This window comes from Symphalangus syndactylus, chromosome 11, assembly GCF_028878055.3.
Source record: "Symphalangus syndactylus isolate Jambi chromosome 11, NHGRI_mSymSyn1-v2.1_pri, whole genome shotgun sequence".
Classification (NCBI taxonomy): domain Eukaryota; kingdom Metazoa; phylum Chordata; class Mammalia; order Primates; family Hylobatidae; genus Symphalangus; species Symphalangus syndactylus.
The window spans coordinates 45304563-45376651 of record NC_072433.2 but is presented as its reverse complement, the minus strand read 5'-3'; the positions used below and the strand labels follow the sequence as shown (position 1 = coordinate 45376651).

At 40.6% G+C, this 72089-nt stretch overlaps 1 protein-coding gene and 1 non-coding gene across 2 annotated transcripts; one reads left to right on the top strand and one right to left on the bottom strand.

Moving 5' to 3' along the window:
- Positions 1–49122: 49122 nt before the first annotated feature.
- Positions 49123–49226, bottom strand: LOC129457935 (small nucleolar RNA U13). The gene has a single exon (XR_008649468.1). It is a non-coding gene; the product is annotated as a small nucleolar RNA U13 (small nucleolar RNA).
- Positions 49227–59543: 10317 nt separating this feature from the next.
- LOC129493509 (molybdenum cofactor biosynthesis protein 1-like) lies at positions 59544–61638 on the top strand. Its single transcript, XM_055299762.1, is given in 6 exon segments — positions 59544–59585; positions 59587–60331; positions 60334–60573; positions 60576–60650; positions 60716–61328; positions 61491–61638. Coding segments are annotated over 6 exon segments (1851 nt in total). The 5' UTR covers positions 59544–59555.
- Positions 61639–72089: the final 10451 nt, after the last annotated feature.

Below are 72089 nucleotides of genomic sequence, written 5' to 3'. Positions count from 1 at the left end.
GGTCTCGAACTCCCGACCTCAGGTGATCACCTGCATCGCCCTCCCAAAGTGCTGGGATTACAGGTGTGAGCCATTGTGCCTGGCCCCAGATAACTTATGCTAATGAAAGGATAAATCATCAAATGAGAATGATGTATGTGCTCGAATAGTCACTGGAACATTTTTATAAAAGCAAAAAGCTAGAAACAACTTAAATGTCCTTTAAAAGGGGATTGATAAGTAAAATACTGTAAAGTTATAAAATAAACTATTACATAGCTGTTAAAGGGGATACAGTGGATTTAAACATGCTGATGATAAGGGGAAAAGTCCGCAAAAAAATTCAAAAAACAAGTTGGGGTATGTGACCTTATTTTTCAGTAACAGAGTCTTCTGGCTGAGCCCTAACTTGGATTTTGATTTTGACTCTATACAACTGGTTTTCTGGAATTTGTAGGAGTTGAAATGTTTGACAGACTATTTTTTAAATATGCATGAGGTTTCTCTTGAAAACTCTAGCACAGTGTTGAGAAGATGGTGGAGATTCGTAAGTAGGGCTAGGACCCCAGCCTGTGTAAGAAAGGGACAACGGTAAGATTTTTTTTGGTTATTTGTGCATCTGTAAGTGTATTTGTAGATTTACCAAAGACTGGTGTGTATAAGCTACATTCGCTAAAAAAAAACTTATTTAGACCGGGTGCAGTGGCTCACACCTGTAATCCCAGTACTTTGGAAGGCTAAGGTGAGAGGATTGCTTGAGTCCAAGGGTTCAAAAGCAGCCTGGGCAACTTAGTGAGACCCTGTCCGTACAAAAAAACAAAAACAAAAGCAAGCAACAAAAAACCCCACACTTATTTATTGAACATAAAAATAGAGAAGGCATAACTTGATGAGTTTTCTCAAAGCGAGCACCCTCATGTGACCGCCAGTCAGATGTACAAATTTGTGGGAGCCCAGAAGCTGGTCTCTTGCACCCCCAGCCACTTTTCTTCTCAGGGGACCACTCTTCTGACTTCCAACACCAGAAATGAGTTTGATTGTGTTTGAACTTTACATCAGTGGAACCATAAACCATGGCCTCTTTTATGTTTAGCTTCTTTCACTCAACATTATGAAATGCAGCTGGGTGTACTAGCTGTCACTCATATTCCTTTCTGCATAGTATTTTATTGTATGAATATACACACATTGTTGATCTATTTTTCTGTTTATGACTATTTGGATTGTTTTCATCTTTGTCTATAAAAAATGATGTCACTGTAGATATTCTCACACATGACTTTTCGTGTGTAAATGTGCCAGTTTTATTAGGTATATACCTAGGTGGTTAAAGGGTTTATTTACATTTAGCTTTCTTTTTTCTTTTTTGAGACAGAATCTCACTTTGTCGCCTAGCCTGGAGTGCAGTGGCACAATCCTGGCTCATTGCAACCTCTGCCTCCTGGGTTCAAGTGATTCTCCTGCCTCAGCCTGCAGAGTAGCTGGGACTACAGGCACCCGCCACCACGCCCAGCTAATTTTTGTATTTTTAGTAGGATGGGGTTTCACCATGTTGGCCAGGCTGGTCTCAAACTCCTGACCTCAAGTGATCCACCCATCTTGGCCTCCCAAAGTGCTAGGATTACAGGCATGAGCCACTGTGCCTGGCCACTTACATTTGGCTTTAATAGATAGTGCCAAACCATTTTCCAAAGTTGTACCAGATTGCATTTCTACCAATGGTATTTGGGAGTTTCAGTTCCACCACATATTTGCCAGCAAGTGACGTGTCATGTCAATTTTGAGTATACGGGTGGGTGGATATCTCACTGTGGTTTTAACTTGTGATTCACTGATGACTAATGAGGATTAACACTTTTTTAAACAAGTTTCTTAGCCACTTGTCTGGAACATCCTTTGTGTTCTAGACACTTGCTTTTTTTCTGTTTAGTTGTTAATCTTTTTCTTATGAATTTGCAGTTCTTTATGCATTTTGGATATTAGATCTTTGCCAGTTATATGTATTGCAAAAATATTTTTAAAAATATTTATTTATTTGTAGAGAAAGAGTCTTGCTATGTTGTCCAGGCTGGTCTTAAACTCCTGGACTCAAGCGATCCCTCTGCCTTGGCCTCTGAAAGTGTTGGGATTATAAGCATGAGCCACCATACCCAGATGCGAGAAATCTTTTCCCATTCCAATAGCTTTCCTTTTTACTCTTTTAATAGTTTGTTTGATAAACAGATACTCTTTAATATAGTCCAATTTATCTACTTTTCTTTTATGATTTGTGCTTCTTTGTGTCCTGCTTAATACATTTTGCCTAAAATAAGGACATAAATATATTTTTCTATGCTGGTTTCTAAAAGCTTTATTGTTTCACCTTTCACATTCAGAGCCTATCTGGATTTGGTTTTTGTGTATGGTATGAGATAAGAGTCAAGATTCACTCTTTTTCCTATATGGTTATTCAGCTGACCCAGCACCACTAACGGAAAAGACCCATCTCTTCCCCACTGTGCTAACGTGTCATTTTTTGTCTTAACTGTCTGTATATGTGTGTGCTGTTTCTGGACACTGTGTTATTTCACATTGGCTTGTTTGCCTGTCTTTGTATTAATACTGGGCTATTTTAGTTATTGCACAGTAGTACCCCCTTGTCTACAGTTTCACTTTCCATGGTTTATGTTACTCAAGGTACAGAACAATGATATATTTTGAGAAGGAGAGACCACATTCGCATAACTTTCATTCCAATATATTGTTATAATTGTTCTATTTTGTTATTAGTTTTTGTTGTTAATCTCTTAATGGGACTAATTTGTAAGTCACATTTTATTATAGGTATGTAACAGAAGAAAAACCATAGTATATATACGTTTTGCTATTATCTGTGATTTCAGGCGTCCACCGGGGGTCTTGAAACATATCCCTCACAGATAAGAAGAAGCTACTACGGTCCAAATCCTTCTACTGTGTTTTTATTTTTCAAGACTTTCTTAACTATTCTTGGCCCTTTGTATTTTCATATAAATTCTGGAATTGGTTTGTCCATTTCAACCTCCCTTATTCCCTTTCCCCCATAACCCTTCCACCACAAAAATCCGCAGGGATTTTAATTGTGATTACTTTGAATCTATAGATCAAGTTAGGGAGAAGTGATATCTTAACAATATTACTGCTTTTCTTTCTTTTTTTTCTCTTTTCTGAAACAGTCTCATTCTGTTGCCTAGGCTGGAGTGCAGTGGTACAACCCTGGCTCACTGCAACCTCCAACTGCTGGATTCAACCGATTCTCCTGCCTCAGCCTCCTGAATAGCCGCGATTGCAGGTGCCCACCACTACGCCTGACTAATTTTTGTATTTTTGATAGAGATGGGGTTTCACTGTGTTGGCCAGGCTAGTATCAAACTCCTGGCCTCAAGCAATCTACCCGCCTCAGCTTCCCAAACTGCTGGGATTACAGGTGTGAGCCACTGCCCCTAGCCAATACTGAGTATTTCGATCCTGAACATATCCTGAAATGATATCCTTTCATTTTTGAGGGTCTTCTTTTATAAGCCTCCATAAAGCTGTATAATTTTTTGTGTAGAGGCTCTGTACAGTTTTGTTTCGTTCATCCCTGTATATTTATGTCCTTGATGCTACTGTATATGATATTTAATTTTTTTCAATTTATAATTAGATAGAAACGCAAATAATTTTTAAAAATTTTAACCTTGCATCTAGTGACTTGTTAAATTCATTTATTAATGGTAGCAGTTTTTTTTGGAGATGGGGTCTCACTCTGTCACCGAGGCTGTAGTGCAGTGGTGCGATCGCTGCTCACTGCAACCTCTGCCTCCTGGGTTCAAGTGATTCTCGTGTCTCAGCCTCCCGAGTAGCTGGGATTATAGCCACACACAACCACGCCTGGCTAATTTTTGTATTTTTAGTAGAGACAGGGTTTCACCATGTTAGCCAGGCTGGTCTTGAACTCCTGACCTCAAATGATTTGCCAACCTCAGCCTCCTAAAGTGCTGGGATTATAGGCATCGGCCACTGTACCTGGCCATGGTAGCAGTTTATCTGTAGATTTGTTTAGATTTTCTAGGTCTATAATAATGTCATCTGTGTATTATAGCAATTTTAATGTCTTCCTTACTGATTCTTTTTAAAAAAATTTTTCATTTATTTATTTATTTATTATTTTATTTATTTAAAATATTTTTGAGGCAGAGTCTCACTTTGTCACCCAGGCTGGAGTATAGTGGCACCATCTTGGCTCACCGCAGCCTTGACCTCCTGGGTTCAAGAGATCCTCCTGCCTCAGCTCCCCAAGTAGCTGAGACTACAGAGGCATGCCATCACACCTGGCTAACTTACTGATTCTTAGACATTTTATTTATCCTCTCCCTCCCCCGTACATCTTCTCTTTTTCCTCCTCCTTTTTTCTTTTTCTTCCTCTTTTTCTTATTTGTAATTGTTTCACTGGCTAAGACCGCTACTACCATGTTAAAAAGAAGTGGTGATAATGGTCATCATTGTTCTAAATGCAGTGGAATGCTTTCAATATTTCACTATTAAGTATGATGTTTGCTGTAGAATTTTAAAATTTGAAGTGAAATTCACCTAACATAACATTTAGGGCACTTGGTTATTCACAACACTGTGCAGTCACTACCTCTGTCTGGTCCAAAACATTTCTGTCATTCCAAAATAAACTCTGTTCCTATTCAGCAATTACTCCCCATTTCCCCAAACCTCCCACCTCTGGCCACCGCCAATCTGCATTCTGTTTCTATGGATTTACATGTTTTGGATATTTCATACAAGTAAAATCATACATCTCTGGTCTTTTGTGTCTGACTTCTCTTACTTAGCATACTGTTTTCAAGATTCATTCATGCTGTAGCACAAATCAGTACTTCATTCCTTTTTATGGCAGAATAATATTCCACTGTGTATATGTGCCACATTTGTTTATCCATTCAGATGTTGCTGGACATTGGATTGGTTTTGTCTTTTGGCACTGCAAATAGTGTCACTATGAACACTCATGTACAGCAGTTTCTCCCTCCCACCATCTATGGTTTTGTTTTCCGTTTGTTCAATTGCCCACTGTCTTACGGTGAGAGAGTCTTACTTTGTCATCCAGGCTGGAGTGTAGTGGCGTGATTGCTGACTGCAACCTCCGCCTCCCAGCTTCAAGTGATTCTTGTGCCTCAGCCTCCAGAGTAGCTGGGATTACAGGCGTCTGCCACCATGCCCAGCTAATTTTTTTTTTTTATATATTTTTAGTAGAGACGAGGTTTTACCATGTTGGTCAGGCTGGTCTCCTCGAACTTTCGACCTCAGGGCATCCGCCCACCTCAGCCTCCCAACGTGCTGGGATTACAGGCATGAGCCACTAGGCTCAGCCAACAATTCATAATTTTTAAATTGTGTGCTGTTCTGAGTAGTATAATGAAATCTTGTGCTGTCTGGCTCTGTCCCATCCAGGATATGAATCATTCCTTTGTTCAGCTTATCCACGCTGTATTTACTACCTGCCCATTAGTTACCAACATCATCTTGCTTGCTCCTGACATCCAACCATCAACATCATCACGGCTTGATTATCCAGGATCGCCCAAAGCATATGATCCTCCTCACACATAGTCAGAAGGCCAATAGCAGCCTAGTGATACATCGCAATGCCTGTCATTCACCTCTCCTCATCTCATCACATAGGCATTTTAGGCTTTCACATCATAAGAAGTAGAAGGGTGAGCACAACACAATAAGATATTATGGGGGTGGAGGGAGAAGTAAAAAAAAAAACCTGTAGTGTACATGGGATTTGGTGCAATCCGAGGTTTGAGGCATCCACCGGAAACCTTGGAAAGTATCCCCTGCAGATAAGGGCAGACTACTGTACGAGGAATTTTTTTTTTGAGCCCGTTTTAAATTATTTTAGGTATGTATCTAGAGGTGGACTTGCTGGGTCATATGATAATTCTATGTTTAACTTTTTGAGGAAACACCAAACTGTTAAAAAACAACCCGAACCATTTTACATTCCTACCAGAAATGTATGAGGGTTTGAATTTCTCCACATTCTCACCAACACTTGCTGTCTTCAACTTTAAAAAATTTTAGCCATCGTCTTGAATATATTCTTTATCAAATTAAGAAATTTTTCTTCTGGGACAGCATCACTTTGTAATATTCTTGACAAAACTGCATAATCTCAATCTAGCTATGGGAAAACATCAGAGAAATTTGCACTGAGAGACATTTCACAAAACAAAGTACTCTTCAAAAAGTGTTAAGGTCATAAAGACAAAGAAAGACTGAGGAACTGTTCCAGTTTGGAGGAAAGTAAGTAGACATGACAATTAAATGCTAGATGGGATTTTGGACTGGATCCCGGGTCAGAAAGCAACATTAATGGAAAATCTAGCAAACTTTTAAGAAGGTGGCCAGGCACGGTGACTCACGCCTGTAATCCCAGAACTTTGGGAGGCCAAGCCAGGCAGATCACCTGAGGTCTGGAGTTTGAGACCAGCCTGGCCAATATAGTGAAACCTGTTTCTACCAAAATACAAAAATTAGCTGGGTGTGGTGGCACATGCCTGTAGTCCCAGCTACTTGGGAAGCTGAGGCAGGAATCGCTTGAACCCAAAAGACAGAGGTTGCAGTGAGCTGAGATTGTGTCACTGCACTCCAGCCTGGATGACAGAGTGAGACTCTGTCTCAAAAAAAATATATATATATAAAATATTTATATATTATATATATAAAATATTTATATATTATATATATAAAATATTTATATATTATATATATAAAATATTTATATATTATATATATAAAATATTTATATATTATATATATAAAATATTTATATATTATATATATAAAATATTTATATATTATATATATAAAATATTTATATATTATATATATAAAATATTTATATATTATATATATAAAATATTTATATATTATATATATAAAATATTTATATATTATATATATAAAATATTTATATATTATATATATAAATATTTATGTATATATATAAAATATTTATGTATATATATAAATATTTATATATTATATATATAAAATATTTATATATTATATATATAAAATATTTATATATTATATATATAAAATATTTATATATTATATATATAAAATATTTATATATTATATATATAAAATATTTATATATTATATATATAAAATATTTATATATTATATATATAAAATATTTATATATTATATATATAAAATATTTATATATTATATATAAAAAATATTTATATATTATATATAAAAAATATTTATATATTATATATAAAAAATATTTATATATTATATATAAAAAATATTTATATATTATATATAAAAAATATTTATATATTATATATAAAAAATATTTATATATTATATATAAAAAATATTTATATATTATATATAAAAAATATTTATATATTATATATAAAAAATATTTATATATTATATATAAAAAATATTTATATATTATATATAAAAAATATTTATATATTATATATAAAAAATATTTATATATTATATATAAAAAATATTTATATATTATATATAAAGTATTTATATATTATATATATAAAGTATTTATATATTATATATATAAAGTATTTATATATTATATATATAAAGTATTTATATATTATATATATAAAGTATTTATATATTATATATATAAAGTATTTATATATTATATATAAATATTTATATATTATATATAAAATATTTATATATTATATACATAAAATATTTATATATTATATATAAATATTTATATATTATATATATAAAATATGTATATATTATATATATAAAATATGTATATATTATATATATAAAATATGTATATATTATATATATAAAATATGTATATATTATATATATAAAATATGTATATATTATATATAAAAATTTATATATTATATATAATATATATTATATTTTATATATTATATATAATATATATTATATATTATATATTAAATATTTATATATAATATATATAAAATATATATTTTATATAAAAATTTATATATAATATATTCATATTTATATATTATATATAATATGTATATATTATATAACATATTTATATATTATATATAATGTTTATATATAATATATAAAATATTTACATATTATATATATAAAATATTTACATATTATATATATAAAATATTTACATATTATATATAATGTATTATATATAAAATATTTATACATTATATATACTTTTAAATATATAATAAAATTATAAATATATTTATAAATTTACAAATATATAAATATATTATATATAAATATATGAATACAGTATATAAATATATAATTATAATATAGATATATATTTATAGATATATAGATATAATATATAGATATATTTCTATATGTAAAATATAGAAATATATATTTTTTATATGTAAATTTTAAGAAGGTCTGTTAATCATATTGCATCAATGTTAATTTCCCAGTTTCAAGAACTGTACTACAGTTACATAAAAGGGTAAGATCAGGGGAAGTTGGGTGAAGAATATACAGAAACTTTGCACTATTTTTGCAACTTCTTTGTAAGTCTTAATTAATATTTTAAAGTAAAAAAAAGTTCCCTTCTATTACTAGTTGCTATGTATTTGTTGTGAATGAGATTAAATTTTGGTAAATGCTTTTTCTGTATCTATTGATATTATTATGCAATTTTCTCCTTTATTCTAGTAATACACTTATTGTGATTGCTATTTTTTCTTTAGGATTTTTTTTGCCCATCTATGTTTCTGAGAAAGATTGGTGATAGTTTTCCTTTGTTATAATGTCCTTGTCAGACATGGGGATTAAGGTTATGTGATCGCCTATAATATACATTGGGAAATGTTTCTTCATCTATTTTCCAAGGGAGCCTATGTACAAATGGTGTTATTTCTTCTTTAAATACTTGCCATATTCACCAAGAGAGCTATCTGGTCTTGGAATTTTGATTGAAGGAAGATTTTCAAAATATAGATTCCATTATTTTCAGTAAATATGGCACTTTTCATATCTTGTTTTGTCCTTGTGTCAATTTTGCTTAGTTGTGTTTTTCTAGAAATGTGTCTATTTCACTTAAAATTTCAAGTTCACTGTCATAGTGTTATTCATAATATTATTATCTTTCTAATATGTGGGATCTGTAATGATGCTCCTATTTCTTTCTGCTATTGGTAATTTGTGTCTTCTCTATTTTAATTCTTGATCTTTCCGGCTAGGGTCTTATACATTTAAATTTTTGATGCTCTTTATTGCATATTTGTTTTCAACTTTATTATTACCTGTTGTTATCATTAATATTTTTCTCCCACTTTCTTTGTATTTAATTTACTATTTTCTTTTCTTTTTTATTATTATACTTTAAGTTCTAGGGTACATGTGCACAATGTGCAGGTTTGTTACATATGTATACATGTGCCATGTTGGTGTGCTGCACCCATTAACTCGTCATTTACATTAGGTATATCTCCTAATGCTTTCCCTCCCCCTCCCCCCACCGCATAACAGGCCCCAGTGTGTGATGTTCCCCTTCCTGTGTCCAAGTGTTCTCATTGTTCAATTCCCACCTATGAGGGAGAACATGCAGTGTTTGGTTTTTTGTTCTTGCAATAGTTTGCTGAGAATGATGGTTTCCAGCTTCATCCATGTCCCTACAAAGGCCATGAACTCATCCCTTTTTTATGGCTGCATAGTACTCCATGGTGTATATGTGCCACATTTTCTTAATGCAGTCTATCACTGATGGACATTTGGGTTGGTTCCAAGTCTTTGCTATTGTGAATAGTGCTGCAATAAACATAAGTGTGCATGTGCCTTTATAGCAGCATGATTTATAATCCTTTGGGTATGTACCCAGTAATGGGATGGCTGCATCAAATGGTATTTCTAGTTCTAGATCCTTGAGGAATTACCACACTGTCTTCCACAATGGTTGAACTAGTTTACAGTCCCACCAACAGTATAAAAGTTTTCCTATTTCTCCACATCCTCTCCAGCACCTGTTGTTTCCTGACTTTCTAATGAACACCATTCTAACTGGTGTGAGATGGTATCTCATGGTGGTTTTGATTTGCATTTCTCTGATGGCCAGTGATGATGAGCATTTTTTCAGGTGTCTGTTGGCTGCAAAAATGTCTTCTTTTGAGAATCGTCTGTTCATATCCTTCATCCACTTTTTGATGGGGTTGTTTGTTTTTTTCTTGTAAATTTGTTTGAGTTCTTAGTAGATTCTGGATATTAGCCCTTTGTCAGATGAGTAGATTGCAAAAATTTTCTCCCATTCTGTAGGTTTCCTGTTCATTCTAATGGTAGTTTCTTTTGCTGTACAGAAGCTCTTTAGTTTAATTAGATCCCATTTGTCAATTTTGGCTTTTGTTGCCATTGCTTTTGGTGTTTTAGACATGAAGTCCTTGCCCATGCCTATGTCCTGAATGGTATTGCCTAGGTTTTCTTCTAGAGTTTTTAGGTTTTAGGTCTAACATTTAAGTCTTTGATCCATCTTGAATTAATTTTTGTATAAGGTGTAAGGAAGCGATCCAGTTTCAGCTTTCTCCATATGGCTAGCCAGTTTTCCCAGCACCATTTATTAAATAGGGGATCCTTTCCCCATTTCTCGTTTTTGTCAGGTTTGTCAAATATCAGATGGTTATATATGTGTGGTATTATTTCTGAGGGCTCTGTTCTGTTCCATTGGTCTATATCTCTGTTTTGGTACCAGTACCATGCTGTTTTGGTTACTGTAGCCTTGTAATATTGTTTGAAGTCAGGTAGCGTGATGCCTGCAGCTTTGTTCTTTTGGCTTAGGATTGTCTTGGCAAAGCAGGCTCTTTTTTGGTTCCATATGAACTTTAAAGTAGTTTTTTCCAATTCTGTGAAGAAAGTCATTGGTAGCTTGATGGGGATGGCATTGAATCTATAAATTACCTTGGGCAATATGGCTGTTTTCACGACTTTGATTCTTCCTATCCATGAGCATGGAATGTTCTTCCATTTGTTTGTATCCTCTTTTATTTCATTGAGCAGTGGTTTGTAGTTCTTGAAGAGGTCCTTCGCATCCCTTGTAAATTGGATTCCTAGGTATTTTATTCTCTTTGAAGCAATTGTGAATGGGAGTTCACTCATGATTTGGCACTCTGTTTGTCTGTTATTGGTGTATAAGAATGCTTGTGATTTTTGCACATCGATTTTCTATCCTGAGACTTTGCTGAAGTTGCTTATCAGTTAAGGAGATTTTGGGCTGAGACGATGGGGTTTTCTAAATATACAATCATGTCATCTGCAAACAAGGACAATTTGACTTCCTCTTTTCCTGATTGAATACCCTTTATTTCCTTCTCCTGCCTAATTGCCCTGGCCAGAACTTCCAACACTATGTTGAATAGGAGTGGTGACAGACGGCATTCTTGTCTTGTGCCAGTTTTCAAAGGGAATGCTTCCAGTTTTTGTCCATTCAGTATGATATTGGCTGTGGTTTTGTCATAAATAGCTCTTATTATTTTGAGATACGTTCCATCAATACCTAATTTATTGAGAGTTTTTAGCATGAAGGGGTGTTGAATTTTGTCAAAGGCCTTTTCTGCATCTATTGAGATAATCATGTGGTTTTTGTCTTTGGTTCTGTTTATATGCTGGAGTACGTTTATTGATTTTCATATGTTGAACCAGCCTTGCATCCCAGGGATGAAGCACACTTGATCGTGATGGATAAGCTTTTTGATGTGCTGCTGGATTCGGTTTGCCAGTATTTTATTAAGGATTTTTGCATTGATGTTCATCAAGGATATTGGTCTAAAATTCTCTTTTTTTGTTGTGTCTCTACCAGGCTTTGGTATCAGGATGATGCTGGCCTCAAAAAACGAGTTAGGGAGCATTCCTTCTTTTTCTATTGATTGGAATAGTTTCAGAAGGAATGGTACCAGCTCCTTCTTATACCTCTGGTAGAATTCGGCTGTGAATCCTTCTGGTCCTGGACTTTTTTTGGTTGGTAGGCTATTAATTATTGCCTCAATTTCAGAGCCTGTTATTGGTCTATTTAGGGATTCAACTTCTTCCTGCTTTAGTCTTAGGAGGGTGTATGTGCCCAGGAATTTATCCATTTCTTCTAGATTTTCTAGTTTATTTGCATAGAGGTGTTTATAGTATTCTCTGATGGTAGTTTGTATTTCTGTGGCATCGGTGGTGATATCCCCTTTATCATTTTTTATTGCATCTATTTGATTCTTCTCTCTTTTCTTCTTTATTAGTCTTGCTAGCAGTCTATCAATTTTGTTGATTTTTTCAAAAAACCAGCTCCTGGATTCATTAATTTTTTGAAGGTTTTTTTGTGTCTCTATCTCCTTCAGTTCTTCTCTGATCTTAGTTATTTCTTGCCTTCTGCTAGCTTTTGAATGTGTTTGCTCTTGCTTTTCTAGTTCTTTTAATTGTGATGTTAGGGTGTCAATTTTAGGTCTTTCCTGCTTTCTCTTGTGGGTATTTGGTGCTATAAATTTCCCTCTACACACTGCTTTAAATGTATCCCAGAGATTCTGGTATGTTGTGTCTTTGTTCTCATTGGTTTCAAAGAACATCTTTATTTCTGCCTTCATTTCGTTATGTACCCAGTAGTCATTCAGGAGCAGGTTGTTCAGTTTCCATGTAGTTGAGCGGTTTGGAGTGACTTTCTTAATCCTGAGTTCTAGTTTGATTGCACTGTGGTCTGAGAGACAGTTTGTTATAATTTCTGTTCTTTTACATTTGCTGAGGAGTGCTTTCCTTCCAACTATGTGGTCAATTTTGGAATAAGTGTGATGTGGTGCTGAGAAGAATGTATATTCTGTTGATTTGGGGTGGAGAGTTCTGTAGATGTCTATTAGGTCCACTTTGTGCAGAGCTGAGTTCAATTCCTGGATATCCTTGTTAATTTTCTGTCTCGTTGATCTGTCTAATGTTGACAGTGGGGTGTTAAAGTCTCCCACTATTATTGTGTGGGAGTCTAAGTCTCTTTGTAGATCTCTAAGGACTTGCTTATGAATCTGGGTGCTTCTGTGTTGGGTGCATATATATTTAAGTTATCTCTTCATGTTGAATTGATCCCTTTACCATTATGTAATGGCCTTCTTTGTCTCTTTTGATCTTTGTTGGTTTAAAGTCTGTTTTATGAGAGACTAGGATTGCAACCCCTGCCTTTTTTTTGTTTTCCATTTGCTTGGTAGATCTTCCTCCATCCCTTTATTTTGAGCCTATGTGTGTCTCTGCACATGAGATAGGTCTCCTGAATACAGCACACTGATGAGTCTTGACTCTATCCAATTTGCCAGTCTGTGTCTTTTAATTGGAGCATTTAGCCCATTTACATTTAAGGCTAATATTTTTATGTGTGAATTTGATTCTGTCCTTATGATGTTAGCTGGTTATTTTGCTTGTTAGTTGTTGAAGTTTCTTCCTAGCATCGATGGTCTTTACAATTTGGCATGTTTTTGCAGTGGCTGGTATCAGTTGTTCCTTTCCATGTTTAGTGCTTCCTTCAGGAGCTCTTGTAGGGCGGGCCTGGTGGTGACAAAATCTCTCAGCATTTGCTTGTCTGTAAAGGATTTTATTTCTCCTTCACTTATGAAGCTTAGTTTGGCTGGATATGAAATTCTGGGTTGAAAATTCTTTTCTTTAAGAATGTTGAATATTGGCCCCCACTCTCTTTTGGCTTGTAGAGTTTCTGCTGAGAGATCCACTGTTAATCTGATGGGTTTCACTTTGTGGGTAACCCGATCTTTCTCTCTGGCTGCCCTTAACATTTTTTCCTTCATTTCAACTTTGGTGAATCTGACAATTATGTGTCTTGGAGTTGCTCTTCTTGGGGAATATCTTTGTGGCGTTCTCTGTATTTCCTGAATTAGAATGTTGGCCTGCCTTCTAGCTTGGGGAAGTTCTCCTGCATAATATCCCAAGTAGTGTTTTCCAACTTGGTTCCATTCTCCCCATCAGTTTTAGGTACACCAATCAGATGTAGATTTGGCCTTTTCACATAGTCCCATATTTCTTGGAGGCTTTATTCATTTCTTTTTACTCTTTTTTCTCTAAACTTCTCTTCTCGCTTCATTTCATTCATTTGATCTTCCATCACTGATATCCTTTCTTCCAATTGATGGAATCGGCTACTGAAGCTTGTGCATTCATCACGTAGTTTTCGTGCCATGGTTTTCAGCTCCATCAGGTCATTTAAGGACTTCTCTATACTGGTTATTCTAGTTAGCCATTCGTAAAATCTTTTTTCAAGGTTTTTAGCTTCTTTGCATTGGGTTCGAATTTCCTCCTTTAGCTCGGAGAAGTTTGATCATCTGAAGCCTTCTTCTCTCAACTCGTCAAAGTCATTCTCCGTCCAGCTTTGTTCCGTTGCTGGCAAGGAGCTGCATTCCTTTGGAGGGGGAGAGGCGCTCTGATTTTTAGAATTTTCAGCTTTTCTGCTCTGTTTTTTCCCCATCTTTGTGGTTTTATCTACCTTTGGTCTTTGATGATGGTGACATACAGATGGGGTTTTGGTGTGGATGTCCTTTCTGTTTGTTAGTTTTCCTTCTAACAGTCAGGACCCTCAGCTGCAGGTCTGTTGGAGTTTGCTGGAGGTCCACTCCAGACCCTGTTTGCCTGGGTGTCAGCAGCGGAGGCTGCAGAACAGTGAATATTGCTGAACAGCAAATGTTGCTGCCTGACCATTCCTCTGGAAGCTTTGTCTCAGAGGGGTACCTGGCTGTGTGAGGTGTCAGTGTGCCCCTACTGGGGGATGTCTCCTAGTTAGGCTACTCGGAGGTCCGGGACTCACTTGAGGAGGCAGTCTGTCTGTTCTCAGATCTCAAACTCCATGCTGGGAGAACCACTACTCTCTTCAAAGCCCAGTTGGAAATGCAAAAATCACCAGTCTTCTGTGTTGCTCATGCTGGGAGCTGTAGACTGGACTGTTCCTATTCGGCCATCTTGGAACCACCCCCCCGCCCCACCTTTTTTTTTTTTTGGAGACAGAGTTTCACTCTTGTCACCCAGGCTGGAGTGCAATGGCATGATCTTAGTTCACTGCAACCTCTGCCTCCCGGGTTTAAGCGATTTTCCTGCCTCAACCTCCTGAGTAGCTAGAATTGCAGGCGTGTGCCACCATGCCCAGATAATTTTTTGTATTTTTAGTAGAGATGGGGTTTCCCTATGTTGGCTAGGCTGGTCTCGAACCCCTGACTTTGTGATCCGCCCACCTCGGCCTCCCAAAGTGCTGGGATTACAGGTGTGAGCCACCATGCCCAGCCTTAATTTACTATTTTCTAACTATTATCTGGAAATATGGATAACTGATTTTTGGTACTTTTCTTCTTACATATGTATTTGAAGCTATAAAATTTTCTCTAAACATGCCTAAACAGCAGCCCAGAAGTATTGACATGCCATTTTTATATTATAATTCTCTTCAACATGTTTTCTAATTTTTATTGTAATTTTTTTGACCCATGGGTCATTGTGAAGTATATTGCTTAATTTGTAAACTTTTGGGGAGTTTTTCTAGTTTTCTTTCTGTAATTCATATTTAGCTTATTTCTATTGTAGTCAGAGATACATGCTTTAAGTTATTTTAATCCTGTGAAATTTGTTGAGACTTGCTTTATGGCCAAGCATACGTTCACTTTTTAAATTTTTCCATGTGCATTTGAAAAGAATATATATAATTTAGTTGAGTTCAGCGTTCTTTTTTTTTATTTTTTTATTTTTTGAGACAGAATCTTGCTCTGTCTGCCAGGCTGGAGTGCAGTGGCACGATCACAGCTCACTGCAACCTCTGCCTCCTGGCTTCAAGCAATTATCCTGCCTCAGCCTCCTGAGTAGCTGGGGTTACAGGTGCACACCACCATGCCTGGCTATTTTTTGTATTTTTAGTAGAGATAAGATTTTGCCATGTTGGCCAGGCTGGTCTCAAACTCCTGGCCTCAAGTGACCCACCTACCTCAGCCTCCCAAAGTGCTGGGATTATAGGCATGAGCCACCACACCTGGCCAAGATCATCTTTTATAACCAGATAGTTTTCAAAATCTAGATTGACAATCTTTATCTTCTACTTTACATATTTTGTCCATTTACACTCAACATAGCTATGATATATTGAGATTTTACTCTTTTCTCTATAGCTAAATGATTTAATGTTGATTTTTATTTTTTTCTTCTTTTCTCTTGGATTAATCAATATTTTCAATAAATTTTCCTCCATTTTTAGCTTAGTAGTTATACCTTATTTTGTTCTTCTTTAGCGGGTTGCCCTAGAGATTATAACGTGTATCCTTGACTTATTGGAATCTCATATAAATTAGTACTTTTACATTTTCTAGATAATGCAAGGTCCTTTGAACATTTTAACTCCATTTACTTCATCCTTCTCTTTATGCTACTATTGTCCTATAGCTTATGTTTGGGGTTCTGTTGTTAGGTGCATGTATGCTTGTAATTATTTTATTTTCCTGATGGATTAAACTTTTGCACCGTTATAAAATGCTATTGTTTGTCTCTAGTACAAATTTTTGCCTTAAAGCTTATTTCTTTTGATGTTAGTATAGCCATACTAGCTGTGCTTTGGCTAATGTTTGCATGGTATACCTTTTTCTGTTCCTTTATTTATTTAGTTATTTATTTATTTTTGAGACAGAGTCTCACTCTGTCACCCAGGCTGGAGTGCAGTGGCACCATCTTGGCTCACTGCAACCTCTACTTCCCAGGTTCAAGCGATTCTCGTGCCTCAGCCTCCTGAGTAGCTGGAATTACAGGTGTGTGCCATCAAGCCCAGCTAATTTTTGTATTTTTAGTAGAGATGGGGTTTCACAATGTTGGCCAGGCTGGTCTCGAACTCCTGACGTCAAGTGATCCGCCCACCTCTGCCTCCCAAAGTGCTGGGATTATAGGTGTGAGCCACCACACCTAGCCTATCCCTTTACTTTTAACTTATTGCATCTTTGAATCTAAAGAGTATTCTTGTATACAGCATAGAGTTGGATCATTTAAAAAAAAATCCATTATGCCAATTCTGCCTTTTGATCACAGTGTTTAAATCTATTTATATTTAATGTAATTACTAATAAGGTAGGATTGACACCTACTGTTTTGTTATTTATTTTTAATATATTTTATGTCTTTTTGTTCCACTATTTTGCAGTTACTGCTGCCTTTGCATTGAAAAGATATTTTGTAGTGTACTATTTCAATTCCTTTGTTCTTTTCTTTACTATTTTGTTTTGTTTTTAACTTATTTCTTAGTGGTAGCCCTGAGGATTACAATTAGCATCGTAATTTAAAAACAATCTAGTTTGGATCGCTAACAACTTTATATCAATCTTACATGAAAACATTGCTTCAATATGGCTTCATTTTCTCCCCACTCCTTTGTGCTAGTATTGTCATACATGTTACATCTTTATACATTACAAGCCAATTAACATAGTTTTATAATTATTGGCTTATATGGTTGTCTTCTAAATTGGATAAAAAAAAGAGTTACAAACAAAAATACATGTATACTCTCTTTTATATTTACTTATGCAGTCACTTTAATTGGTGCTGTTTTGTGTTTTTTTTTTTTTGACAGTCTCACTTGTCACCCAAGCTGGAGTTTAGTGGTAGGATCTTGGCTCACTGCAACCTCCACCTCCTGGGTTCAAGCGATTCTCCTGCCTCAACCTCCTGAGTAGCTGGGATTACAGGTGTGCACCACCATGATCGGCTAATTTTTGTATTTTTAGTAGAGACAGGGCTTCACCATGTTGGCCAGGCTGGTCTTGAACTCCTGATCTCAAGTGATCCACCCGCCTCAGCCCCCCAAAGTGCTGGGATTACAGATGTGAGGCTCTGGGCTGGGCCTGCAGTTATCTTTTTTGTAATGTCATTATCTAATTTTGGTATTAGGGCAATGCTAGTCTCATAGAATGAGTTAAAAATGGTTCCCTCTGCTTCTGTCTTCTAAAGGAGATTGTAGAGATTGGTCTAATTTCTTCCTTAAATGCTTGGTAGAATTCACCAGTAAATACATGTGGGCCTGGTGTTTTCTGTTTTGGAATTTATTAATTATTAATTCAACTTGTTCAATAGGTATAGACCTATGCAGATTGTCTGTTTCTTCCTATGTGAATTTAGGCAGGTTGTGTCCTTCAATGAATTGATCCAATTGATCTAGGTTATAAAATTTGTGGGAATAGAGTTGTTCATAGTATTTCCTTATTATCTTTTAAAAATTCATGGGAGCTGTAGTGATATCCCCCTTACATTTCTGATATTAGTGATTTGTATCCTCTTTTTTTCCTAGTCGGTTTTATGTTTTATTAATCTTGCAAAAAACCACCTGTTGGTTTCATTGATTTTCTCTATTGAGTTCCTGTTTGCAATGTCATTGGTTTCTGCTTCAGTTTTTATTATTTCTTTTTTTCTGCTTAGTGTGAATTTAATTTGCTCTTATATTTCTAGTTTCCAAAGGTAGAAGTTTAGATTATTGATTTTAGCTCTTTCTTCTTTTCTTTTCTTTTTTATTTCTTTGACAGGATCTTACTGTCACCTAGATTGGAGTGCAGTGGTGAGATCAGGGCTCACTGCTGCCACAACCTCCCACACTCAAGTGATTCTTCTGCCTCAGCCTCCCAAGTAGCTGGGATTACAGATGTGTGCCACCACACCTGGCTATTTTTTTTTTTTTTTTTGTAGAGATAAAGTCTCATTATATTGTCCAGGCTGATCTTGAACTTATGGGCTAAGCAATCCTCCTGTCGTGGCCTCCCAAAGTGCTGGGATTCCAGGCGTGAGCCACTGTGCCTGGCCTATTTTCTAATACATGCATCTGATGCTATACATTTCCCTCTAAGCACAGCTTTTGTTGCGTCCCACAAATTTTGTTAAGTTGTCTTTTTATTTTCACTGTGTTCACAATATTTTTAAATTTATCTGAGATACATTCTTTGACCCATGTATTGTTTTGAACTGAATGTGTAATACATTTGTAGAAATAGAAGGAATGCAACAAATATCAGAATTTCATAATATACATTAGACATTTATGTAAAAGTTATTTTCCAAAGAGGTTTCCCCTATGTTTCTGTCTTTCCTATCTTCCTCAGAGGGTAAATAATAATTACTGCTCTCCTGGATAAGCTGTTCCATTGTGTTGGAGAGTAATTATATGTTTATGTTTCATATCATAAAAACTCTATCCTTCATTTCACAGCACAGTCTCATGGCACTGTTTCACAGTAAAAGTGTCCTCCACTCAAATTAGAAGAGCCCGAAGAAATTAGAGCAAACAGCAGTGAAATTCATGTGAATAAATGCTGGAGTACCAACGATTTTTAAATATTGACTTAGTAGCAGGATGTCTACCGGCACAAACCTTCCATTTATTTGTCTTATTAAAATTGTAATAAGCTATTTTAATGAAAAAGGAACTCAGGAAGGAGGTCATTAAATATAACTAAATATATTGAAAATATAAATACCACTCATTTCCTGATTAGTATCAGGTAAATATCAAAATATTCTATCCCAAATTCTGGTCTCAGAGAAAAAGGTCAGAGACAATTACAAAGAAGGTGTTTCATATTATCAGGTTCATTTTTAAAACAATGAGATCTTTTGGGAAAATTGTTTTAGTCTTTCTTTTTATCAGAGATTTCTGTTTGTCCTTTTGTTGGTAATCCATTTATGTCTGCATTATTATAGTCTCTTTGGCTTTTATTTTTATCATTGGATTATTATATAGTTTTTCTAAGACATATATGACCAACAAAAGGGGAAATCAGAGGGTATATATGTGACCCAGGACGTTTTTGTGTTGTTTTGTTTTTTTGAGATGGAGTTTCACTTTGTCACCCAGGCTGGAGTGCAGTGGCACCATCCTGGCTCACTGCAACCTCTGCCTCCTGGGTTCAAGCAATTCTCCTGCCTCAGCCTCCCCAGTAGCTGGGGGATTACAGGCACCACACCTCCACACTCAGCTAATTTTGTATTTTTAGTAGAGAAGAGGTTTCACCATGTTGCCAGGCTGGTCTTGAACTCCTGACCTCAGGTGATCTGTCCACCTTGGCCTCCCAAAGTGCTGGGATGACAGGCGTGAGCCACTGTGCCCGGCCGGAAGTTTTTGCAGATTCAGAGCAGAACTGGAATGAAGACACAAGGAATGTACATCATTTTCCCAGGCCTGAGGTCCTAACCATGAGATGGGATGTACCCTCAGAGCACAGGTGGGCAGCCAGGAGCCCAGGAGGGCAGAAAGGAAACTCCATGGGGCTAGGGCTCCGTGAGGCAGTGGGCTGGAGCCTGCCAGGCAGCTTGGAAGCACTGAAATCACCCTGGGAGCATGGAGCCTAGAGCCCATGCCCAGCCCAAACCCTGGCTGCCTGCGGGGGACACCACAGCCCCACTCACCCACAACCACCCCGTATGTTTTTTTGTTTTTTGTTTTTGAGGTGGAGCCTCGCTCTGTCACCCAGGCTGGAGTGCAGGGGCGCGATCTCAGCTCACTGCAGCCTCCACCTCCCAGGTTCAAGTGATTGTCATGCCTCAGCCTCTCAAGTAGCTGAGATTACAGGCACGGGCCACCACACAAGCTAATTTTTGTATTTTTAGTAGAGACGGGGTTTCACCATGCTGGCCAGGCTGATCTTGAACTCCTGACCTCAAGTGATCTGCCCACCTTGGCCTCCCAAAGTGATGGGATTATAGGCGTGAGCTACCTCACCCGGCCTCATGTGTTATTTTGAAGTGTATTGTTTAATCTCCAAGTATTTTCGGATTTTCCAGCTATTTTTCTGTTACTGAGTTTTAGTTTAATTCCACTGTAGTCTGAGGACGGAGATATGATTTCCATTGTTCTAAATGTTGGCCAGGCACAGTGGCTCATGCCTGTAATCCCAGCACTTTGGGAAGCTAAGGTGAGAGGATGGCTTCAGCTCAGGAGTTCAAGACCAGCCTGGCAACATCTCTACCAAAAGTACAAAAGATTAGCTGGGCATGGTGGTGTATACCTGTGGTCTCAGCTACTCAGGAGACTGAGGTGGGAGGATTGCTTGAGCCTGGGAGGCGGAGGCTGCAGTGAGCTGAGATGACACTACTGCACTCCAGCCTGCGTGACAGAGTAAGACTCCATCTCAAAAAAAAAAAAGGTGGTTTTAAAAATTTTTATTTTTATTTTTATTTTTATACTTTAAGTTCTAGGGTACACGTGCACAACGTGCAGGTTTGTTACATATGTATACATGTGCCATGTTGGTGTGTTGCACCCATTAACTCATCATTTACATTAGGTATATCTCCTAATGCTATCCCTCCCCCTCCCCCCACCCCACAACAGGCCCCAGTGTGTGATGTTCCCCTTCCTGTGTCTAAGTGTTCTCATTGTTCAATTCCCACTTATAAGGGAGAACATGCGGTGTTTGGTTTATTGTCCTTGCAATAGTTTGCTGAGAATGATGGTTTCCAGCTTCATCCATGTCCCTACAAAGGCCATGAACTCATCCCTTTTTTATGGCTGCATAGTATTCCATGGTGTATATGTGCCACATTTTCTTAATGCAGTCTATCACTGATGGACATTTGGGTTGGTTCCAAGTCTTTGCTATTGTGAATAGTGCCGCAATGAACATACGTGTGCATGTGTCTTTATAGCAGCATGATTTATAATCCTTTGGGTATATACCCAGTAATGGGATGGCTGGGTCAAATGGTATTTCTAGTTCTAGATCCTTGAGGAATCGCCACACTGTCTTCCACAATGGTTGAGCTAGTTTACAGTCCCCGCAACAGTATAAAAGTGTTCCTATTTCTCCACATCCTCTCCAGCACCTGTTGTTTCCTGACTTTTTAATGATCACCATTCTAACTGGTGTGAGATGGTATCTCATTGTGGTTTTGATTTGCATTTCTCTGATGGCCAGTGATGATGAGCATTTTTCCATGCGTCTGTTGGCTGTATAAATGTCTTCTTTTGAGAAGTGTCTGTTCATATCCTTCATCCACTTTTTGATGGGGTTGTTTGTTTTTTTCTTGTAAATTTGTTTGAGTTCTTACTAGATTCTGGATATTAGCCCTTTGTCAGATGAGTAGATTACAAAAATTTTCTCCCATTCTGTAGGTTGCCTTTTCACTCTGATGATAGTTTCTTTTGCTGTGCAGAAGCTCTTTAGTTTAATTAGATCCCATTTGTCAATTTTGGCTTTTGTTGCCATTGTTTTTGGTGTTTTAGACATGAAGTCCTTGCCCATGCCTATGTCCTGAATGGTATTGCCTAGGTTTTCTTCTAGGGTTTTTATGGTTTTAGGTCTAACATTTAAGTCTTTGATCCATCTTCAATTAATGTTTGTATAAGGTGTAAGAAAGGGATCCAGTTTCAGCTTTCTACATATGGCTAGCCAGTTTTCCCAGCACCATTTATTAAATAGGGAATCCAGCTGATGAGCAACTTCAGCAAAGTCTCAGGATACAAAATCAATGTGCAAAAATCACAAGCATTCTTATACACCAATAACAGACAAACAGAGAGTCAAATCATGAGTGAACTTCCATTTGCAATTGCTTCAAAGAGAATAAAATACCTAGGAATCCAACTTACAAGGGATGTGAAGGACCTCTTCAAGAACTACAAATCACTGCTCAATGAAATAAAAGAGGATACAAACAAATGGAAGAACATTCCATGCTCATGGATAGGAAGAATCAAAATAATGAAAATGACCATACTGCCCAAGGTAATTTATAGATTAAATGCCATCCCCATCAAGCTACCAATGACTTTCTTCACAGAATTGGAATAAACTACTTTAAAGTTCATATGGAACCAAAAAGAAGAGCCCGCATTGCCAAGTCAATCCTAAGCAAAAAGAACAAACCTGGAGGCATCACACTATTTGACTTCAAACTATACTACAAGGCTACGGTAACCAAAACAGCATGGTACTGGTACCAAAACAGAGATATAGACCAATGGAACAGAACAGAGCCCTCAGAAATAATACCAACCATCTGATCTTTGACAAATTTGACAAAAACAAAAAATTTTTATTTTTAATTTTTTAAAATTATTATTACTATTTTACAATTTTTTTTTTTTTTTTTTTTTGAGACAGAGTCTCGCTGTCGCCCAGGCTGGAGTGCAATGGTGCAATCTCGGCTCACTGCAGGCTCTGCCCCCCAGGGTTCACACCATTCTCCTGCCTCAGCCTCCCGAGTAGCTGGGACTACAGGCGCCTGCCACCTCGCCCGGCTAATTTTTTGTAGTTTTAGTAGAGATGGGGTTTCACTGTGTTAGCCATGATGGTCTCGATCTCCTGACCTTGTGATCCGCCCGCCTCAGCCTCCCAAAGTGCTGGGATTACAGGCGTGAGCCACCGCGCCTGGCCTATTTTACTATTTTTTTAAATTTTTCCTGTTCACTTAGAATGGAAGGTGGTTTTCTTTTTTAATGGCCCAGAAGTTGTTTATCTTGGTGAATGTTCCACATGAGCTTGAGAAGAGAAGAATGTGTATTCTACTGTTGCTGAATGAAGCTGTCTATAAGTAGCCATCATACCCCATTGATTGGTGGTGGTGTTGAGTTTACCTAAGTCCTTACTGCTTTTTTGGCTGCTGGATCTGTCTCATTATGAAAAGGGAGGTTGGAGTCTCTAACTATAATAGTGGACTTATGTATTTCTCCATGTGGTTCTAGCAGTTTTTGCATCATGTACCACTGTGACCAGCTATACCATTGACTTTCAAACTGATTATTTATATAATTGATTATTATCTACCATATTTGTTACTGTTTTCTATTTGTTGTTCTTGTTCTTCATTGCTAATTTTGTCTTTCACTCTTTTTCTGTGTTTTGTGGTTTTAATTAGGCATTTTGTATGATTCTGTTTTCTGTCCTTTCTTGGCATATCAGTTATACTTCTTTTTTACTTTTTTTTTGAGATGGTCTCACACTGTTGCCAAGGCTAGAGGGCAGTGGTGTGATCTCGGCTCACTGCAACCTCTGCCTCCTGGGCTCAAGGGATTCTCCTGCCTCAGCTTCCTGAGTAGCTGGGATTATAGGCATGCACCACCACGCCTGGCTAATTTTGTATTTTTAGTAGAGATGGGGTTTCACCATGTTGGCCAGAGTGGTCTCAAACTCCTGACCTCAAGTGATCTGCCTGCCTTGGCCTCCTGAAGTGCTGGGATTATAGGCATGAAACTTCTGAACTCAGTTCATGACCAGTCTGGCCAACATGATGAAACTCCATCTCTACCAAAAAGACACCATCTCATTCTTTTTTTATGGCTGCATAATATTCCATGGTGTATCTGTACCACATTTTCCTTATCCAATGAGCTGGGCACTTTTTAAACTTTTTTTAATGGTTGCCCTAGAGTTTGCAATATACATTTACAATTAAATATAGTCCTCTTTCAAATAACACTGCGTCTTTTCAAGGGTTGTGCAAATACCTTACAATAAAACATTTCTAATTTGTCTCTACTGTTCCTTGTATCATTGTTCTTATTCATTTCATTGTACACCTAAGCATACACACACACATACACACACACACAAGTGTAATCATACATAACTGAATACATTGTAGTTATTTTGAACAAACGGTTATCTGTTAGATCAATTAAGATTAAGAAAATGAAAGTTTTTCTTTTACTTCCACTTATTCATTCTCTGGTCCTCTTCCTTTCTTTATATGAATCTGAGTTTCTGACTTACATTATTTTTGTTCTCTTTGAAGAAGTTATGTTAACATTTCTTGCAAGACAGTTCTAATGGCAACAAATTCTCTTCCAAATTTCTTTCCTCCTCCCCCTCCCAAAGCACAACGAGATTTTTCTCAGAAATTCACTGTGAGAACTGCAAGGTAAGTCTCACAAAAACATGGGGGCCCCATCAATGACAGATTGGATAAAGAAAATGTGGTACAGATACACCATGGAATATTATACAGCTATAAAAAAGAATGAGATGGTGTCTTTGGGGGAACATGGGTACAGCTGGAAGCCATTAGCCTTAGCAAACTAACACAGGAACAGAAAACCAAATACTGAATATTCTCACTTAGAAGTGGAAGCTGAATGATGAGAACATGTGGACATCAAGAAGGGAACAGCAGACACTTGGGCCTACCTGAGGGTGTAGGATGGGAGGAGGGAGAGAATCAGAGAAAAGAATTATTGGGTCCTAGACTTAGTCCTTGGGTGATGAAACAATCTACACAACAAGCTCCTCTGACATGAGTTTACCTGTATAACAAACCTGCACATGTACCGTTGAACCTAAAAGTTAAAAAAATTAAAAAAATATCAAATAATACATAAATAAATGATTTCAGACACTCAAAAAAAATGTGGGGGCCTTCTGATGCCTAGGGCCTCCTGGTGTTTTATCTATTGAGCTTCCAGCAATTCGTCAGTTACAGGTTAGGTTTCCCTACCTCAGCTCTGGTTCCCACCGAGGTTTCAGCCTGTGGGTTTCTGCTCCAGTAAGTTGTGATTCTCTGAGAGGCTTCTAGTTTTCAAGGCTACCGTGGATCTGGGAGAGGGTATGGAAACAGAAAAGGCTAAAATGCACAAAACTCACTCTTCTTTCTGAGATGCAACTTTGTTTCTTGACTAGAAGCTCCTTCATTGTTGAAACCTGGTGGTTAATTTCTGAAGCCTAGAAAAGTTGATTTTTTTTGTCCTTTGTTGCCAATGTCTTTATGGCTTTCATGGACAACTGAATTTTTGGAAGTCCTTACTGCATCATTTTAGAATTACTTCTCTCTATCCTGCATTTTAATTCTACATATACTTTAAACACCAAGAAACATTATTATTTTTTATACAGTCAGTATCTATTTACATTTAATCATATACTTACCTTTCTGCTGTTTGTCATTCTTTCTTGCATTCTTGTGCCTTTGTGTTCAATAATTTCCCTTCTGTTGAAGAGCCTCCTTTAGTATTTCTTTAATAATTTTATTACTATTTTTATTTGAGACGGGTCTCACCCTTTTGCTCAAGCTGGAGTACAGTGGTGCGATGTTGGCTCACTGCAACCTCTGTCTCCCAGGTTCAACGGATTCTCGTGCCTCAGCCTCCCGAGTAGCTGGGATTACAGGCATGAGCCACCACACCCAGCTAATTTTTTTTTTTTTGTATGTTTAGTAGAGACAGGGTTTCAACATGTTGGCCAGGCTGGTCTTAAACTCCTGACCTCAAGTGATTCACCCACCTGGCCTCCCAAAGTGCTGGGATTATAGGCATAATAAGCCACTGCACCCAGCCCAGTATTTCTTTTGTTCCTATTTACTACAAATAAGTTCTCTTAATTTTTGCTTCTCTGAAATATTTTCATTTCTTTCTTTTTTTTTTTTTTTTGAGACAGAGTCTGGTTCTGTTGCCCAGGCTGGAGTGCAGTGGTGTGATCTCACCACAACCTCCACCTTCCAGGCTCAAGCAATTCTCATGCCTCAGCCTCCCGAGTAGCTGGGATTACAGGCATGCACCACCACGCCCAGCTAATTTTTGTATTTTTAGTAGAGATGGGTTTTCGCCATTTTGGCCAGGCTGGTCTCAAACTCCTGGCCTCAAGTGATCCGCCTGCCTCGGTCTCCCGAAGTGCTGAAATTACAGGTGTGAGCCACCATGCCTGGCCTCATTTTACCTTCATTTCCGAAAGAACTTTTAATTGAGAATAGAATTCTAGGTTGGCTGTTGTTTTGCTTGAGCTTGTAGGAGCCAAGGAAAGCTTCTGTGTCCTCCAGAGGTTCACTGAAAATGAACTAGCAGGTTAATAGGGAAAGAAGCTGTACAAAATTTTTATAGCATGCACAAACATGGAAGCCATACACAAAGTGTAAGATGTGAAGAGCGGACAGGCCTAAATACTCTCTTCTTAGGGGAGAGCTGTGTGGAGTGGGGAGGCAGATATTTTGTAAATGATTCTCTTTGGAAGCTGGTTGGGACATGACTGGAAAGTGAAGGGCAGAACTGCACAGGAACACAGGTTGTCCTACTATGCAAATAAAGTCTCCTAAATAATTTCTTAGAGTTGCTATCAAAAGAATTGATGAAGGCTGGGCACAGTGGCTCACGCCTATAATTCCAACACTTTGGGAGGCCAAGGCGTGTGAATTACCCTAGTCAGGAGTTCGAGACCAGCCTGGCCAACGTGGTGAAACCCCGTCTCTCCTAAAAACTACAAAAATTAGCCAGGAGTGGTGGCGGGCACCTGTAATCCCAGCTACTCGGGAGGCTGAGGCCTGAGAATCCCTTGAGCCTGGGAGGTGGAGGATGCAGTGAGCCGAGATTGCACCATTGCACTCCAGCATGGGCAACAAAAGTGAAACTCTGTCTCAAAAAAAAAAAAAAAAAAAAATAGAATTGATGAAAAGTTTGTCTGGCCATGGTGATGACTTCCAGCCTCTTCTCTTCGCCTGTAGTTTATCTTTCCTGATTATTTAATGAGATTCCTAGGAAGGGGACCTTAATTGTATTTCATTTGGAAAGGAGCTTTCTTAGTTGGATAAGGAAATTCCAGAGAGAGTGCTCCAAGTGCCTTGGGAAAGAGGATTGGAGAAACAGGAATGTCGGGGCAGGGGGGTGGAGGGGGGAGGTAAAAAAGAGCCCTTGTTTCTGAGGCTTATTTCTGAGGCTTTTCAATTTTCAAAGCACTCAGCATGCTGGAGTGCCATATTTTGGGGAATCCTTTTTTGAGCCACCACAAGCTCCACAAATATTCCATTGTATTATTCTCTAGGCTTCCATACTTTCTGCTGAATAACTGTTAGTTAATTATTATTCTTTTGAAAATGATGTGTCCTTTTATTCTGTGGTCACTTTTATGAAGTTTTATTTGTCTTTCATTTTCTGCAGTTTTAGTATGACTAGTTGTGTCAGATTTTTTAGTATTCATTCTTGTTGACATTCATGGGGTTTCTTGGGTCTATGACTTGATATCTTTTATCGCTTGGCAGTAGGCTCGTCAAACATTGCCCCTTTCTCATTCTTTTTCTCTCCTTCTGAAATCCCAATTACATGTATGTTTGACCTTGTCACCATGTCCCACGTGTTACCTAAGTTTTTTACCGAATGCTGGGCATTGTGTGTACAAAATTATGGAGATAATTTGAGGCTCTCATCATGTTACTTTTCTCCAGAGAGGATTACTTTTGATTCTGGCAAGCAGTTCGAATAAATACAGATTACCCTAATCCAGTCTGAGCCTGATTTGGTTTGAAATCAAATTTTAGTCTTTAGAAGGATCAGGTTATTTTCATTTTACCTTTATTCCTAGGGTATAGGTCTTCTGGGATCCTAATTGGAGCTCTGGGGTCTTTATTCCCCCACAGTGAACCCTGAACTTCAAGTTTTGTCTCGTTAGTGATGCGAGACTGCTGAGAATACTGCTCAGCTTTCAAGCTGCCAGGCTCAATGCTACGTATGCATCAGCTAAGACCCCAAGGGGAGTGCTTCTGAGCCTCTTAGCTTAGCCCCATGGTGCTTATGAATTGGCTAATGGTTCAATGGGGAGCCAGGCATCATGCCAGCCTCACTTCAATGCACCTCCTTTTTCTCAGAGATTTTGGTTTTTTAGGTACCTGTTATCTGCAAATAAGCAAACAAAAACAAGTAAATAAACTTTTTATTTTGGAATAAAAGTTGCAAAGTAGGATAGGGTTCCCATACATCCTTCATCCAGTTTTCCCTCATTGTTAACATCTTGCCTTGCTAGTTGTGTTACATTTAGAAAAAATGCAGTTAACATTGACACAGTGCTATTAGCTGAACTGTAGACTTCATTCAGATTTCACCAGCTTTTTCATGATGTCCTTTTTCTGTTCCAATATAGAATCCAGCGTATCACATTATGTTTATCTGCCATATCTCCTTAGTATCTTATGGTCTGTAACAGTTGTTATCAGTCATTTTGTTTTGTGTTGTTTTGTTGTTTATGACCTTGAGAGTTTTCAGAAGTCCTGGTTAGATATTTTGTAGAATGTCCCTCAGTTTGGGCTTGCCTGGTGTTTTCTCATGATTAGACAGGATCACGGGTTTCAGAGAAAAATGACAGAGATGCTAAGTACTCTACAGATTGCATCATGTCAGGGAGTACATGATGTAAACATGACTTTTTACTAATGGTTTCAACTTGGATCACTTAGTTGTGAAAGCTGATTACACAAGTTGGGTCATTCTTGTCATAGACAACTAAATCAGAGTTGAGGAGCTGTGGGAAAAAGCACTTGAGGCACATAGCATTGCTCCAAGAATTGAATTATCCGAAAGCCCAGCTGCTAAAACTGCCTGTAACCTGAAGACCAATTTTACCTAGGAGCTGCTGAAATGAACTGCTGTGACTATAAGACTAGTTTTACCCATGGTGTCACTCTCTAGTGCTTGCCAGCTACCCAGAGCTTCTCTAGTGCCAGTGAGCTTTCTTTCAAAACAGTACATAACATTTATTTATATATATAAATAAATTACATATATATTACACATTACATGTTACATATATATTTATAGATATTATATGTGTACATATATATGTAATATGTACATATGTACACATATAATATCTATAAATATATATGTACATATGTACATATTACATATAATGTAATATATTATATTATATGTAATATATAAAATACATGTTACATATATGTACATATATAATATATATTATACATATATAATATATAATACATATATTATACATATATAATATATATTATACCTATATAATATATAATACATATATTATACATATATAATATAAATACATATATATTTATATGTATTTATTGTATGTGTCCTGTGTTGACATATATATACATACACATATATATAATACATATAGACATATATATACACATATACATATATAATACATATAGACATATATATACACATACATATATAATACATATATGTATATGTATTTATTGTATGTGTCCTGTGTTGACACGTATATATAATATTGCATATTACATATATACATATATATTTTATATATTTAATACATTATAAAATACATATTACATATATGTACATATAATAAATATTATACATATATTATACATATATAATACATATATATGTATAATATAAATACATATACATATATTTATATGTATTTATTATATGTGTCCTGTGTTGACATATATAATATATATACATATACATATATAATACATATATGTTTATATGTATTTATTGTATGTGTCCGGTGTTGACACATATATTATATATGTATATATTATATATGTACATATTACATATTACATATATATTATATATGTACGTATTACATATTACATATATATTATATATGTACGTATTACATATTACATATATATTATATATGTATGTATTACATATTACATATATATTATATATGTATGTATTACATATTACATATATATTATATATGTATGTATTACATATTACATATATATTATATATGTATGTATTACATATTACATATATATTATATATGTATGTATTACATATACATATATAATGTATGTATATATTACATATATATTATATATGTATGTATTACATATACATATATATTATATATGTATATATTACATATTACATATATAATATATGTATATATTACATATATATTATGTATATTCTATATATTATATATTATATAATTACATATTACATATATAATACATAATATATTATATACGACATATAATATATTATATCATATATGATATAATACATTATATATTGTATATAATACATTATATAATACATATTACATATATATGTACATATATAATATATATTATACATATATGTACATATAATATATATTATACATATATTATACATACATATGTATAATATAAATACATATATATTATACATACATATGTATAATATAAATACATATATATTATACATACATATGTATAATATAAATACATATATATTATACATACATATGTATAATATAAATACATATATATTATACATACATATGTATAATATAAATACATATATATTATACATACATATGTATAATATAAATACATATGTATTATACATACATATGTATAATATAAATACATATGTATTATACATACATATGTATAATATAAATACATATGTATTATACATACATATGTATAATATAAATACATATGTATTATACATACATATGTATAATATAAATACATATGTATTATACATACATATGTATAATATAAATACATATGTATTATACATACATATGTATATATAAATACATATATATTATACATACATATGTATAATATAAATACATATGTATTATACATACATATGTATAATATAAATACATATGTATTATACATACATATGTATAATATAAATACATATATATTATACATACATATGTATAATATAAATACATATATATTATACATACATATGTATAATATAAATACATATATATTATACATACATATGTATAATATAAATACATATATATTATACATACATATGTATAATATAAATACATACATATATATATATTTTTTTGAGACGGAGTTTCATTCTTGTTGCCCAGGCTGGAGTGCAATGGTGCGTTCTCAGCTCACTAGACCCTCCACCTCCTGGGTTCAAACGATTCTCCCACCTCAGCCTCCTGAGTAGCTGGGATTACAGGCACCGGCCACCACACCTGGATAATTTTTGTATTTTTAGTAGGGACGGGGTTTCACCATGTTGGCCAGGCTGGTCTCACACTCCTTACCTCAGGTAATCCCAAAGTGCTGGGATTACAGGCGTGAGCCACCGCGCCCGCCAACATTTATCTTTTTAATAAAACCCCCAAACTTTTCTTTGTTCTGCAGACAAACCAGAAACCATCCCGTCTATGTGTATGCCCTGAACTGCAATTCTTGCTTCCCAAAATAAAAAGTTAAATTTAGAGATTTGTCTCTACATTTGATTTTGACTTTGACATAGTTAAAGCAATGTCTGCCAGATTTCTCCAGTAAAGTTATGTTTTCCCCTTTCTGCACTGTATACTTTGGAAGTGGGTCTCTGAGAACAGCCCCCACACAAGGAGATTTAAGCTCCACCCACTGTAAAGACAAGTATTTACTTATCTAATTTGGAATTTTTTCTGTATGGAAAATTTGTTGCTCAAATAGTTTTTTACTTTTGTTTTCATGAAATCAGTATTTCTAGTTGTTCAGTGCAAACATTGGTCTAATACAAGGTAGTTTGCTGTGTCTAGAAACAGAAGTCTGCTGCATTTATTCTTAAGACATATTTAGTTTAGAGAAAGCTAGTAAAAGCAATTATCTCTGGCATCTGTGGCAAATGAGATTATATGTGTCTGTGTGTATGTGGTGGGTTTTCACTTTCTGTACTTGTATATATTTGCATATTTTATAACAAGCGCATATTTTATTTTACAATCAGCAAAACGATGATGGTTTATCAATTTTATAAAAATAACAGAACAAAACAGGGGTCTTTACCTTTACTTCTTAGGGGAGAGGAAAAAAAGTCTCTTTCCTCTACCCATCTTAGGTTTTCCAGCTGGGGCCCTGTAAATTAGATTGACAAAAGGCAGATTAACAAGAGAGAAACAAACAGAAGTTTATTAATGTGGGCATTGCTCATACCCACGGGAGCACCCAGTGATGAGTAACTCCAAGGGATGGTTACAATGTAGGGTTAAAGAGCATCTTAACAAAAAGAAAATAAAGTTTTAGAAAGTGACAAGACAAAGGAAAAGGACTTTAGCTTCTAGTAAAATGTGCACAGGCAAATACACGGGAAAACCTAATGCAGGATAAGGGCTAGTTAATGAGGTTTACTATGTCAATTCCTCTAGTGCCCGGTAGGCTAAGGGTCTAGCATGGTTTCCAGTGATTAATTTCTGTCCTTTGCGGTAGAGAGGGGAGGGAGGATATCTTAACAAACGTTTGTCCTGTTTTCAGGCAAATAGAGGGAGGGCAGAGAGCTTTTCTGATCTTTTTCTTTTTTTTTTTTTTTTGAGGCAGAGTCTTACTCTGTTGCCCAGGCTGGAGTGCAGTGGTGTGATCTCAGCTCACTGCAACCTCTGCCACTGGGGTTACGCGATTCTCATGCCTCAGTCTCCCCAGCATTTGGGACTACATGCGTGCACCACCATGTCTGGTTAATTTTTATTTTTATTTTTTTTCAGTAGAGACCAGGTTTCGCCATGTTGGCCAGGCTGGTCTTGAACTCCTGGCCTCAAGTGATCTGCCTGCCTCGGCCTCCCAAAGTGCTGGGATTACAGGTGTGAGTCATCATGCCCAGCCAGAGAACTTTTCTTATATCTGCTTCTTCTCAGTTATCTTGAGCTCAAAATCATCTTTATGATGAAGTGGCATATTTTGGGGTGACATATTCTGCTACCCTTCAGCTCCCATGATCTATGACTGTGTCTCTCAGTGAAGGGAAAAAATGAAGTTCACTGTTTAGATTATTTAGCTCAGAGTCACATCTTTTTCCCATAAACTCTGCTATTTGGATGTTTGGGGCATAAGGAACTGTGCTCTTGGGTCAGTGTGCATTGTACCCAAAAACATGGGGTCTAGAGTTCAGATTCTGCATCTACCACTTACGACTGGCTGAGTAACCTTGACCAACATACTTACCTTTTTGTGCCTCTGTTTATCTGCTTCTGGGGTTATTGTGAGGAATAAATGAGATAATGAATGTAAAACATTTTGCATAGTACCTCTGCCGCAAAGTGCTCATTTCATGTTAACGATGATTATCATTAGGGATCAAATGTAGGCTTGGAGGGGAGTCAGTCCTGAGCTTGATGGTCCTAGACCTTTCTCTGGACTGAATCTCCCTTTGGAGCCCTGCCTGCTTTCATGGGTTGTTCAGATCTAATTTCCTTTATAAATTTGGTTGCTAAGAAAGAGTGCAATTTTCCATATTGACTAAGCATTTAAAAATATGTATGTAAAATCACGGAGTTAGGAAAAAGTCGAGGCCCTGGGGGTTTGCTTTTAACCCTTTGTTCTTTCACAGTGAGTTTTTTTCTTTTTAAAATCAAATAAACAAGCCAGCCAATACTCTTCAGTCTCACCATGATCTCTCACAGTCTAGAATAAGGTCTGGTCCCGCAAGGGCCTGGAGCTGAGCTCAGTACCTGGAGGGTGTCAGGCTGAGGTGATCAAAGATACTGACGCATCTGACACCAGCAGGTGCTGGGACAGGTGAAGCCCATGTGTGGATGAACATAAGGCATCAGGGGACCTATCGAACGCTACATTTGTGGTGGAAAAGCACTGAACGCCCTCTGCAACATGATTAGCTGATTAATTCACTGGGAGCTTGTTTTGTTCCTATTATGGAGACTAATCATGTGTTGTTTGAATGTGTTAGATGTTCCAGCTCCAATAAAGACATTAGTGACCATGAATAAATAAAATGTGTTTGCATTTCTAAGTAGTGGGTTGGAATTTTATAATTTTCTATTTCCCTAGCAGCATCTCATTATCCTGAAGCATCTCCTGCCCTGTTTGCTAGATTCTAGACACAGGGTTTCATCCAAAAGAACAAATTTTCAGGCTGCAAAATGAAAAGAAGACTGAATGTTAACTGAATGTTGTCAACAAACCTGGGCTTTCATGGCCTCAGTCTGTAATGACTGTGGACAAACTGGTTGTATCCCAGGCATTGTGTTGAGTTTTCTTTTTCTTTTTTTCTTTTTTTTTTTTGAGATGGAGTTTAGCTCTAGTTGCCCAGGCTGGAGTGCAGTGGCGCGATCTTGGCTCACCGCAGCCTCCACCTCCTGGGTTCAAGTGATTCTCCTACTTCAGCCTCCCGAGTAGCTGGGATTACAGGCGTGCACCACCATGCCTGGCTAATTTTTGTATTTTTAGTAGTGACAGGGTTTCACCATGTTGGCCAGGCTGGTCTCAACTCCTGACCTCAGGTGATCTACCCACCTCAGCATCCCAAAGTGCTGGGATTACAGGTGTGAGTCACCGCGCCTGACCTGTGTTGAGTTTTAGACACATGACCTCATTTCCTCCTCCCCTCAAATCTGGCCAGTCACGGTGGCTCACCCAGCACTTTGGGAAGCCGAGGCAGGTAGATCACCTGAGGTCAGGAGTTTGAGACCAGCCTGACCAACATGGTGAAACTCCGTCTCTACTAAAAATACAAAAAATAGCCGGGTGTGGTGGCAGGTGTTTGTAATCCCAGCTCTGTCACCCAGGCTGGAGTGCAGTGACACGATCTCAGCTCACTGCAACCTCCACGTCCAAGTTTCAAGTGATTCTCCTGTCTCAGCCTCCCAAGTAGCTGGGATTACAGGCGCCCACCACCACGCCTGGCTAATTTTTGTATTTTCAGTAGAGACGGGGTTTCACCATATTGATCAGGCTGGTCTCAAATTCCTGACCTCAGGTGATCTACCCACCTTGGCCTCCCAAAGTGTTGGGATTACAGGCGTGAGCCACCGTGCCAGGCCCTTCCCCAATATTTCTTAAGGGATTTTTTTTTTTTTTTGAGATAGCACCTTGTTCTGTCGTCCAGGCTGAAGCAGTGGTGTGATCATAGCCCACTGCAGCCTCTGCCTCTTCAGCTCAAGCTATCCTCTCACCTCAGCCTCCCAGGTAGCTGGGACTACAGTCACATGCCCCCACACCCAGCTAATTTTTGTATTTTTGGTAGAGATGAGGTCTCACCATGTTGCCAAGGCTGGTCTTGAACCCCTGGGCTCAAGCAATCCTTCCATCTTGGCTTCCCAAAGTGCTGGGATTACAGGCATGAATCTTTCCCCAGTATTTCTTTAGTCTAAGAGCAAGACCTACTTTCCTCATAATAATGGCAGGTGGATGTGTCATCTTGGGTATTAATGCTGACAGATAGTAAGCTTGTGTATACACTAGGAGTTTAGTTCTATTACAGACATCTCTTGCTTAACACATGGATCAAGCACTACTTTCCAATCAAAAACTATCTGAATAGGCAGAAACTGCAGAAATTCTGAGTGTCTAATGAACCAGTGTGAGCAGATTGAATGGCTTTCAGGGCAAAATTAATCAATTTGGAACTTTGCTTGTTGGGCAAAATCTTAGCAGAAAACTCTCCCACTACTTCAGTTCAATCACTAGATAGCATTTTCTCTAGTAAATAATACTGGAAATTCACATGGGCTTATAACCATCCTATAGAACATACTGTGTTAACATTCCCTTTTTAGGACTTGATAATTTTTTAAAGACTCAGCTTCTTCAATAAAAGGCTGAGATTATGGGTTTTTCTTCTTCTTTTTCTTCTTCTTCTTTTTCTTCTTCTTTTTCTTCTTCTTCTTCTTCTTCTTCTTCTTCTTCTTCTTCTTCTTCTTCTTCTTCTTCTTCTTCTTCTTCTTCTTCTTCTTCTTTCTTCCTCTTCTTTCTTTCTTCTTCTTCCTTCCTCTTCTTTCTTTCTTCTTCTTCTTTCCCTCTTCTTTCTTTCTTCTTCTTCTTTCCCTCTTCTTCTTCTTCCTTCTTCTTCTTTCCCTCTTCTTCTTCTTCTTCTTCTTCTTCTTCTTCTTCTTCTTCTTCTTCTTCTTCTTCTTCTTCTTCTTCTCCTTAACCTTCTCCTTCTCCTTCTTCTTCTTTCTTCTCCTTCTTCTTCTTCTTCTTCTTCTTCTTCTTCTTCTTCTTCTTCTTCTTCTTCTTCTTCTTCTTCTTCTTCTTCTTCTTCTTTTCTTCTTTCTTCTTCTTCTTTCGTCCTCTTCGTTCTTTCTTCTTCTTCCTTCCTCTCCTTTCTTTCTTCTTCTTCTTTCCCTCTTCTTCTTTCTTCTTCTTCTTCTTCTTCTTCTTCTTCTTCTTCTTCTTCTTCTTCTTCTTCTTCTTCTTCTTCTTCTTCTTTCTTCCTCCTCCTCCTCCTCCTCCTCTTCTTCTTCTTCTTCTTCTTCTTCTTCTTCTTCTTCTTCTTCTTCTTCTTCTTCTTCTTCTTCTTCTTCTTTCTTCTTCCTTCTTCTTTCTTCTTCTTCTTCCTTCTTCTTCTTCCTTCTTCTTCTTCCTTCTTCTTCTTCCTTCTTCTTCTTTCTTCTTCTTCTTCTTCTTCTTCTTCTTCTTCTTCTTCTTCTTCTTCTTCTTCTTCTTCTTCTTCTTCTTCTTCCTCTTCTTCTTCTTCTTCTTCATCCCTCTTCCCTCTTCCTCTTCTTCTTCTTCTTCCTTCTTCTTCTCTTCTTCTTCTTCTTCTTCTTCTTCTTCTTCTTCTTCTTCTTCTTCTTCTTCTTCTTCTTCTTCTTCTTCTTCTTCTTCTTCTTTTCTTCTTCTTCTTCTACAGGTGTGCACCACCACACCTGGCTAGTTTTTTATTTTGGGTAGAGACAGGGTCTCAATATGTTGCCCAGGGTGATCTTGAACTCCTGGGCTCAAGCTGTCCTCCCGCCTCAGCCTCCTGAGTAGTTGAGGCTATAGGTGCACACCACCACACCAGTTACATACATTTTTTTTTTTTTTTTTTGTGGATACTGGGTCTCGCTCTGTCACCCAGGCTGGAGCACAGTGGCACAACCACAGCTCACTGCAGCCTTGACCTCTCAGGCTTAAGCAATCCTCCTACCTCAGCCTCCTGAGTAGCTGGGACTACAGGCATGCACCACCACCCCCGGCTAATTTTTATTTTCTTTATTTATTTAGTAGAGATGGGGTCTCGCTCTGTTGCCAGGGCTAGTTCCAAATTCCTGGGCTCAACTGATCTTCCTTCCCTGGCCTCCTAAAGTGCTAGGATTACAGCTGTGAGTCACTGCCCAGCCAGATTTTCCTTCTCAACTCATTTCATGATCACCCTTTTAGGTGGGAGTTTTCCCTACATGCTGGCCTCCTTCTGTGTTCCTACTGAAATCCCAAATCTTTGAAAACATCCTTGCTTCCTCACCACAAGTAGTTTCAGGCTTTTGTTGCTTGTCTTACTTGTAAGAATCCCACCCCACCTCATCAGGGAAGCTCTAAACTTCGCACATGAGGGTGCATGTTATGTTATGTTTACCACCTTTGTAGGATGACCCCAGAGAGACCACTCTCTTTTATATCATTGAGAGTCCAAGACTTTCACAAAGCCCTTTCCCATCATCCTTCAAGTAAGAGCTTTTCAATTTTTGCTTCTATTCCTTCTGAGTTACCAGCCTTCCTCTTCTCTTTCAGATACAATGTACCGCGGTATATGTCACACCAGACTAATGTGTATGTTCAAGTACAAGGCTCTACAATGATTCTGTAACATCAACTACTAAACACCAATGGCCTAACTTTTTGGGCCCTTGAATTGATTTCCCTACTTTACTCAATATATTTAAAATGGCTTCCAACCTCATGCAATGGTGTGACCTAGAGCATGACATTTTCTCCTAGAGCTCTATACTTTTCCATGATAAAACTACCTTGTTTAAATGTCCCATAAAGGAACACTTCAAATACATGTACATATCACTACAAATATTGTGAAATAAAGCCCATCTTACAGAAGTGAAAACAAACAAATAAGAAAATTTCCTTGACCTCATATTCCTTTCTACCTCTCATTTCTTTGTTTTCCTTTACATCTCAAAAGAGATGTCTATACTATGCTCAGCAAGTCCTCCCATTCTCTCTTAAATATTCTCCAACACAGCATTTGCCTCTACCTGTTCACCAGAACTGCTCCAAGGTTACCAGTGACCCTCCTAAAGCCACATTGAATGACCACTCTCAGCTCTTGTCTCACTTTGCCTTCAGGAGCATTTGACAAAGAAAGCATCTTTCTTGCAAAGCTTTTCTTCACTCAGCTTCCAGAACCCCATACTCTTGAGGTTTTCCTCCTATCTCTCTTGCTGCCCCTTCTCGATCTCCTTTGTTTATTCCTCCTCAAAGCCCCAAGTCTTAAACTTTGGGGTGCCCCAGGGCTCAGTCTTTGGGATGTTTCTCTTCCCTATCTCCACTCCTTTGGTGATCTCAATTAATTTGCTTAAAAAAAAAGACATAAGGTCTTGCTTTGTTGCTTATGCTGGAATGTAGCGGCACAATCATAGCTCATTGCAGCCTCAAACTCCTGGGCTCGGGCAGGCACAGTGGGCTCATGCCTGTAATCCCAGCACTTTGGGAGGCCGAGGTGGGCAGATCACCTGAGGTCAGGAGTTCGAGACCAGCCTGGCCAACATGGTGAAACCCTGCCTCTACTAAAAATACAAAACTTAGCAGGGTGTGGTGGTGCATGCCTGTAATCCCAGCTACTCAGGAGGCTGAGGCAAGAGAATCACTTGAACCTGGGAGGTGGAGGTTTCAGTGAGCTGAGATCGCGCCATTGCACTCCAGCCTGGGGAAAAGAGGGAGAGTGTCTAAAAAAAAACACCAAAAAAACAAAAAACAAAACACAAACACACACACACACACACAAAACAAAACACCTCCTATGCGCAAGCAATTCTCTTGCTTCAGCCTCCCAAGTAGCTGGGACTACAAGTGCACACCACTGTGCCTGGTTGATTTTTCTTAAAGTTTTTGTTTGTAGAGATGGGGTCTTGCTATGTTGCCCAGGCTGGTCTCAAATTCCTGCCCTCAAGCAATCCTCCCACCTTGGCCTCCCAAATGCTGGGATTATAGGTGTGAGTCCCTGAGCCTGTTCTCAATTAATTTCAGGACTTTAAATATTAATAATACGTCAATTACCCCTAGATTTATACCTCCAACTCAGACCTGTCCATTGACCTCCAGACATAACTGAACTCCCGATCAATAATCCTAAGTTGGATATTCAGCTGATACCTCAGCGTTAACAAGCACCCAAAGGAGACTCTTGATCTTCTTTGCCAAACCCGTTCCTCATTCAGCCTTCCTCTGAATAATGATAGCATTTACACAGTGCTTACTCCACACTTTGCACTGTTCTAAGTGCTTTATGATAGTAACACATTCAAAACTCACGACAACTTTCTGAGGTGGCTGTTGTTACTATCTCCATGTCCTAGGTTAGGAAACTGAGGCATCAAAAGGTTAAATGACAAGAAGTTAAGGACACAGGCATCATGTGGCAAAGCCCCTTAAGAATATAAGCTACATGAGAGCAGGAATGCTGTGTGATTTTTTTTTTTTTTTTGAGACGGTCTCTCTCTGTTGTTCAGGCTGGGTGCAGTGGCACCATCTCAGCTCACTGCAGCCTCAACCTCCCCAGCTCAAGTGATCCTCTCACCTCAGCCTCCCGAGTAGCTGGAACTACAGGTGTCCACCACCATTCCCGGGTAATTTTTGTATTTTTTTGTAGAGGTGGGGTTTCACTATGTTGCCCAGGCTGGTCTCAAAGTCCTGAGCTCAACTGATCCACCTACCTTGACTTCCCAAAGTGCTGGGATTACAGGCATGAGCCACTGAGCCCGGCCACAATGTGTCTTATTTGTTGCTGTAACCCCAGGTTCTAGTGGCTGGCACACAGTAGGTGATTAGTAAGTGGTTACTGATCAATAAATGAATGAATGATTGTATACATTTAAAGTTACATATGAATTATTACAATCATAAGGCATCCAGTAAGCTGGAACACTTTTGCCCAGGGTGAACCACGTGGCTTTTCAGGGCAGGCCATGGATATACAGCCAGCAGTAAACGCAGAGGCTGGCTTCTCTTAATAGTGACCCATGATCACTGGGGATCTAGATACCGTGTTCCTTCTCACCCCTCTCCCTGTTTTGGGCCCTTAGGGATGGCTCAGGTTGCCCAGGCAGTTAATGTCACATCTGTAGTGCTGCTGTGCCCGCCCCACTTTTTCAGCAGCACAATAATAACTGTGGTTTTTTTTTTTTTTTTTGGGTCACTGACAGTATGCCTGAAACTCTGCTAAGTGCTCCATATGGCTTAACTGAATTCTCTCATTAACCCTAAGTGATAGCACCCCCCCAACACACACACTTTATTTTATTTTTATATTTTATTTTTTATTTTTTTTTATTATTATACTTTAGGGTTTTATGGTACATGTGCACAATGTGCAGGTTTGTTACATATGTATCCATGTGCCATGTTGATTTCCTGCACCCATTAACTCGTAATTTAGCATTAGGTGTATCTCCTAATGCTGTCGCTCCCCCCTCCCCCCACCCCACAATAGTCCCCGGAGTGTGATGTTCCCCTTGCTGTGTCCATGAGTTCTCATTGTTCAATTCCCACCTATGAACGAGAACATGCGGTGTTTGGTTTTTTGTCCTTGCGATAGTTTACTGAGAATGATGTTTTCCAGTTTCATCCATGTCCCTACAAAGGACACGAACTCATCATTTTTTATGGCTGCATAGTATTCCATGGTGTATATGTGCCACATTTTCTTAATCCAACCTATCATTGTTGGACATTTGGGTTGGTTCCAACTCTTTGCTATTGTGAATAGTGCCGCAATAAACATACGTGTGCATGTGTCTTTATAGCAGCATGATTTATAGTCCTTTGGGTATATACCCAGTAATGGGATGGCTGGGTCAAATGGTATCTCTAGTTCGAGATCCCTGAGGAATCGCCACACTGACTTCCACAATGGTTGAACTAGTTTACAGTCCCACCAACAGTGTAAAAGTGTTCCTATTTCTCCACATCCTCTCCAGCACCTGTTGTTTCCTGATTTTTTAATGATGGCCATTCTAACTGGTGTGAGATGGTATCTCACTGTGGTTTTGATTTGCATTTCTCTGATGGCCAGTGATGAGGAGCATTTCTTCATGTGTTTTTTGGCTGCATAAATGTCTTCTTTTGAGAAGTATCTGTTCATGTCCTCTCCCCACTTTTTGATGGGGTTGTTTGTTTTTTTCTTGTAAATTTGTTTGAGTTCATTGTAGATTCTGGATATTAGCCCTTTGTCAGATGAGTAGGTTGCAAAAATTTTCTCCCATTCTGTAGGTTGCCTGTTCACTCTGATAGTAGTTTCTTTTGCTGTGCAGAAGCTCTTTAGTTTAATGAGATCCCATTTGTCGATTTTGGCTTTTGTTGCCATTGCTTTTGGTGTTTTAGACATGAAGTCCTTGCCCGCGCCTATGTCCTGAATGGTATTGCCTAGGTTTTCTTGTAGGATTTTAATGGTTTTAGGTCTAACATATAAGTCTTTAATCCGTCTTGAATTAATTTTTGTATAAGGTGTAAGGAAGGGATCCAGTTGCAGCTTTCTACATATGGCTAGCCAATTTTCCCAGCACCATTTATTAAATAGGGAATCCTTTCCCCATTTCTTGTTTTTGTCAGGTTTGTCAAAGATCAGATAGTTGTAGATATGCGGCATCATTTCTGAGGGCTCTGTTCTGTTCTATTGATCTATGTCTCTGTTGTGGTACCAGTACCATGCTGTTTTGGTTACTGTAGCCTTGTAGTATAGTTTAAAGTCAGGTAGCGTGATGCCTCCACCTTTGTTCTTTTGGCTTAGGATTGACTTGGCGATGCAGGCTCTTTTTTGGTTCCATATGAACTTTAAAGTAGTTTTTTCCAATTCTGTGAAGAAAGTCATTGGTAGCTTGATGGGGATGGCATTGAATCTATAAATTACCTTGGGCAGTATGGCCATTTTCACAATATTGATTCTTCCAACCCATGAGCATGGAATGTTCTTCCATTTGTTTGTATCCTCTTTTATTTCATTGAGCAGTGGTTTGTAGTTCTCCTTGAAGAGGTCCTTCACATCCCTTGTAAGTTGGATTCCTAGGTATTTTATTCTCCTTGAAGCAATTGTGAATGGGAGTTCACTCATGATTTGGCTCTCTGTTTGTCTGTTATTGGTGTACAAGAATGCTTGTGATTTTTGTACATTAATTTTGTATCCTGAGACTTTGCTGAAGTTGCTAATCAGCTTAAGGAGATTTTGGGCTGAGACAATGGGGTTTTCTAGATATACAATCATGTCATCTGCAAACAGGACAATTTGACCTCCTCTTTTCCTAATTGAATACCCTTTATTTCCTTCTCCTGCCTGATTGCTCTGGCCAGAACTTCCAGCACTATGTTGAATAGGAGTGGTGAGAAAGGGCATCCCTGTCTTGTGCCAGTTTTCAGAGAGAATGCTTCCAGTTTTTGCCCATTCAGTATGATATTGGCTGTGGGTTTGTCGTAGATAGCTCTTATTATTTTGAGATACGTCCCATCAATACCTAATTTATTGAGGTTTTTAGCATGAAGCGTTGTTGAATTTTGTCAAAGGCCTTTTCTGCATCTATTGAGATAATCATGTGGTTTTTGTCTTTGGTTCTGTTTATATGCTGGATTACATTTACTGATTTGCGTATGTTGAACCAGCCTTGCATCCCAGGGATGAAGCCCACTTGATCATGGTGGATAAGCTTTTTGATGTGCTGCTGGATTTGGTTTGCCAGTATTTTTTTTTTTTTTTTTTTTTTTTTTTTTGAGACGGAGTCTCGCTCTGTCACCCAGGCTGGAGTGCGATGGCGTGATCTCGGCTCACTGCAATCTCCACCTCCCGGGTTCACGCCATTCTCCTGCCTCAGCTTCTCCGAGTAGCTGGGACTACAGGCGCCCGCCACCACGCCCGGCTAATTTTTTGTATTTTTAGTAGAGACGGGGTTTCACTGTGGTCTCGATCTCCCGACCTCGTGATCCGCCCGCCTCGGCCTCCCAAAGTGCTGGGATTACAAGCGTGAGCCACTGCGCCCGGCCGCCAGTATTTTATTGAGGATTTTTGCATCAATGTTCATCAAGGATATTGGTCTGAAATTCTCTTTTTTGGTTATGTCTCTGCCAGGTTTTGGTATCAGGACGATGCTGGCTTCGTAAAATGTGTTAGGGAGGATTCCCTCTTTTTCTATTGATTGGAATAGTTTCAGAAGGAATGGTACCAGTTCCTCCTTGTACCTCTGGTAGAATTCAGCTGTGAATCCATCAGGTCCTGGACTCTTTTTGGTTGGTAGGCTATTGATTATTGCCACAATTTCAGAACCTGTTATTGGTCTATTCAGAGATTCAACTTCTTCCTGGTTTAGTCTTGGGAGGGTGTATTTGTCGAGGAATTTATCCATTTCTTCTAGATTTTCTAGTTTATTTGCATAGAGGTGTTTGTAGTATTCTCTGATGGTAGATTGTATTTCTGTGGGATCGGTGGTGATATCCCCCTTTTCGTTTTTTATTGCATCTATTTGATTCTTCTCTCTTTTCTTCTTTATTAGTCTTGCTAGTGGTCCATCAATTTTGTTGATCTTTTCAAAAAACCAGCTCCAGGATTCATCAATTTTTTGAAGGGTTTTTTGTGTCTCTATTTCCTTCAGTTCTGCTCTGATTTTAGTTATTTCTAGCCTTCTGCTAGCTTTTGAATGTGTTTGCTCTTGATTTTCTAGTTCTTTTAATTGTGATGTTAAGGTGTCAATTTTGGATCTTTCCTGCTTTCTCTTGTGGGCATTTAGTGCTATAAATTTCCCTCTACACACTGCTTTGAACGTGTCCCAGAGATTCTGGTATGTTGTGTCTTTGTTCTCGTTGGTTTCAAAGAACATCTTTATTTCTGCCTTCATTTCATTATGTACCCAATAGTCATTCAGGAGCAGGTTGTTCAGTTTCCATGTAGTTGAGCGGTTTTGAGTGAGTTTCTTAATCCTAAGTTCTAGTTTGATTGCACTGTGGTCTGAGAGACAGTTTGTTATAATTTCTGTTCTTTTACATTTGCTGAGGAGAGCTTTACTTCCAACTATGTGGTCAATTTTGGAATAGGTGTGGTGTGGTGCTGAAAAAAATGTATATTCTGTTGATTTGGGGTGGAGAGTTCTGTAGATGTCTATTAGGTCCACTTTATGTAGAGCTGAGTTCAATTCCTGCATATCCTTGTTAACTTTCTGTCTCGTTGATCTGTCTAATGTTGACAGTGGGGTGTTAAAATCTCCCATTATTATTGTGTGGGAGTTTAAGTCCCTTTGTAGGTCACTGAGGACTTGCTTTATGAATCTGGGTGCTCCTGTGTTGGGTGCATATATATTTAGGATAGTTAGCTCTTCTTGTTGAATTGATCCCTTTACCATTATGTAATGGCCTTCTTTGTCTCTTTTGATCTTTGTTGGTTTAAAGTCTATTTTATCAGAGACTAGGATTGCAACCCCTGCCTTTTTTTGTTTTCCAGTTGCTTGATAGATCTTCCTCCATCCCTTTATTTTGAGTCTATGTGTGTCTCTGCACATGAGATGGGTTTCCTGAATACAGCACACTGATGGGTCCTGACTCCTTATCCAATTTGCCAGTCTGTGTCTTTTGATTGGAGCATTTAGCCCATTTACATTGAGCATTAATATTGTTATGTGTGAATCTGATCCTGTCATTATGATGTTAGTTGGTTATTTTGCTCGTTACTTGCTATAGTTTCTTCCTAGCCTCGATGGTCTTTAGAATTTGGCATGTTTTTGCAGTGGCTGGTACCGGTTGTTCCTTTCCATGTTTAGTGCTTCCTTCAGGAGCTCTTTTAGGGCAGTCCTGGTGGTGACAAAATCACTCAGCGTTTGCTTGTCTGTAAAGTATTTTATTTCTCCTTCACTTATGAAGCTTAGTTTGGCGGGATAGGAAATTTTGGGTTGAAAATTCTTTTCTTTAAGAATGTTGAATATCGGCCCCCACTCTCCTCTGGCTTGTAGAGTTTCTGCTGAGAGATCAGCTGTTAGTCTGATGGGCTTCCCTTTGTGGGTAACCCGACCTTTCTCTCTGGCTGCCCTTAACATTTTTTCCTTCATTTCAACTTTGGTGAATCTGACAATTATGTGTCTTGGAGTTGCCCTTCTCGAGGAGTATCTTTGTGGCGTTCTCTTTATTTCCTGAATCTGAATGCTGGCCTGCCTTGCTAGATTGGGGAAGTTCTCCTGGATAATATCTTGCAGAGTGTTTTCCAACTTGGTTCCATTCTCCCCATCATTTTCAGGTACACCAATCAGACGTAGGTTTGGTCTTTTCACATAGTCCCAAATTTCTTGGAGGCTTTGTTCATTTCTTTTTATTCTTTTTTCTCTAAACTTCCCTTCTCTCTTCATTTCATTCATTTCATCTTCCATCAGCGATACCCTTTCTTCCAGTTGATCACATCTGCTACTGAGGCTTCTGCAATCTTCGCGTAGTTCTCGAAACTTGGCTTTCAGCTCCATCAGCTCCTTTAAGCCCTTCTCTCCATTGGTTATTCTAGTTATCCATTCTTCTAATTTTTTTTCAAAGTTTTTAACTTCTTTGCTATTGTTTTGAATTTCCTCTCGTAGCTCAGAGTAGTTTGATCGTCTGAAGCCTTCTTCTCTCAACTCATCAAAGTCATCCTCCATCCAGCTTTGTTCCGTTGCTGGTGAGGAACTGCGTTCCTTTGGAGGAGGAAAGGTGCTCTGTTTTTTGGAGTTTCCAGTTTTTTTGCTCTGTTTTATCCCCATCTTTGTGGTTTTATCTACTTTTTGTCTTTGATGATGGTGATGTACAGATGGGTTTTTGGTGTGGATGTCCTTTCTGTTTGTTAGTTTTCCTTCTACCAGACAGGACCCTCAGCTGCAGGTCTGTTGGAGTTTACTAGAAGTCCACTCCAGACCCTGTGTGGCTGGGTGTCAGCAGCAGTGGCTGCAGAACAGCGGATTTTCGTGAGACCACAAATTCAGCTGTCTGATAGTTTCTCTGAAAGTTTTGTCTCAGAGGAGTACCCGGTTGAATGAGGTGTCAGTCTGTCCCTACTGGGGGGTGCCTCCCAGTTAGGCTGCTCAGGGGTGAGGGACCCACTTTAGGAGGCAGTCTGTCCGTTCTCAGATCTCCAGCTGCGTGCTGGGAGAACCACTACTCTCTTCAAAGCTGTCAGTCAGACAGGGACATTTAAGTCTGTGGAGGTTCTTGCTGGGTTTTGTTTGTCTGTGCCCTGCCCCCAGAGGTGGAGCCTACAGAGGCAGACAGGCCTCCTTGAGCTGTGGTGGGCTCCACCCAGTTCGAGCTTCCTGGCTGCTTTGTTTACCTAAGCAAGCCTGGGCAATGGCGGGCGCCCCTCCCCCAGCCTCGCTGCCGCCTTGCAGCTTGATCTCAGACTGCTGTGCTAGCAATCAGCGAGACTCCGTGGGCATAGGACCCTCCGAGCCAGGTGCGGGACAGAATCTCCTAGTGTGCCGTTTTCCTGGCCCATTGGAAAAACGCAGTATTAGGATGGGACTGACCCGATATTCCAGGTGCCGTCTGTTTCCCCTTTCTTTGACTAGGAAAGGGAACTCCCTGACCCCTTGCGCTTCCCGAGTGAGGCAATGCCTCGCCCTGCTTCGGCTCGTGCACAGTGCGCTTCACCGACTGTCCTGCACCCACTGTTAGGCACTCCCTAGTGAGATGAAACCGGTACCTCAAGCAGAAATGCAGAAATCACCCGTCTTCTGTGTCACTGGGGCTGGGAGCTGGAGACCGGAGCTGTTCCTATTCGGCCATCTTGGCTCCACCCCCTCTACACTTTATTTTAAAACAGAGTCTTGCTCTGTCCCCCAGGCTGGAGCACAGTGGCACAGTCTCGGCTTACTGCAACCTCTACCTCCTGGGTTCAAGGGATTCTCATGCCTCGGCCTCCCGAGTAGCTAGGATTACAGGCACGAGCCACCGTGCTTGGCTAATTTTTGTATTTTTAGTAGAGATGGGGTTTCACCCTGTTGGCCGGGCTAGTCTCAAACTCCTGACTTCAAGTGATCTGCCTGCCTCGGCCTCCCAAAGTGCTGGGATTACAGGTGTGAGCCACTGCGCCTGGCAGTGACAGGCCCTTTTATTAACACCATTTTTCAGTTGAGGAAACTGAGGCTGAGATGTGTTAAGTAACTTGTCCAAGATCACACAGCTAAGTAGCAGATTGTAAAGGACTTGGTCCATCCCGAGGCTGTCAGTGACTGGTGCAGCCAAACTATTTCTCGTGATCTGAGTGGACAGAAAGGGAGGAGAATGTGCTAGGGAAGCCTGTTCCCACATTCGCATCTCAACATCAGGAACCCAGTGACAGTTTTAGTCCCAGTGGTGGGAGATGCTGCTGCTCTACAACTACAGTCTCCAGGTCCCATTTGCTTTTCTGTACTGACCAAATCGGCATTTCGTTTTGAGTGGACACTGGGGATTACCCCTTCCTTTTTCAGAGTTCTTGAACTTCTTAGACTCCCAGGGTTGGGTAATCACTTTGGGCTGGTAGTTTAGAGGACACTGGAAACTTAGTGGGATTTGCATCCAGTCAGGTGTGTGTACCCTGGGTAACACCATTACCAGGTAACTCAAATGACCTCTCTAGCTCATTCCATCCCTCCTTCTTAAAATCTGCCCACTGCACTGCAAGTTTAGCAACTGCCAGGACTGCTCACTGGGCAATTATCATTTTTACCATTTTTACCATTTCAACCTCGTTTGCAACCAGCCACTAAGCAGCCATTGTGGTTTAAACAATAATCCCCTTTGGACACAGACATAGGAATCAAAGCCTTTCACACCAAATGCTGGGAAAGTCTGTGATTTGTTAACTAAGAATGCACTGTTTTCTGTTCTCCATGTCTATGATTTTCACATTCCTGAGCACTGGCCAAGGCGGTTGTCCAAAATCATGTCAAACAGCATGACCATTGTTTACCTTTTTTTCCTTGGCAGTTTCAGCACTGACTTGCTCTTTTTGTTTTGCTTTGTTTAGAACAAGTAACAGGCAGTAAAGGAGCAAAATAGCAGGTCCCAATAGGGGTGACAAAGTAGTATCTTTTTCAGAGTTGAAAACAAGTGTTCAAACAGAACTTTTACATGAATGGTTATAGCAGCACTATTCACAGTGGCCAAAAGGTGAAAACAACTCAAATGTCCATTAACATATAAACGATAAATTGTGTTATAAACACACAATGGGATATTATCCTGTCATAAAAAGAAATGATGTACTGACACAGGCTACAAAATTTATGAACCTTGAAAAAATTATGCTAAGTGAAAAAAAAATGGGCCAGACACAAAAGACCAATATAGTATGATTCTATATAAAATATCCAGACTAGGCAAATCCATGGAGACAGAAAGCAGATGAATGGTTGCCAGAGCTTAGGGAAGGTGGAATGGGGAGTGATTGCTTAATGTGTATGGGGTTTCCTTCTAAGGTAGTGAAAATGTTCTAGAACTAGATGGTAGTAATGGTTGCACAATATTATAAATGTACTGTCACTGATGGTAAATTTTGTTATGTGTATTTTCTGTGTGTGTCAGACTGGTAATGTGCTGATGTCGTAACAAGGCTTGAGGGAGTCACATCTCACGCATGCACATGAAAACCCAACGATCATGCTTACGAACTCCAAAAAGATCGTGTTATGTGGATTTTATCACAATTAAAAAAACTTTCATAGGAAAAAAGAGAAAAATTTTTTTTCAGAGATCTTTGGGCATTAACTCAAATTAGTAGTTACCTGAAACTCCCAAAAGAGAAAATTAACCAATGAAGACATTGGTTACATAGGAGTATACATTTGTCAAAACTCCTTGAATTGTACTTAAGATCTGTCTTTCACTCTATGTACATTTTTTTTTTTGATTTTTTAAATTCTACTTTAAGTTTTAGGGTACATGTGCACAATGTGCAGGTTTGTTACATATGTATCCATGTGCCATGTTGGTGTGCCACACCGATTAACTCGTCATTTAGCATTAGGTGTATCTCCTAATGCTGTCCCTCCCCCCACCCCACAACAATCCCCGGAGTGTGATGTTCCCCTTCCTGTGTCCATGTATTCTCATTGTTCAATTCCCACTTATGAGTGAGAACATGCAGTGTTTGGTTTGTTGTCCTTGCAATAGTTTACTGAGAATGATGGTTTCCAGTTTCATCCATGTCCCTACAAAGGACATGAACTCATCCCTTTTTTATGGCTGCATAGTATTCCATGGTGTATAGGTGCCACATCTTCTTAATCCAGTCTATTGTTGTTGGACATTTGGGTTGGTTCCAAGTCTTTGCTATTGTGAATAGTGCTGCAATAAACATACGTGTGCATGTGTCTTTAGAGCAGCATGATTTATAGTCCTTTGGGTATATACCCAGTAATGGGATGGCTGGGTCAAATGGTATTTCTAGTTCTAGATCCCTGAGGAATCGCCACACTGACTTCCACAATGGTTGAACTAGTTTACAGTCCCACCAACAGTGTAAAAGTGTTCCTATTTCTCCACATCCTCTCCAGCACCTGTTGTTTCCTGACTTTTGAATGATGGCCATTCTAACTGGTGTGAGATGGTATCTCATTGTGGTTTTGATTTGCATTTCTCTGATGGCCAGTGATGATGACCATTTTTGCATGTGATTTTGGCTGCATAAATGTCTTCTTTTGAGGATCGTCTGTTCATGTCCTCTGCCCACTTTTTGATGGGGTTGTTTGTTTTTTTCTTGTAAATTTGTTTGAGTTCATTGCAGATTCTGGATATTAGCCCTTTGTGAGATGAGTAGGTTGCGAAAGTTTTCTCCCATTTTGTAGGTTGCCTGTTCACTCTGATGGTAGTTTCTTTTGCTATGCAGAAGCTCTTTAGTTTAATTAGATCCCATTTGTCAATTTTGGCTTTTGTTGCCATTGCTTTTGGTGTTTTAGACATGAAGTCCTTGCTCATGCCTATGTCCTGAATGGTAATGCCTAGGTTTTCTTCTAGGGTTTTTATGGTTTTATGTCTAATATGTAAGTCTTTAATCCATCTTGAATTAATTTTTGTATAAGGTGTAAGGAAGGGATCTAGTTTCAGCTTTCTCCATATGGCTAGCCAGTTTTCCCAGCACCATTTATTAAATAGGGAATCCTTTCCCCATTGCTTGTTTTTGTCAGGTTTGTCAAAGATCAGATAGTTGTAGATATGCGGCATTATTTCTGAGGGCTCTGTTCTGTTCCATTGATCTATATCTCTGTTTTGGTACCAGTACCATGCTGTTTTGGTTACTGTAGCCTTGTAGTATAGTTCGAAGTCAAATAGTGTGATGCCTCCAGCTTTGTTCTTTTGGGTTAGGATTGACTTGGCGATGCGAGCTCTTTTTTGGTTCCATATGAACTTTAAAGTAGTTTTTTCCAATTCTGTGAAGAAAGTCATTGGTAGCTTGATGGGGATGGCATTGAATCTATAAATTACCTTGGGTAGTATGGCCATTTTCATGATATTGATTCTTCTAACCCATGAGCATGGAATGTTCTTCCATTTGTTTGTATCCTCTTTTATTTCATTGAGCAGTGGTTTGTAGTTCTCCTTGAAGAGGTCCTTCACGTCCCTTGTAAGTTGGATTCCTAGGTATTTTATTCTCTTTGAAGCAATTGTGAATGGGAGTTCACTCATGATTTGGCTCTCTGTTTGCCTGTTACTGGTGTATAAGAATGCTTGTGATTTTTGTACATTGATTTTGTATCCTGAGACTTTGCTGAATTTGCTTATCAGCTTAAGGAGATTTTGGGCTGAGACAATGGGGTTTTCTAGATATACAATCATGTCATCTGCAAACAGGGACAATTTGACTTCCTCTTTTCCTTATTGAATACCCTTTATTTCCTTCTCCTGCCTAATTGCCCTGGCCAGAACTTCCAACACTATGTTGAATAGGAGTGGTGAGAGAGGGCATCCCTGTCTTGTGCCAGTTTTCAAAGGGAATGCTTCCAGTTTTTGTCCATTCAGTATGATATTGGCTGTGGGTTTGTCATAGGTAGCTCTTATTATTTTGAGATACACCCCATCAATACCTAATTTATTGAGAGTTTTTAGCATGAAGGTTGTTGAATTTTGTCAAAGGCCTTTTCTGCATTTATTGAGATAATCATGTGGTTTTTGTCTTTGGTTCTGTTTATATGCTGGATTACATTTATTGATTTTCATATGTTGAACCAGCCTTGCATCCCAGGGATGAAGCCCACTTGATCATGGTGGATAAGCTTTTTGATGTGCTCCTGGATTGGTTTGCCAGTATTTTACTGAGGATTTTTGCATCAATGTTCATCAAGGTTATTGGTCTAAAATTCTCTTTTTTTGTTGTGTCTCTGCCAGGCTTTGGTATCAGGATGATGCTGGCCTCATAAGATGAGTTAGGGAGGATTCCCTCTTTTTCTATTGATTGGAGTAGTTTCAAAAGGAATGGTACCAGTTCCTCCTTGTACCTCTGGTAGAATTCGGCTGTGAATCCATCTGGTTCTGGACTGTTTTTGATTGGTAAGCTATTGATTATTGCCACAATTTCAGAGCCTGTTATTGGTCTATTTAGGGATTCAACTTCTTCCTGGTTTAGTCTTGGGAGGGTGTATGTGTCAAGGAATTTATCCATTTCTTCTTGATTTTCTAGTTTATTTGCGTAGAGGTGTTTGTAGTATTCTCTGATGGTAGTTTGCATTTCTGTGGGATTGGTGGTGATATCCCCTTTATCATATTTTGTTGTGTCTATTTGATTCTTCTCTCTTTTCTTCTTTATTAGTCTTGCTAGCGGTCTATCAATTTTGTTGATCTTTTCAAAAAACTAGCTCCTGGATTCATTAATTTTTTGAAGGGATTTTGTGTCTCTATTTCCTTCAGTTCTTCTCTGATTTTAGTTATTTCTTGCCTTCTGCTAGCTTTTGAATGTGTTTCCTCTTGCTTTTCTAGTTCTTTTAATTGTGATATTAGGGTGTCAATTTTGGATCTTTGCTGCTTTCTCTTGTGGACATTTAGTGCTATAAATTTCCCTCTACACACTGCTTTGAATGTGTCCCAGAGATTCTGGTATGTTGTGTCTTTGTTCTCGTTGGTTTCAAAGAACATCTTTATTCCGCCTTCATTTCATTATGTACCCAGTAGTCATTCAGGAGCAGGTTGTTCAGTTTCCATGTAGTTGAGTGGTTTTGAGTGAGTTTCTTAATCCTGAGGTCTAGTTTGATTGCACTGTGGTCTGAGAGACAGTTTGTTATAATTTCTGTTCTTTTACATTTGCTGAGGAGAGCTTTACTTCCAACTATGTGGTCAATTTTGGAATAGGTGTGGTGTGGTGCTGTAAAAAATGTATATTCTGTTGATTTGGGGTGGAGAGTTCTGTAGATGTCTATTAGGTCAGCTTGGTGCAGGACAGAGTTCAATTCCTGGGTATCCTTGTTAACTTTCTGTCTCATTGATCTGTCTAATGTTGACAGTGGGGTGTTAAAATCTCCCATTATTATTGTGTGGGAGTCTAAGTCTCTTTGTAGGTCACTCAGGACTTGCTTTATGAATCTGGGTGCTCCTGTATTGGGTGCATATATATTTAGGATAGTTAGCTCTTCTTGTTGAATTGATCCCTTTACCATTATGTAATGGCCTTCTTTGTCTCTTTTGATCTTAGTTGGTTTAAAGTCTGTTTTATCAGAGACTAGGATTGCAACTCCTGCCTTTTTTTGTTTTCCATTTACTTGGTAGATCTTCCTCCATCCTTTTATTTTGAGCCTATGTGTGTCTCTGCACGTGAGATGGGTTTCCTGAATACAGCACAGCGATGGGTCTTGACTCTATCCAATTTGCCAGTCTGTGTCTTTTAATTGGAGCATTTAGTCCATTTACATTTAAAGTTAATATTGTTATATGTGAATTTGATCCTGTCATTATGATGTTAGCTGGTTATTTTGCTCGTTAGTTGATGCAGTTTCTTCCTAGCCTCGATGGTCTTTTCAATTTGGCATGATTTTGCAGTGGCTGGTACCGGTTGTTCCTTTCCATGTTTAGTGCTTCCTTCAGGAGTTCTTTTAGGGCAGGCCTGGTGGTGACAAAATCACTCAGCCTTTGCTTGTCTGTAAAGGATTTTATTTCTCCTTCATTTATGAAGCTTAGTTTGGCTGGGTATGAAATTCTGGGTTGAAAATTCTTTTTTTTAAGAATGTTGAATATTGGCCCCCACACTCTTCTGGCTTGTAGAATTTCTGCCGAGAGATCTGCTGTTAGTCTGATGGCCTTCCCTTTATGGGTGACCTGACCTTTCTCTCTGGCCGCTCTTAACATTTTTTCCTTCATTTCAACTTTGGTGAATCTGACAATTATGTGTCTTGGAGTTGCTCTTCTCGAGGAGTATCTTTGTGGCATTCTCTGTATTTCCTGAATCTGAATGTTGGCCTGCCTTGCTAGATTGGGGAAGTTCTCCTGGATAATATCCTGCAGAGTGTTTTCCAACTTGGTTGCATTCTCCCCGTCACTTTCAGGAACACTAATCAGACTTAGATTTGGTCTTTTCATATAGTCCCATATTTCTTGGAGGCTTTGTTTGTTTCTTTTTATTCTTTTTTCTCTAGACTTCCCTTCTCACTTCATTTCATTCATTTCGTCTTCCATTGCTGATATCCTTTCTTCCAGTTGATCGCATCGGCTCCTGAGGCTTCTGCATTCTTCACATAGTTCTCGAGCCTTGACTTTCAACTCCATCACTCCTTTAAGCACTTCTCTGTATTGGCTATTCTAGTTATACATTCGTCTAATTCTTTTTCAAAGTTTTTAACTTCTTTGCCTTTGGCTTGAATTTCCTCCTTTAGCTCAGAGTACTTTGATCGTCTGAAGGCTTCTTCTCTCAACTCGTCAAAGTCATTCTCCATCCAGCTTTGTTCCGTTGCTGGTGAGGAGCTGCGTTCCTTTGGAGGAGGAGAGGCACTCTGATTTTTAGAGTTTCTGGTTTTTCTGCTCTGTATTTTCCCCATCTTTGTGGTTTTATCTACCTTTGGTCTTTGATCATGGTGATGTACAGATGGGTTTTTGGTGTGGATGTCCTTTCTGTTTGTTAGTTTTCCTTCTAACAGACAGGACCCTCAGCTGCAGGTCTGTTGGAGTTTGCTAGAGGTCCACTCCAGACCCTGTTTGCCTGGGTGTCAGCAGTGGTGGCTGTAGAACAGCGGATTTTCATGGACCGTGAATGCTGCTGCCTGACCATTCCTCTGGACGTTTTGTCTCAGAGGAGTACCCGGCTGTGTGAGGTGTCAGTCTGCCCCTACTGGGGGATGCCTCCCAGTTAGGCTGCTCGGGGGTCAGGGACCCACTTGAGGAGGCAGTCTGCCTGTTCTGAGATCTCCAGCTGCGTGCTGGGAGAACCACTACTCTCTTCAAAGCTGTCAGACAGGGACATTTAATTCTGCAGAGGTTACTGCTGTCTTTTTGTTTGTCCATGCCCTGCCCCTAGAGGTGGAGCCTACAGAGGCAGGCAGGCCTCCTTGAGCTGTGGTGGGCTCCACCCAGTTTGAGCTTCCTGGCTGCTTTGTTTGCCTAATCAAGCCTGGGTAATGGCAGGCGCCCCTTCCCCAGCCTCACTGCCACCTTGCAGTTTAATCTCAGACTGCTGTGCTAGCAATCACCGAGACTCTGTGGGTGTAGAACCCTCCGAGCCAGATGCGGGATATAATCACCTGGTGTGCCATTTTTTAAGCCCATCGGAAAAGTGCAGTATTAGGGTGGGAGTGACCCGATTTTCCAGGTGCCGTCTGTCACCCCTTTCTTTGACTAGGAAAGGGAACTCCCTTACCCCTTGTGCTTCCCGACTGAGGCAATGCCTCGCCCTGCTTCAGCTCGCACACAGTGTGTTTCACACAATGTCCTGCACCCACTGTCTGGCACTCCCTAGTGAGATGAACCCGGTACCTCAGATGGGTTTCCATCTGAGGAAATGCAGAAATCACCTGTCTTCTGTGTCGCTTACGTTGGGAGCTATAGACTGGAGCTGTTCCTATTCGGCTATCTTAGCTCCACCCCCCACTCTATGTACATTTTACCTCACTAAAAATTTGGCCAATCAAAAGTAACAGAAAATACAACTACACTACGTGCAAAAATAATCTATGAAGAAGTGATATTATATTACCTACAAGATTGAATTATACAGCTTCTGGGTATCCAGGCAGTCATCGACAGTGCTCTGTGGAGCTCTGGGAAGCCTATCATAAAGTTATTTAAATTGCCACTGAATTCTAGAAGGAATTTCAATGTGGAGTTGCAATCAGGGTAGACGTTCAGTGTCCCAGAGGTCACAGCATGTTCCTGTTGCAGCTGCACCCAGATGTTCACAACGGTGGAGACCTTGCTTCCCAGTAACATCAAGTCTGAATGTAATTTCACTTAATGTTCTTTGGCTATAGAGCAGTCAATAATGAGAAGTATCCACTGCAAATAAAATTATTTACAGTTGTCACATGGGGCTAGCTCATCCATCACTATATCCCTACTTCACCAGTGTGTAATATACAAAATCACATTGTATCTGACAAGTGAGTCAACGAATGATTTTTCTCCTATTTACATTAGAAGCATCCAGTAAAACCATTCCCAAAAAAAATTTAACATTTAACAACTTCACCAAATATGTATTTCTTTATTTACTGAAACCTATCTAGATACATAGAATTACAGTATTAGAACTCTATTGTGTAAGCCCGGTTTCAACTGAATTAGATTCCACAGTTTTTAAAAATCTCATTGGAATTAGAGGGTGATTGGGAAAGCTTTTAGTTCCAAGAAACTTTGTCTAGTCTTAGTCCTTGTTTGTTCCTTGCTGATACCAGATAGAAGTAGGGTTATATGAATACTTTTAAAATAGCCTAAGTTGGCCAGGTATGGTGGCTCTTGCCTGTAATCCTAGCACTTTGGGAGGCCGAGGCAGGTGGATCACCCGAGGTCAGAAGTTTGAGACCAGACTGGTCAACATGGTGAAACCCGTCTCTACCAAAAATACAAAAAGTAGCCAAGTGTGATGGTGCATGCCTGTAATCCCAGCTACTCGGGAGGCTGAGGCGGGAGAATTGCTTGAACCTGGGAGGTGGAAGTTGCAGTAAGTCGAGATCATGCCACTGCACTCCAGCCTGGGTGACAGAGTAAGACTCTGCCTCAATAAACAAACAAACAAACAAACAAATAACATAAAAATAAAATAGCCTAAGTCTAACACTCCCCCCCAAAAAGAAAAAAAATAAGGCCTGGGTGGGCTGGCTCATATGTAATCCCAGCACTTTGGGAGGTTGAGGGGGCACAGGTTGCTTGAGCCTGGGAGTTTGATACCAGCCTGGCCAAGACCCCATCTCTACAAAAAATACAAGAATTAGCCAGGTGTGGTTGTGTATGCTTGTGGTCCCAGCTACTTGGGAAGCTGATGTGAAGGAATCACTTGAGCCTACGAGGTCCAGTCTGCAGTGAGCTGTGACCACGCCACTGCACTCCAGCCTGGGTGACAGAGTGAGACCCTGTCTCAAAAAATAAATAAATAAAAATGCATAAAATAAATAAAATTACAAACTCTAGGTAAAACAAAAGCTGATAAAGAAATGTAACTTAAAAACATTTCTGAGCTCTGCAGTGAACAACATTTATATTGTCATAATATAAATCCTGTTTATTAAATTTCAACTTTAAGAATCTATAGTTAGGCTGGACGCAGTGGCTCACGCCTGTAATCCCAGCAATTGGGGAGGCTGAGGCAGGCAGATCACCTGAGGATAGGAGTTCAAGACCAGCCTGGCCAACATGGTGAAACCCTGTCTCTACCAAAAATACAAAAGTTAGCCAGGCATGGGGGCGTAAGCCTGTAATCCCAGTTACTTGGGAGGCTGAGGCAGGAGATCGCTTGAATCTGGGAGGCAGAGGTTTTGGTGAGCCAATATCATGCCACTGCACTCCAGCTGGGTGACAGAGTGAGACCCTGTCTCAAAAAAAAAAAAAAAAAAAAGAAAGAAGAAAAAAAAATTCAGTAGTTAGACAACATATAGATGTAATTTTGATTATAGGACAGAAAATAAATGCTATTCACTTTGTCAATCTAAAATTAAATTTCAAATGATAGAAGTTCAAAAGTGAAAGGGAGAAGAGCTCAAAGTGCATGAGGGGCTGATATTCTCATCTCATGAAACAGGAACCAAAAGACACTACATAATTAATAGAATTAGAAGTAAAACTGTTAGCATATGGCCAAAGTCACTGGAGCAGACACACTACGTAACCAATATTTATTCCCCTTTACTTCCTTGTAACAGAACCCTAGTTTTGTGCAGGGCATCAATGTGGTGTAATCATGATATGTAATGGATCATTCAGAAACCAGTGAATCTTAACCCTGGCTGCACATTGCAACCACATAGAAGAAATTATAATTTAATTGGTCTAGGGCAAGTTTTCTCAAACTTGACACTACTGACATTTTGAACAGAATAATTCTGTGTTGTTGGGTGCTGTTCTGTGTGTTGTAGGGTGTTTTACACCATCCTGGCCTCTATCCACTTAATGGTGGGAGCACCTCACCCCCAGTTACAAAGATCAAGACTGTACACAAACATTGCCAACTTGCCCTTGGTTGAGAACCACTGACTCTAGGATAAGACCATGTTCAGAGATGTACACTTAAAAATATCCCTAGGAGATTCTAATATGTAATGAGGGTTGAGAACTATTGATATAAGCCAATTAGTCAATCCAGTTTCTTGTAGGTTTTTCCAGGTTCCCTTGCAGCTATGTGTGGTCATGTGACTTAGTTCTGGCCAGTGAGATTTAAGTGGAAGTTTGCTTTGCTGGAGGGTTTGTGAGAGGAGGTCTAAGAAAGCTTGTACTTTATTGATGAAAGGTGACAGACATAGCTCCTGTTTCCTGCCTACTCTCCTATTTTTCCTGTTTGTATGAAGCTGCGATGTTTGGAGTTGTGGCCACCATCTTGTAATCGAATGAAGACAAGCGTGAATATAAAAACTAGCCTGTTAAGGATGGCAGAGAGGAAAGATAGGGAAGGCATAAAATAAAAAATTTATTTAAATTTTTATTTTATTTTAAACTGGGTCCCTGCTGGCAGTTTTTGGCAGCTGAACCAACAATAAGCAGGACTTTTTTAGTGAATACAAATTTCTCCCTGTGTGTTTAAGCTGCTGTAGGCAGGTTTTTGTTATCTGAGTGAAAATCAATCACAATTACTACAGTTACAAATGTAATAAAAGGAAGAAGAAAAATAGATTACTGGTAGGATAGAGATGGGAAGGAGAGAGAATACTGTAAACAAGCTAAATCCTCATCTCTCATAACAGGAAGTATAAAGGGATGAATAAAAACAGTTGTATATATATATATCCAAAAGAATTGAAAACATATGTGCACACAAACACATATGAACGCTCACAGCAGCGTTATTCATAATAGCCCCAGGTGGAAACAGTGTAAATGTCCATCAACTAATGAATGGATAAATGAAATGTAGTCTATACATACAATGTAGTCTATGCATATGTTACTTTATGACTAATGGGGCACTGACACACGCTATGACTTGGATGAACCCTGAAATCATTACACTAAGTGACAGAAGCCAATCATACAAGGTTACATATTATGTGATTCCATTTGTATGAAATGTCCAGAAAAGGTAAATCTATAGAAACATAAAGTAGATGAGCCTGGCACCGTGGCTCACCCCTGTAATTTCAGCACTTTGGGAGGCCGAGGCAGGCAGAGCATTCGAGGTCAGGAGTTCGAGGCCAGACTGGCCAACATGGTGAAACACCACTTCTACTCAAAATACAAAAAATTAGCCAGGCGTGGTGGTGCATGCCTGTGATCTCAGCTACTCAGGAGGCTGAGGCAGGAGAATCACTTTTGCCCGGCCAGTGTGCTCCCGAAGCCGGCTGCGGGCCGCAGCTCTGCCGGGATCAGGCTTCACGGTGGCGCGGCCACTGTCCTGGATGCTGCGGCGGCTCCTAAGGTCCAACGCCACGGAGCTGCAGCTCAGGGGTTCCGGTGATGCCGCCCCGCCCCGGCGAGTCCCCGCAAGCTGCCTCAGAGGAGCTGTCCAGGCGGATGCAGTTCTTGCGGGAGCACGAGGTCCCCTTCTACGCCTTCCTCACAGACAGCTTCGGCCGGCAGCACAGCTACCTGCGGGTCTCCCTCCCGGAGAAGTGCAACCTCAGATGTCAGTACTGCATGCCGGAGGAAGGGGTCCCGCTGACACCCAAGGCCAACCTGCTGACCGCAGAAGAGATGCTGACCACAAAAGAGATCCTGACCCTCGCCTGGCTCTTTGTGAAGGAAGACGTCGAAAAGATCCGGCTTACGGGCAGAGAGCCGCTCATCCAGCCGGACGTGGTGGACATTGTGGCCCAGCTCCAGCGACTGGAAGGGCTGAGGACCATCGGTGTCACCACCAATGGCATCAACCTGGCCCGGCTGCTGCCCCAGCTTCAGAAGGCTGGTCTCAGCGCCATCAACATCAGCCTGGACACACTGGTGCCTGCCAAGTTTGAGTTCATTGTCCGCAGGAAAGGCTTCCACAAGGTCATGGAGTGCATCCACAATGCCATGGAGCCAGGCTACAACCCTGTGAAGGTGAACTGTGTGGTGATGCGAGGCCTTAACGAGGATGAACTCCTGGACTTTGCGGCCTTGACCAAGGGCCTCCGCCTGGACGTGCGCTTCATAGAGTACATGCCCTTTGATGGCAACAAGTGGAACTTCAAGAAGATGGTAGCTATAAGGAGATGCTAGAAACTGTCTGGCAGCAGTGGCCAGAGTTGGAGAAGCTGCCAGAGGAGGAATCCAGGACAGCCAAGGCCTTTAAAATCCCTGGCTTCCAAGGCCAGATCAGCTTCATCATGTCCATGTCTGAGCATTTCTGTGGGTCCTGCAACTGCCTGCAAATCACAGCTGACGGGAACCTCAAGGTCTGCCTCTTTGGAAACTCTGAGGTATCTCTACGGGATCACTGTGAGCTGAGGCCTCCAACCAGGAGCTGCTGAGAATCATCGGGGCTGCCGTGGGCAGGAAGAAGCGGCAGCATGCAGGCATGTTCAGTATTTCCCAGATGAAGAACCAGCTCATGATCCTCATTGGTGGGTGACCCCCATCAAGACATTTTTGATGTTCCACGATTCCCCACCAGCCAATCCAAGCATTTCCTACTGGGACCCCCTCCATGTTCAAGGTCTGAGATCCAGAATGAATTTCTCCAGCCAGATGGCCACTTTATGGAAAGGATACAGGGTCCCCCAGACCCCTCTTCTAGCCCAGCAGCAGCTAGGGTCTGGCTCCTTTCAGAGACACTACACTTCCCATGCAGACTCAGATGCCAACTCAAAGTGCCTTAGCCCAGGTTCCTGGGCTCCTGCTGCCCCCTCAGGACCCCAGCTAACCTCAGAACAACTAACTCATGTGGACTTGGAAGGACGGGAAGCTATGGTAGATGTGGGCAGGAAGCCAGACACAGAGTGGGTGGCTGTGGCTTCAGCCATGGTCCTCCTGGGGCCTGTAGCCTTCAAGCTTGTCCAGAAGAACCAGCTACAGAAAGGAGATGCCCTGATGGTGGCCCAGCTGGCTGGAGTCCGAGCAGCCAAGGTGACCAGCCAGCTGATCCCTCTGTGCCACCACGTGGCCCTGAGCCACGTCCAGGTGCAGCTGGAGCTGGACAGCACGTGCCATGCTGTGGAGATCCGGGCATTGTCCGCAGGAAAGGCTTCCACAAGGTCATGGAGTGCATCCACAAGGCCATGGAGCCAGGCTACAACCCTGTGAAGGTGAACTGTGTGGTGATGCCAGGTCTTAACGAGGCCACTTTCTATAAAGTGGCCATCTGGCTGGAGAAATTCATTCTGGATCTCAGAATGGGGGCTCGGGGCCCCCACCAGGGTGGAAATGGAGGCCCTGACCTCTGCTGCAGTGGCCGCCCTCACCCTGTATGACATGTGCAAGGCTATCAGCAGGGACATCGTGTTGGAGGAGATCAAGCTCATTAGCAAGACTGGTGGTCAGCGGGGGGACTTCCATCGGGCTTAGTTCTTGCCCTTCCCACCCAAGGCCCAGCCAGGTCTGGAGATGGGATGCAATTTAAGCTGAGGGAAAGACATCAAGTTCCTTTAATCACAGTCACTGTTTACCTTGAGCAGTAAACCTCAAGTCAACCTGCTCTACTACTAGGCCTGCTGCTAGATAATCTTTAATGACAAATGGGGCTTCCTTTCTATGGGGAGGATACCAGGAGGCCCTTAAGCCTTCCAGGACACTAAGGTCATGGGAGCCAGACTGCAACAAGCAATGCTAGATAACTGAGAAATCATTTTCTTTCTGGACTATTTCAGACAACCAGTCTCAGACAGTCCAGCCCAGAAATTTTCCTTCTCAGTTTGGGTTTTCTCTTCTACTTTCCTGGGGAGAGATTAAGGGCTCATTAAGCAGAGGAACCCACTTTGAGGACAGTAAAGCACAAGCTTGCCTGAAGAATGTATCTCCCCGGCAGCTCTGCCTCCCTAAGTCTGTGAAGCCACAGTCCTGCCCTGTCCTGACTTCATCTCTCCTTCTGCCCAAGTCTACGTCCCATCAGACTTGCAGCCTTTCAGCTTAACAGTTGCTTGGTCCTGCTGGCCCCCTTTTCTCAGGCCCCCTCCTCTGAAACAGGATGTGCACACGTGGGCCACAGCCCTAAGGACTCCTGACAGACCACGTAGCCCACACCTGGCCCTGCTCACGGCTGTTCCACCCACCCCTCTTTATTCTGGAGCATATCTGGGAAAGAAGAGTTGATGACAGATTGCCTTCACCCTCACAGCCCACAAATAAAGCTACGATGCCAACTCTGCAGATGCAATAAGTAAATAAATAAATAAATAAGTAAAGTAAGTAAGTAAATAGGTGAGTAGTTGCCTGGGGTTGAGGGAGGGGCAATGGGGAATGATTGCCTAATGGATATGGGGTTTCCTTTTGGCATGACAAAAACATCCTAAAATTAGATAGTGGTGATAGTTGCACAACTTTATGAATATACAAAACCCCACTGAATTGCACTCTTTAAAAGGATGAATTTAATGGTATGTGATTTATACCTCATTAAATAAAAATTTTTAAAAAACACAGAAACAGCTTTATAAGCTGAGTATTAGATGCATGGAAGGATCCACCAAAAGGCAAAGTTGAAAGAGACTCCTTCTTAGGAGCAGGAAGAGGACTTGGGAGGGCAATTGTTTTTCATTATTAGTCCTTCTGGATCCTTTGAGACATATATATATTTTAAATGTATCTGTATTACTTTGGTAAAATTTTTAAAGAAAATTTAAAGGAAAAAAGTGACATAAGAATCTTTCTTTCTTTGTAGCCTTGGATAAGCTAGCAACTCGTGTAAGCAAGAACTTTTCTCTCTTATTTCCAGGCAAGCTGCCAAATTAAATCCCTTTCTTTTCCTGCTGGCGTCTGCCAACGTGGTGTCAGAGACGGAAAACTAGCTTCTAAGTAAATAGGAAAAAAGAAAAATAAAAAGCATATTCTTAACTAAAATCACACATTTATAATTCTTCAGGCTCATGACTAACACAATGTTTTTCATAATCCTGAAAAAGTGAGGAGCATGTCATAACTCACAAATAACCTCTAAAACCATTTAAGAGCTTCTCAGCAAGAGAAAGGAGAGTGTTAAACAGCAATAACCTGTCACATCAATCCAGATCTAAATTCCAAACCAGTAGGACAATTGTACACAGCCATGTGTACATGAACTCTGCAGATATCAAAATAGAAGTTTATGCTTTCAACTGAGCAATCCATTTTCCTGGGGAGAACACTTTCTTCCTGCAAATGAGTGTGAAAGGCCTCAAATCCAAGATTTCTGAGCAACTGCTCCGGAAGAATCTAGTTTCAACTCCTACAAAATGCAACTACAACTTAAAAACATAATGTAGACATATTTTCTTTTCTTTCTCTTTTTTTGAGACGGAGTCTTGCTCTGTCACCCAGGCTGGAGTACAGCGACGTGATCTCGGCTCACTGCAACCTCTGCCTCCCAGGTTCAAGTGATTCTCCTGCCTCAGTCTCCCAAGTAGCTAGGATTACAGGCGCCTGCCACCACGCCCAGCTAATTTCTGTATTTTTAGTACAGACGGGGTTTCACCATGTTGGTCAGGCTAGTCTCGAACTCCTGACCTCGTGATCCACCCACCTTGGCCTCCCAAAGTGCTGGGATTACAAGCGTGAGCCACTGCGCCCGGCCCTTCCTTCCTTCCTTCCTTCCTTTCTCTTTCTTTCTTTCTCTTTCTTTCTTTCTTTCTTTCTTTCTTTCTTTCTTTCTTTCTTCTTTCTTTCTTTCTTTCTTTCTTTCTTTCTTTCTCTTTCTTTCTTTTCTTTCTTTCTTCTCAATTTTCTTTTCTTTCTCTCTTTCTTTCGTTCTCTCCTCTCTTCTTCTCCTTCTTCTTCTTTTCTCTTTTTTTTTTTTCTGACAAGGTCTCACTCTGTCACCCAGGCCGGAGTGTAGTGGTACGATCTCGGCTCACTTTCAACTCTGCCTCCCAGGCTCCAGTGATCCTCCCAGGTAGCTGGGACTACAGGTGTGTGCCACAACACCCGACTAATTTTTTTATTTTTATTTTTGTAGAGGCAGGGATTTCCTCATGTTGCTCAGGCTGGTCTCGAACTCCTGAGCTCAAGCAATCCACCCACCCCAGCCTCCCCAAGTTCTGGGGTTACAGGTGTGATCCACTGCACCCGGTCTCGGACACATTTTCATTAGGTGCCTTCTGATGTCAGCAGCTGGTTGAAGGTTTAATGGCTTAGCGTGGGCACAGAGTAGGGTGGGAACTTGTGTGTCTCATCCCTGCCCCACCCCGCTTGGGTTCCCCCGCAGTTTCAACCAGGTTCATGAGCAGAACCTAAAACAAATGGGTTTAGAAGTAACTTTAGCCTCTTTGGCTACTTCTGGTGCTCACCGAATCCAGAAAAAATGGTCTTTTTTAATGTCCTGTTATTTTGCACAAACGATTTCCTGCTTAGAGTGAGGAGCAAAACCTCTGGCTTTTAACCCTGCCAAAGACCTACTTGAAGTCAATCTGCGCATTTTTAATTTTTCAGGCTCAGCAAGGTCTTGTCTCATTCTATCTGCATTTTATAACAATCCCACATTTTCTCTCTACTTTCCTCAAGCATTCTAACCCTTCGGTGCCCTCGCTGCCCGCCACCCACTCAAGGGAACTTCACATACTCAAGAGCTACAGGGGCTGGACAGAAGAACCTGGCAGCTGTCCAAAGCCTTCAGTGCCTAACTTCCCACAAAGTACAAGAAGGACAAGGTTCTTCCCTGCGGTCTCCTCTTGCCAATCCTCACTGGGTTCTTAGTTCCTGCCTCAGTGTTATTTTCTCCGAGCAACATAGCAAGTGAGGCCCGATGGGTCTGGAAGACTTACACGGCCCAAAGGGACAATGATGGCAGGCTTCAGAGCTGTGGCTGAGTCTGGAGGATTTCAGCATGGATTTCACATACCATCCTCATCATGAGGAAGGAAGCAGCCCCCATCTGGGAGCTGGGAGGTGGGTTGGTTGCCAACAACACCAGGTTCACCTACTGAGGGTTCACATGTGTGAAAAAGTTTCTCCTTCCCACTAACTAGATCCAGTTTGGCCTGGTTTGAGTCATGTGTTCATCCCTGGGCCAATCACTATTGCCTGATGGAAGGATTCTGATAGGCCACATCCAAGTCACATGATCATGTTGAGTCATGTCCTCATCTCTGGACCAATCACTGTGACCTGGTGGGCAGATTCTAATAAGCCAGGTGCAAGTCACATGATCACCTGCCGGATTGTGGGGGTGAGAAGTCAGGATTGTAGTTAGCAAAAGAAGGGGAGTGAATCTCAGAGAAACAAGAACAGTGGCTTTCTCTACATATATCTACTCAAAAACAGCAATAGCAAACAAAAAATTGGAAGGATGAAGACAAATACTAGGAACATAAAAGTCTCTCCTATTCTCTAGATAGATGCGTCCTTAGGATCAACCTCTACATACCATTTTGTAACTGTTATTTTTACTTATTTGTTGAGGACTTAGTATATACAGTGCTCTAATAAAGCTCAGCACAGAGGATGCACAGAAAGGCTGGGAAAAAAGGTAAGTGCAGCTGGGAGCAGTGGCTCACACCTATAATCTCAGCACTTTAGGAGGGTGAGGCAGGAGGATCGCTTGAGTCCATGAGTTCAAGGCCGGCCTGGGCAACATAAGAAGATGTCTGTCTCTACAAAACTAAAATAAAATAAATTAGCCAGTGTGGTGGCGCATGACTATAGCTCCAGCTACTCAGGAAACTGAGGTGGGAGGATTGCTTGAGCCCAGGAGTTCCACGCTGCAGTGAGCTATGATCGTGACAGAGTGAGACTGTGAGTCTTTAAAAAAAAAAAAAAGTAAATACATTTTTTAAGTTTTTAATATAAATGACCAAACTGTCCCCAGAGGGATTTCATCTTTGTACACCCACTCACTGTGCCTAGACTTCCCTACCCACCAGCCTCAGCATAGCACAGCCATGGAACCATCCTCCCACAGAAGACAATGCTCAGAGGTCTCTTTCCGGAAAGGCCTTTTCAGGAGGCCTCAACCTCCAATTCGAGTCTCTGAGGCTTAAAAACTGAAAAGGCTGGAAAATGTCCATCTTACACCCTTTCACCTCCTTATTGGAGACCCTATGCCCCCTCTGATGTCCTTCTCTCCTGTTCCCCTTCAAGTGCTGGCCAGAGATAGCGTAAGGCAAGAACTGTTCAGGACCATTTACGGTTTTTAATATCAGAGCTTGGGAAGACTTACTGGTGGAATTTCAGGCATCAGGACCCGCAGTGGAGGAAATCCTATAATTTGATGTCAGGCTGACTTGGGTTTCATCCCCAGCCTTACCACTTATTAAGTGTGTGGCTTTGGGCAAAATACTGAATGGGTCCTCCAGTTATTTTAAGGATAAACTTGAAAGTACTACTATATTTTAAATACCCATCAAGGGATCTGGTTTAAAGTGAGCACCTGGTAAATGTAATGTTGCACTGTGACTTGCTTTGCTGTTTGACCTTTGCCAAATCCCCGTGTCTCTGGACAATGAAGTTTGAATGAGATGTTCTGCCTGTTCTGTGAGCCTGGGATTTCGAGGTGCAGGACGTGTTGGAAGTCCAGTGCAGAGAATGGCATGGTGTGTATGCATGCATGCACCTGTATGCCTGTGTTTGTGTGGAAGCATGAGTGTACGTGTGTCCCTTGGCACTAGGAGAAGATGTTACCCTTGGAACCCCAAACCCCATGGAGGCAGAGAACCTTCCAGCTCCCTGCCACCATGTCAGGGTGGCAATCACTTGAATGTTTTGGAAAACCTGAGAGGCTGGCAGGGAGATGGATCTGCAGGAGACCAAAGTTGGGTTGCCAGGGAGTCACCTCTACTCCTTCCCCAGGATGCCTGAAAGAAATAAGGGAGCTAGGTGGGTTTGGCCTGGCTCCTCCGCAACTCTGTATTTGTGCACAGCGGGCTCAGCTCTTCCTGCAGTGTGCTGGCTGGTGGCCAGGCTTCATTTTCAATGTTCACAGCTAAATTGGATCCAGATGTTGCTGAGGAATCTGATATTAAACAAATGCATTCCCTGGGCAGCCGGTCCTTTCTACTGTGGAAGGGCAGGAAGCCTCGGACCCCCGAGCCCCGGCAGAGCTGTTGGAGGGGCCCAGGCTGATGGGATCTCAGGTTGCTTCTTCTGTGGGGCAGTACGGTGTTCCCTAGCTGGCATAACTTATGGCCAGGTTATCATGTTCATGCAATATCTGGTCAAATGATGGGCTGGGCCTCTTTCAAAATACATGAATCCCACCTCTCCATCTTGGGAGCTGCCTCCAGACCAGCTTGATTTCTTGTGCGCTTTCCTTAACTTGAGCTTGTCCTTTCATCAAGCTTGGAAGGGTCCAGCTGCATGGAGCCGGTGGTGGGACATGTCAAGGGAGTCCAGGAGCTGAGCATGGATGCTCCATCGCCCTCCTATGTTTTGAAATCTACTGAATGTCACAGATAATCTTCCCTCTCTTCCTTCCAGGGGTACTGTGTGCCAGGCATTCAAAGACAGCACTCCAGAGATCTTCATAGCAGCCCTCAAAGTAAGTTTTAGCCTCTGCTCAGAGTAACTGTTAAATAACTCCATGGAGGTTACAACAGCAGAGGCTGGTGGAGCCACAATTGAAGTTCAGGTCTGGCTGACACTGGGAGAGTGTTTTTTCCCTCTTCCATGGTGTATTCATCAAGCACTGGGCCTGACGCCAGGGGACACAGATAAACCAGAACCCCTGCCCTGCGGAAGCTGGTGGGGCAGGGAGGAGCCAATAACAACTGAGACAGACCCGAGCAAAAGGTGGGCTGAAGCAGGGCTGGAAATGACTTCAGTGGAGCACAGGGGAGGGAGAGACACAGCTGCAGAGAGGTGCTGATTGAGTCAGGGAGAGGCTCTTACGGAGAAGGACAACCCTCGGGGATGGTGGCTCTCTAAAGGAGCAGGACATGGCGACTAAATGCAATGTGGATCCCAGGTTGGCTCTTGGATTAAAAATAATAATAATAATAATAATAATAAGCTATAGGCTGGGCGCAGTGGCTCACACCTGTAATCCCAGCAGTTTGGGAGGCCAAGATGGGCAGATTGTTGAGCTCAGGAGTTCGAGACCAGACTGGGCAACATGGTGAAACTCTGTCTCTACCCGCAATACAAAAACTTAGCCGGGGGTGGTGGTGCACATCTGTGGTCCCAGCTACTTGGGAGGCTGAGGGGGGGATCGCCTGAGCTCAGTGGGTGGAGGTTGCAGTGAGCTGAGATGGCACTACAGTACTCCAGTCTGGACGACAAGAGTGAGGCTGTCTCAAAAAAAGAAAAAAAAGTTACAAAAGGCATTACTAAGGTGATTGATACAATTTAAATCTGTAGTCTATTTTAGATAAAATAGAGTGTCAATATAAAATATCCTTAACTATATTTAAATTGTGGTTAAAATTCAAAATTAAAATACAAAAATACTAAAAATACAAAAAGTAGCTAAGCATGGTGGTGCATGTCTGTAGTCCCAGCTACTTTGGAGGCTGAGGCATGAGAATGCTTGAACCCGGGAGGCGGGGATTGCAGTGAGCCGGGGATTGCAGTGAGCCGAGATCGTGCCACTGCAGTCCAGCCTGGGGAACAGAGTGAGACCCTGTCTCAAAACAACAACAACAAAAGCCTATACTTTGAGATACAGCAAAGTGGTAACATGTTAACAACTGATGGCCTTAGATGAAAGATATAAGGGTATTCATTGTACTATTTTTGCAACTTTTTGTAGGCTTGAAGTTTTACAAAGTAAAATGTAAAAGAAAAGAAAAAAGAAATAGGAGCAGAAAGAGAAGTCAGTAAAGGAGAAGAGAAGCAGGAGAGAGCAGAAGGGCAGGGTCCTGGCAGCCCAGAGAGGGTGGGTGAGTCCAGGAAGGCAGCACAGGCTGTGGAAGGCAGGGGTGGAGAGATGGGGTGCAGAACAGTGGGAAGGCCGCAGCCAGCCTTGGAGTGCAGGAGAGCACAGGGAAGGTAGGAGGAGGAGGGAGCCATTGTTTAAAGATTTCTCTAGTGATGCGATGGAGAATGTCGCACAGGCTAGGGGGCACAGCAGGGGTGAGCAAAGGCCTCCTTAGGATGGGAGCATCCTGAGCCCTTTTCTAGGAAGAACAGAAAGGGTGGACAGAGAGAGAGTTGATAAAGAATTAAGGACACTGGGTGCGGTGGCTCACGCCTGTAATCCCAGCACTTTGGGAGGCCAAGGCAGGTGGATCAAGAAATCAGGAGTTTGAGACCAGCCTGGCCAACACGATGAAACCCTGTCTCTACTAAAAATACAAAAATTAGCCAAGCGTGGTGGTACATGCCTGTAATGCCAGCTACTTGGGAGGCTGAAGCAGGAGAATCGCTTGAACCCGGCAGGTGGAGGTTGCAGTGAGCTGAGACTGCACCACTGCACTCCAGCCTGGGTGACAGAACAAGAATCCATCTCAAAAAAAAAAAATTAAGAGAGCCCGTGTCTTATGTCCCTATTTTCTTAGCTCTTGACCCACCGTGGCATCATCCACCTGGCTTTCTCCTTCATGGCAATGTGAGCCCTGTGAAGGCAGTAATTCTTCACTCCTCTTCTTTATCTTCATGGCTTTGTCCCCAGCACATGGCGGGGCTCTGTAAGTATTTTTGAACGAATGAGTGACAAGGTGTGTCTTAGTTTTCTGGGGCGGCTGTAGCAGAGGACCATGGACTGGGGCGGCTTCAACAACAGGAATGTGTTGTCTCACAGCTTTGGAGCCTGAGAGGCTGGAGTCAAAGTGTAGGTGCTGGCCCCTTCTGAGGTCTGTGAGGGGAGGTTCTTTTCCAGGCCGTCTCTTTGGCTGATAGACAGCCCCCTTCTCCCTGTGCCTTTTTGTTTTTGAGACAGGGTCTCGTTCTGTCACCAGGCTGGAGTGCGGTGGCACGATCATAGCTCACTGCAGCCTGGACCTCCTGGACTCAAGTGATCCTCCCACCTCAGCCTCCCAAGTAGCTGGGACTACAGGTGTGCCCCACCATGCCTGGCTCATTTTTAATTTATTTTCATTTTTATTTTTTGAGATGGATTCTCACGCTTGTCATCCAGGCTGGAGTGCAGTGGTGCAATCTCAGCTCACTGCAACCCCTGCCTCCTGGGTTCAAGTGATTCTCCTGCCTCAGCCTCCCAAGTAGCTAGGACTACAGGCACATACCACCATGGCTGGCTAATTTTTTTGTATTTCTAGTAGAGATGGGGTTTCACCATGTTGGCCGGGCTGGTGTTGAACTCCTGACCTCAGGTTATCCACCCACCTCAGCCTCCCAAAGTGCTGGGACTACAGGTATGAGCCACTGAGCCCGGCCTTAAAATTTTTCCCAAGATAGGGGTTGTGCTGTGTTGCCCAGGCTGGTCTTAAACTCCTGGCCTCAAGCGAGTCTCCCATCTCAGCCTCCCAAAGTGCTGAGATTACAGGCGTGAGCCACTGTGCCTGTCTGTTCTCCCTGTGTCTTTACAATGTCTTCCTCTGTGAATGTCTGTCTCTGTGTCCACATTTCTCAGTTTTCTAAAGACACCAATCATATTGGATTAGCACACTACTGCACTCGTCTTAATTAATTACATCTGCAATGATGCTATTTCCAAATAAGGTCACATTTTTTAAGTACTCAGGGTTAGGACTTCAACACAAGAATTTTTGAGGGACACAATTCAACCGATAATGGGGGAAGTGGGGGTAGGGGTGCATCTGGGGTTGGAGGGGAGGGATGAAGTCTGGAATTGGTCTAGGCCGGATGCCAGGGGCAGGCTGACCATGACACTAAGGCTGGAGACTGGGATGGGGTTGAGGGCACCCAGCTGAGTGTTAAAAAAGAAATAAAAAAGGTCCTCCTGCTCTGTGTGGCCCCAGGGGAGCTGGACTAAAGCCAAAGGGAGGATGTTTTGGTTCCATTGAAGGGAAGCCTGTATGTTAAGAGGAACGCCAGTCGAAGCACAGAAAGAAGGAAGGTGCTCTGAGGGTGGGAGGTGAGTGTCCCTGCAGGCTTGGGGCTGAGAACACAGCTGGGCCTGAAGCTCCCAGGTCGTCCAGTGACCCGTGAGGTGCGATCTGGTGTCTGTCCTCCTGCTGAGGCCTGGCTGGGAGCACTGGCCACACATGGGCAGTCAGGAGGAAGCTGAGGAACTCAAGGGCTGGAGAAGGCTCTGCCCCCACGCTCTTCCCTGTGGACTGCCACCTGGCCAGGCCAGTTACAAAGTGTCCCTCAGGGCCCCCAAAGATACTCCCCAAGTTGGCTCTGGGCAGATCAGGATACCCGGACTTTGTGGATCAGGTTCTATCAGTAATGTTGGGCCACTCTGTTCCTGGTTTTCCAAAGTGGTTCTTTTCCCAGTTTTACAAAGTGGTTCTAACAATTTACCCTGCTGCCATCAGTGAATGGCAGAGAGTTCCAGGGAGTTCCAGTTGCTCCACATCCTTTTCAACATTTGATATTTTCTGTCTCATTTATTTTAGCCTTTTTGTTGGGGATAGCTGTGGTTTTAAACAGCTAAACCACACTTTTGTTGGTGCTACTGAGAGGTGACAGCGTGCTGGCAGTCCTCACAGCCCTCGCTTGCTCTTGGCGCTTCCTCTGCTTGGGCTCCCACTTTGGCGGCACTTGAGGAGCCCTTCAGCCTGCCGCTGCACTGTGGGAGCCCCTTTCTGGGTTGGCCAAGGCCGGAGCTGGCTCCCTCAGCTTGCAGGGAAGTGTGGAGGGTGAGGCACGAGCGGGAACCGGGGCTGCGCACGGCGTTTGCTGGCCAGCTGGAGTTCTGGGTGGGCATGGGCTTGGCGGGCCCCACACTCAGAGCGGCTGGCTGGCCCTGCCAGCCCCGGGCAATGAGGGGCTTAGCACCTGGGCCAGCAGCTGCGGAGGGTGTACTGGGT